Raw genomic sequence first — 72,089 nt, forward strand, 5'->3', positions numbered from 1 at the left:
TATTCTAGCGTACACGAGCCCCCTGTTTTAGCCAAAAATGAAATTTTTGAATGTTTAACCAATCATGTAGCTTTCCAAACCTTTATAACTACCTTTTAGGACCTAATACCTAGTTTATAAACATAAAAAGGAGAGGAGACCTATAGTGGAAGGTTGTAAAGTGGAGGAACTTGGATCGAGGGCTTTGAAAGAAGTTAAACATGATATGAATGATAATGTAACTAATGTTGGTTGATTGAGGAAGTGTAGAATATTGAGACTATTATGAAAAGGTTAACTTAATTATGATTGTTTGAAAATGATTGAATATGATAAATGAAGCATGATTGAGGATGATTGATGATGAGTATGTATGTATTTTCTCTCTGGTTGTATGGGTGATAGGGCATCTATTCCCTCTAATGGTGACAGGGCACGTATTCCTTTTAGTGGTGATAGGGCACATATTCTCTCTAAGTAATGGTGACAGGACATATATTCCCTCTAATGGTGACAGGACACATATTTTCTTTAATGGTGACAGGGCACTCTCTCTCTAATGGTCAGCCAATGTGCTGAGATATTTGTGCACAACAGAGAGACAATGCCCGGGTTAGCTGCCGGACAAGTCGGGTTGGCTGTATAACCGATAAATGAGCTCAATAGCCATAGGATAGACATGCATCATATGCACTTGTATGAATTTGTTTTGACTTACCAAATTTCTTATCTATGACTAGCTGCTATCTGATTTACTTGCTGTAATTGCATCCTATCTGTGTTTCCTTTGCTTGTCTTGTATGTTCCTGCAAGTGAGGGATCCCTCGTTTGGCAGAGGAGTGACGAGGGTAGTTCCATCAGAGTTTGGGAAGGTTGGAGGAGAGTGAGAATTATGGGGATTAAGTTAAAAATTGGACTAGATCCTAAGTACCATAGATAGTTCACCTGGTTTTTAGTTTAAAGTATAACTCTAAGATTTTAATTTGAGTGTCGGAGTTCTAAGATTGCCTCTGGATTTTTCGGGATCGTATATATTATTTATGTGGGCACCATTACCATGCTGAGAACCTCTAGTTCTCATTCCTTACAAATGTTGTTATTTTCAGATGTAGGTCGAGATGCGCCTCGGTGAGAGTCTAGAGGTTCCTATGACAAAGCGAAGTTGGGATGTTATAATTTGGGGCTGTCGGTTATGTATTTATATTTATAGAAACTCCTGTGTATATATAACTTATGATTAATCCTCTTAGATGCTTTTTAGAGAACTAGGTGCTTTCTTTATGTGTTTTGGAATTTTATGGGATATACTTATATACATGTAGGTATCTACATATTCTCCAGCCTCTGTTTTATGAACTTAAGCATAAAGCTCTGTGTGGTAGGGTGTTACACCATGGATTCAATCTCAACCTAACAATGCATTGTAACTGGCCTTTGAAGAAACCACTACAAATACAGTGGTTCGAGATAAGGAACCAATCTGAACTCGAAGAGTAACCAACCCCTTTACTGGTGTTGAAACGCCAATGTAGTCTTTTACTAAGATATTGCTAGGGATCAAATGACCGAAATATTTCCCAACCTTATTCAACATCCTTTCTAGAAATAGACTAATCACCACTCCCCCATTGACCAAAACCTTCTTAACACAAACACCACTCATTGTAGTGTTAATGTGTAATGGTTGGAGGTGTGACTTTTGCTGCTCTGTAGACTTTTTGAAACAACCTACCTCCTCATTCTCACAAATGAAAGCAAAAGATTCTTCATCTTCTAAATAATAATCCTCATTAGGATTTTCCTCATATTCTCCCAGATACACTATAGGAATAATGGAGATTGTGCTGGCCATCTCTTCGTCACCTTTTCAAAATATTCCTCATCGAGATCAAAATCTTTTTCATTAGATTTAATAGGGTCAGCTTCGACAGCTTTCCCTTTACCCCCCTTTTGCTGGAGAAGGTATGCCCCTTGGACAAGTTTCCCAATCCGATGGAAAACCCACTCTTGTGTGAACAGAAGGTGTTGCCCGCTTATCCATGGAAGTCAATGGCTTCTCAAATACAACTCATCGAAAGTTTCTTCCTCCTTGTTCCTCTTCCCCTTCCTCAAGGATATGGATAACGACCCCGATTGAATCCTCGATAGCCCCGTTAAGCTTGGCGATGTCGTACTCTTGCACTTCTCGATCATGAAACTCATGGTAGTTCTTAATCCATTGAACTCCTGATGCGTGTGCATCATGCTGTGTTTTTCTATGCTTTTACATATAAAAAATCAATTCATAATGCTTAATTATGGGAGTGTTTTGATGATTAAATTGAATGTCACTTTGATTGCTTGAGTTAATGAATTTTGTAGGAAATGATAGAAAGAGAAGCAATAAAAGCACTAACAGGGGAAGCAAACTCCCAAGGTGGCAAAAGAGTTGGAAACAAACTCAAAGAGGAGCAAACAGGATTTGTAACCCTGACCTATTCACACTCCAACAAGAATAACTCGATCTACAAAGATCCAAATGGAGTGATCTCAGTGCCATTGGAAAGTAGACTTCCAGATCTTTCCAATAATATATAACACTATATTAAACACTGGATTTGAGGGTGCAAATCACTATTCTTTCAGCACTACATACTCGGCGTGCGGCTAGGTGTGCCTGGGCGTGGCATGCTGGGCCAAATTTTTTGCAAGCACGCCAAACTGACCTCTTCCTCTTCATCTAGGGCTTTCCAATGATATATAATAGTCTATAGTGGGCATTCAGTTTGAGGATGCAGTAGACCAATATTTCAACGTGCAAGGCTTTCCAAGCATTCAAAAGCCCAAATTGCCACTTCAATGACACTCCACATTAGGCCACTTACAAATATCCCAATTCCTTCATTATTCTTCAATGTTTCAAGTCTCCATGAAGGGAATTAAAATCTCACAAGTCCAAGCCAAGCTATAATTAACAATCAATCAAGGCTACAAGAATTATCTAGAAGTAGTTAGAAAATTTGAATTTGATTGTAATTTTATTTTAATTTGTAATTTATGTAGCTTATAAATAGGGCCTTAGATTCATCATTTGACATACACCATGGAGGGGTGGAGGTGACTCCACTCCCCTTTCACTCTCATTCTCTTCTTTTCTTCCATTTCTTTTATATACACTTTTGTAAATATTTAGTTATGAGCTTCTAATTTTCAACATTGGGAAAGAGAGCTCTATTTTAATTTAATTGATTAATTTGTTTTTATTCTTTTTCTTCACTTCATCTCTCTTTGATTTACTAGAAAGATTTTTGTTCTTCATTCAAGAACTTAATTATCTTGGGAAAGAGATTGAGTTCATATGGATTCTATGTGAGCCTTGGAAAAGAAATCATAGAATCATGCTTGAAAATCTTTCTCACACTTGAATAGATTTGGGTTTGGGTTGGATATTGTGATATTAATCTTCCCAATACTTGGATTTAGGAAAGTGTGTGGTATAATTAGGGACCATTCTTTATCTCTTCTCATAAGCAATTAGATCAAGAAATTGGCAATTGTTCAAGGTTAGAGAGATTAAATTACCAAGGGATTGAGATTCAATCACTCATGATTGCCAAGAGATCAATGATTGCATGATTAAAGAGGAGATAAAAACTATTGATCCTAAGAATGCAATATCTCTTGATCCCAATGTTAATTACATTCTTAATTCTTGTTATTTACTTCTTGTCTTTAATTTTTGTCATTTACTTATGCACTTTTATGGCTTTATTTACTTTTGTACATTTATGCCTTCCAAGTATTTGTAGAAATGCTTCACTTGGTTTTACTTTCTAGTCATTTACTTTCTTGCACTTTACTTTCTTGTACTTTCCATTCCTTGCAATTTACATTCTTGCACTTTAATTTTCAGCACTTTAATTTCTTGTCATTTATTTTCCTTGCACTTTATTGCTTTCATTTAATTTCAAGTCATTTACATTCCTTGCTTGCTTATCACAAAAAATTGAATCGTCTAACTAGAATAATTAATCAACTATTGCTTGCTTAATCCTTTAATTCTTGTGGGATCGACCTCACTCTGGTGAGTTTTATTACTTGATACAACCCGGTGTACTTGCCGATAGCTAGTCAATTACAGAAGATTAATTTTTCCGTGATCAAGTTTATGGCGCCGTTGCCGGGGATTAATTGTGATTAACAAACTACCGGTTGATTAATTATCTGGATTAGGCATTTTTTTTTTGTTTTTGTCATTTACTTGCTTTTTTTTATTTCTCTTTTCTTATTGCAAGTTAAGTGTTTGTGTTATTGCCTCACTAAGAATTCCTTATTTGTGACATAAGGAATTTCAATTTCTCTTGGTGATTGTGTTGTTTGATACAATAGCATTTTCAAAGAAGAATGGAGTATACATCATCTTTTGATCAATCATACTATATGGGATATTTTTCACCACCACAAAATGATTCAAGCTACTATACTAATTGTGGTTGGGGATATCAAGATCACGGAATGATGGGGTTTGAGCAATCAAACCAAATGGGATACTTTCCAAGGTCTCAAAATGGTTCATACTCCTATTAATGGAACAACTATCCAAATTATAATTGGGAAGGTCAAAACCAATGGGAATTTAATGCTCCATACCCCATTCATCAAGAGCCATCATCACTAGATGTATTTATGCAAAATTGTCCAAACTCACCTCCAAATTTTTCATATCAAAATTCTTCACCACTTGAGTATGCCTCAACGCAAAACTCCTTCCCAAATCCATACAATTCATTTAGCCACCGATAAAATTCATCCTACTATGCACAAAATTTTTTCCATGGTCCACAAAACTCACCTCATTACCCGCTAAGCATATACCATTCCAACCAATTCTGTTTACAAAATAACCAATTTCATTCTCAACCCAACCCCAACCAACCACCACAACCTACACAACCTCCTTTTGATACACTTTCTAGGATAGAACTTCTCCGTGAAAAGATCATAGGAAACAATAAAAAATAGGAAGAGGAGGAAAGGAAATTTAAAGAAGAAGAGAAAATAGCAAAAATGGACCATGAAAAAAAAATGAGATAATTAGCACAATTCGATGATAAAGATCCAACCAATCTCTTTCCTTGGCTAAGGGAAGAATACAATATCACAAGAGGAGTAGTGCTAAGCAAGGAGGATGAAGATCAAATTGTGGGTACAAGGGAGGAATCGGAAGAACAAGAAAAAGAGGCACCATACCAAGTGAGACTCTAATGAAGAAGGAGGAGGTTGTGAGAGTATATAAGCCTAGGGCTCCATATCCACAGAGGCTACTTAAAGTGACAAGAGAACATGCAAACTCACTCCCAAAAAACTCAATGCAACATCATGAACAAGAAAAAGAGGAAAACAACCAAGGGAGTCCACACTCCAATGAAGTAGAGAGTTGCATGGTGGATGGTTTAATTGAACCATCAATCTAAGAGGTTCTTGATGAAGAAGACACTACAACCATCACACAACACCTATGTCTTGAAATCAAGGAAGTGAAGGCAATCAAGGAGAACAGTCAAAGAAGGATAGTGACCAAGAAACAAAAGAAAATATCCATGAAAAAGAAAAGGTCAACAAAACACAATCTAACCCCCACCCCAACAAGCAAGAGGATTCAAGCTAATAACAACAAAAGAAGGCTTGTTAGGAGGCAATCAAATCAAGGGGCACCAATTTTCTCCTCTTCTCCCTTGAAGTCATTTCTCTTAACCAATTGGAAGAAGAGGAAGAAAATTCAAGAACTAACATGTCAAGATAATGACATTAAAAGAGCGCTTGTTGGGAGGCAACCCAACCATTGATAACAATTTCTTGCTTTACTTAGTTTTACTTTTAAATAATTTGGCGTGAGATTGCATAGAATAAGTTTGGTGTTGTCCTAAAACAATTTGATTTTCAATCTTCACTAGGTACTTGCATTATTTTAAAATGAAAGTGTCACACCAAGTTTGGAGTGACCACTTACCTTTCATTCAAAGTACCATGCACAACCTACTTATTAATGCAATCATATTGTCTCTTTTCTTTGTACCTTGATTGTTATCTTTAATTTTTCTTGCTTAAACACATGCATTACTCCTCACATCTCTTCGTGAAGACATTCAGTTAATCATAAATTCTATCACTACTATTTTATTTGTTGCTTGAGGACAAGCAATCATTCTAAGTTTGGTGTTGGGAAAGGAAGGAATAGGAGGAAAATGACAACAACAAAGATAAAGATCTACAATGTGGTTAAGTTCCTTTTTCTCATATTTATTTTCAATACTTTCAATTGCATGATTGTCTTCCATTTCTTTTATATGCATGTGTGTTCTTCTTTTTTAGAAAAGCATAGTTTGATTTTGAATTGTAACATGTTGCTTTTACATCATAATTACCATCTTAAAATTTGTGAGTCAAAACAATTAAGCATCATGATTATAAACAAACAAGGTAATTAAAGAAGAATTTATCATGAGCATATAAGTATTAGGAGGCTAGCATGACTATTTTCGCTTAATTGCATTGGGATTTGTTTAATTGAAGTTTTTATCTAGGACATTTTATGAAAATTTTAAAATTTTGAAAACCTTGAAGAAGCAAATCAATTAAGTCAAGTAAAGGCAAATTGGAGAAAGTTGAAGGCTCTAAGTACCAATGACAATTCATTAGTCAAGTACTTGTGGTGTTTATGTATAAAGCAAAAAGCTTGAAAACAAAACACTTAGAGTCAAGGCTAGGCTCAAGTGCAAAACACTCCCGCAAAGCTCAAGACTCTAAGAACCAATGATTAGAAGGAAAGTAAAGAAAAGAAACAAATGAGCTTAAAGAGTCCTCTAATTAAATGCTTGTGGTGCTTATGTATCAAGTTGTAATAGTTGAAAACAAAGCATTTAGAGTCGAAGCTTTTAACTAATGGTGCAAACCACCCAAGAAGCTAAGCTAAGAAAAAGATGAAAAACTTGTTCAAGGAAGGAAGATAAAGAAAAGGTTTTATAAAGTGAGCTAGATAGAAACATCAATCATTTGAATTTCTTTTGTGATTATTGCATGCATAGTGAACTAGCCAACCATGAACATTCAATTGCTATTCTTCCCACCGTGGATTGTCAAATTGTATTGCATGATTCTTTATTTGCTTGAGGACAAGTAAAGTTTAAGTTTGGTGTTGTGATGCGTGTGCATCATGTTGTATTTTTTATGCTTTTTCATATAAAAAATTAATTCATAATGCTTAATTATGGGAGTGTTTTGATGATTAAATTGAATATTGCTTTGATTGCTTGAGTTAATTAATTTTGTAGGAAATGATAGAAAAAGAAGCAATAAAAGTACTAATAGGGGAATCATACTCCCAAGGTGGCAAAAGGGTTGAAAACAAACTCAAAGAGGAGCAAACAGGATTTGTGGTGCACGAAATTGTGATCATCAACAATGGCACCAAAGACTTGGAGTTCTCAAACGTGAATCACACTTTGTCACAATTCCGCACAACTAACCAGCAAGTGCACTGGGTCGTCCAAGTAATAAACCTTACGTGAGTAAGGGTCGAACCCACGGAGATTGTCGGCTTGAAACAAGCTATGGTCACCTTGTAAATCTCAGTCAGGTGAATTCAAATGGTTATGGAGTTTAAGGTAATGAAAATAAACATAAAATAAAGATAGAGATACTTATGTAATTCATTGGTGGATTTCAGATAAGCGTATGAAGATGCTTTGTTCTTCTTGAACCTCTGCTTTCCTATTGCCTTCTTCCAATCATTCATACTCCTTTCCATGGCAAGCTTTATGTTGGGCATCACCGTTGTCAATGGCTACATCCCGTCCTCTCAGTGAAAATGGTCCTGATGCTTTGTCACAACATCGGCTAATCAGCTGTCGGTTCTCGATCATGTCGGAATAGGATCCATTGATCCTTTTGCGTCTGTCACACGCCCCACAATCGCGAGTTTGAAGCTCGTCACAGTCATTCCTTCCCAGATCCTACTCGAAATACCATAGATAAGGTTTAGACTTTCCGGATCTCAGGAATGGCCGCCAATAATTCTAGCCTATACCACGAAGGTTCCAATCTTAGATTAGAAACCCAAGAGATATGCATTCAAGCTTGTTCATGTAGAACGGAAGTGGTTGTCAGTCACGCGTTCATAGGTGAGAATGATGATGAGTGTCACAGATTATCACATTCATCAAGTTGAAGAACGAATGAATATCATAGAGAAGAAATAGACTTGAGTTGAATAGAAAAACAATAGTACTTGTATTAATTCATGCAGAACAGCAGAGCTCCACACCTTAATCTATGGTGTGTAGAAACTCCACCGTTAAAAATACATAAGAACAAGGTCTAGACATGGCCGAGAGGCCAGCCCCCAAACGTGGAAAAGTCTATCAAACGTATGATCAAGTGTATCAAGTGTGTCAAATACAATAGCAAAAGGTCCTATTTATAGAGAACTAGTAGCCTAGGGTTACAGAAATAGGTAATTAATGCAAAAATCTTCTTCCGGGCCCACTTGGTATGTACTTGGGCTGAGCATTGAAGCTTTCATGTGTAGAGACTTTTGTTAGAGTTAAACGCCAGCTTTTGTGCCAGTTTGGGCGTTTAACTCCAGCTTTTGTGCCAGTTTTGGAGTTAAACGCCAGAATTCTTGAGCTGACTTGAAACGCCTGTTTGGGCCATCAAATCTCGGGCAAAGTATAGACTATTATATATTTCTGGAAAGCCCAGGATGTCTACTTTCCAACGCAATTAAGAGCGTGCCAATTGGGCTATTATAGCTCAAGAAAATCCACTTTGAGTGCAGGGAGGTCAGAATCCAACAGCATCTGCAGTCCTTTTTCAGCCTCTGAATCAGATTTTTGCTCAGGTCCCTCAATTTCAGCCAGAAAATACCTGAAATCACAGAAAAACACACAAACTCATAGTAAAGTCCAGAAGAGTGTTTTTAAATAAAAACTAATAAAAATATAATAAAAACTAATTAAAATATACTAAAAACATACTAAAAATAATGCCAAAAAGCGTATAAATTATCCGCTCATCACAACACCAAACTTAAATTGTTGCTTGTCCCAAGCAACTGAAAATCAAATAGAATAAAAAGAAGAGAATGTACAATGAATTCCAAAAACATCTATGAAGATCAGTATTAATTAGATGAGCGGGGCTTTTAGCTTTTTGCTTCTGAACAGTTTTGGCATCTCACTTTATCCTTTGAAGTTCAGAATGATTGGCGTCTATAGGAACTCAGAATCCAGATAGTGTTATTGATTCTCCTAGTTAAGTATGTTGATTCTTGAACACAGCTACTTTATGAGTCTTGGTCGTGGCCCTAAGCACTTTGTTTTCCAGTATTACCACCGGATACATAAATGCCACAGACACATAACTGGGTGAACCTTTTCAGATTGTGACTCAGCTTTGCTAGAGTCCCCAATTAGAGGTGTCCAGGGTTCTTAAGCACACTCTTCTTTTTACTTTAGACCTCGACTTTAACCGCTCAGTCTCAAGTTTTCACTTGACACCTTCACGCCACAAGCACATGGTAAGGGACAGCTTGGTTTAGCTGCTTAGGCCAGGATTTTTATTCCTATGGGCCCTCCTATCCACTGATGCTCAAAGCCTTGGATCCTTTTTATCACCCTTGCCTTTTGGTTTAAAGGGGTATTGGCTTTTTCTGCTTGCTTCTCTCTCTTTTTTTTTTCCGCAAGCTTTTCACTGCTTTTTCTTGCTTCAAGAATCAATTTTATGATTTTTCAGATCATCAGATAACATTTCTTTTTTTCCTTTCATTCTTTCAAGAGCCAACAATTTTAACATTCATAAACAATCAAATTCAAAAATATGCACTGTTCAAGCATTCATTCAGAAAAACAATAGTATTGCCACCACATCAAAATAATTAAACTATTTTAAAATTTGAAATTCATGCACTTCTTTTTCTTTTTCAATTAAAAACATTTTTTCATTTAAGAAAGGTGATGGATTCATTTTCATAGATTTAAGGCATAGACACTTAGACACTAATGATCATGTAATAAAGACACAAACATAAAGCATAATTTTCGAAAAAACAGAAAAATAAAGAACAAGGAAATTAAAGAACGGGTCCACCTTAGTGATCGCGGCTTGTTCTTCCTCTTGAAGATCTTATGGAGTGCTTGAGCTCCTCAATGTCTCTTCCTTGCCTTTGTTGCTCCTCTCTCATGATTCTTTGATCTTCTCTAATTTCATGGAGGAGGATGGAATGCTCTTGGTGCTCCACCCTTAGTTGTCCCATGTTGGAACTTAATTCTCCTAGGGAGGTGTTGATTTGCTCCCAATAGTTTTGTGGAGGAAGATGCATTCCTTGAGGCATCTCAGGGATTTCATGATGAGGAATTTCCTCATGCTCTTGATGAGGTTCTCTTGTTTTCTCCATCCTTTTCTTAGTGATGGGTTTGTCCTCATCAATGAGAATGTCTCCCTCTATGTCAATTCCAACCGAATTGCAAAGGTGACAAATGAGATGAGGGAAGGCTAACCTTGCCAAAGGAGAGGACTTGTCCGCCACCTTGTAGAGTTCTTGGGATATAACCTCATGAACTTCCCCTTCCTCTCCAATCATGATGCTATGTATCATGATAGCCCGGTCTATCGTAGCTTCGGACCGGTTGCTAGTGGGAATGATTGAGCGTTGGATGAACTCCAACCATCCCCTAGCCACGGGCTTGAGGTCATGCCTTCTTAGTTGAACCGGCTTCCCTCTTGAATCTCTCTTCCATTGAGTGCCCTCTTCACATATGTCCATGAGGACTTGGTCCAACCTTTGATCAAAGTTGACCCTTCTAGTGTAGGGGTGTGCATCTCCTTGCATCATAGGCAAGTTGAATGCCAACCTTACATTTTCTAGACTAAAATCTAAGTAATTCCCCCGAACCATTGTAAGCCAATTCTTAGGGTCCGGGTTCACACTTTGATCATGGTTCTTGGTGATCCATGCATTGGCATAGAACTCTTGAACCATTAAGATTCCGACTTGTTGAATGGGGTTGGTGAGAACTTCCCAACCTCTTCTTCGGATCTCATGTCAGATCTCCGGATACTCATTCTTTTTGAGTTTGAAAGGGACCTCGGGGATCACTTTCTTCTTGGCCACAACTTCATAGAAGTGGTCTTGATGCACCCTTGAGAGGAATCTCTCCATCTCCCATGACTCGGAGGTGGAAGCTTTTGCCTTCCCTTTCCTCTTTCTAGAGGTTTCTCCGGCCTTTGGTGTCATAAATGGTTATGGAAAAACAAAAAGCTTTAGCTTTTACCACACCAAACTTAGAAGGTTGCTCGTCCTCGAGCAAAAGAAGAAAGAAGAGAGTAGAAGAAGAAGAAATAGAGGAGATGGAGTGGGCTTTGTGTTTCAGCCAAGGGGGAGAAGTGGTGTTTAGGTTGTGTGAAAATGAAGGAGTGAAGATGGGTTTATATAGGAGTGAGAGGGGTGTTTGGTTCGGCCATTATGGGTGGGTTTGGGAGGGAAAGTGGTTTGAATTTGGATTGTGAGGTAGGTGGGGTTTCATGAAGGATGGATGTGAGTGGTGAAGAGAATGGTGGGATTTGATAGGTGAGGGGTTTTTGGGGAAAAGGTATTGAGGTGATTGGTGAATGGGTGAAGAAGAAAGAGAGTGGTGGGGTAGGTGGGGATCTTGTGGGGTCCACAGATCCTGAGGTGTCAAGGATATCTCATCCCTGCACCAAGTGGCGTGCAAAAACGCCCCTTTCTGCCAATCCTGGCGTTAAACGCCAGGCTGCTACCCATTTCTGGCGTTTAACGCCAGCTTCTTGCCCATTCCTGGCGTTAAACGCCAGTCTGGTGCCTTTTTCTGGCGTTAAACGCCCAGAATGGTGCCAGACTGGGCGTTTAACGCCCATTCTGCTACCTTTACTGGCGTTTAAACGCCAGTAACTGTCTCCTCCAGGGTGTTCTATTTTTCATTCTATTTTTCACTTTGTTTTTGCTTTTTCAATTGTTTTTGTGACTTCACATGATCATCAACCTACAGAAAACATAAAATAACAATAGAAAATAGAAATTTAACATAGATAAGTAAAGATTGGGTTGCCTCCCAACAAGCGCTTCTTTAATGTCAATAGCTTGACAGTGGCTCTCATGGAGCCTCACAGATATTTAGAGCATTGTTGGAACCTCCCAACACCAAACTTAGAGTTTGAATGTGGGGGTTCAACACCAAACTTAGAGTTTGGTTGTGGCCTCCCAACACCAAACTTAGAGTTTGACTGTGGGGCTCTGTTTGATTCTGTATTGACAGAAGCTCTTCATGCTTCCTCTCCATGGTTACAGAGGGATATCCTTGAGCTTTAAACACAAGGGAGTCTTCATTCACTTGAATGATCAATTTTCCTCTGTCAACATCAATCACAACTTTTGCTGTGGCTAGGAAGGGTCTGCCAAGGATGATGGATTCATCCATACACTTCCCAGTCTCTAGGACTATGAAATCAGCAGGGATGTAATGGTCTTCAACCTTTACTAAGACATCCTCTACAAGTCTATAAGCTTGTTTCTTTGAATTGTCTGCCATCTCCAGTGAGATTCTTGCAGCTTGTACCTCAATGATCCCTAGCTTCTCCATTACAGAGAGAGGCATAAGGTTTATGCTTGACCCTAGGTCACACAGAGCCTTCTCAAAGGTCATAGTGCCTATGGTACAAGGGATTGAGAACTTTCCAGGGTCCTGTCTCTTTTGAGGTAATCTCTGCCTAGTCAAGTTATCCAATTTTTTGATGAGCAATGGAGGTTCATTCTCCCAAGTCTCATTACCAAATAACTTGTCATTTAGCTTCATGATTGCTCCAAGGTACATAGCAACTTGCTCTTCAGTGACATCTTCATCCTCTTCAGAGGAAGAGTACTCATCAGAGCTTATGAAAGGCAGAAGTAAATTCAATGGAATCTCTATGGTCTCAGAATGAGCCTCAGATTCCCATGGTTCCTCATTAGGGAACTCCATGGAGGTCAGTGGGTGTCCATTGAGGTCTTCCTCAGTGGGAATCACTGCCTCTTCCTCCTCTCCATGTTCGGCCATGTGAGATGTGGTTATGGCCTTGCACTCTCTTTTTGGATTCTCTTCTGTATTGCTTGGGAGAGTGCTAGGAGGGAGCTCAGTAATTTTCTTACTCAACTGACCCAATTGTGCCTCCAAATTTCTAATGGAGGACCTTGTTTCAGTCACGAAACTTTGAGTGGTTTTAATTAGATCAGAGACAATGGTTGCTAAGTCAGAGTGGCTCTGCTTAGAATTCTCTGTCTGTTGCTGAGAAGATGATGGAAAAGGCTTGCTATTGCTAAACCTGTTTCTTCCACCATTATTGTTGTTGAAACTTTGTTGAGGTCTCTGTTGATCCTTCCATGAGAGATTTGGATGATTTCTTCATGAAGGGTTATAGGTGTTTCGATAGGGTTCTCCCATATAATTCACCTCTTCCATTGCTGGGTTCTCAGGATCACAAGCTTCTTCTTCAGAGGAAGCTTCCTTAGTACTTCCTGTTGCTGCTTGCATTCCAGACAGACTCTGAGAAATCATATTGACTTGTTGGGTCAATATTTTATTCTGAGCCAATATGGCTTTAGAGTATCAATCTCAAGAACTCCTTTCTTCTGAGCTATCTAATTATTCACAGGATTCCTTTCAGAGGTGTACATGAATTGGTTATTTGCAACCATTTCAATGAGTTCTTGAGCTTCTGCAGGCATCTTCTTCAGATAAAGAGATCCTCCAGCAGAGCTATCCAATGACATCTTGGATAGTTCAGACAGACCATCATAGAAGATTCCTATGATGCTCCATTCTGAAAGCATGTCAGAAGGGCACCTTCTGATCAATTGCTTGTATCTCTCCCAAGCTTCATAGAGGGACTCACCATCCTTCTGTCTAAAGGTTTGGACTTCCACTCTAAGCTTGCTCAATTTTTTAGGTGGAAAGAACTTTGCCAAGAAGGCATTGACTAGCTTTTCCCAAGAGTTCAGGCTTTCTTTAGGTTGTGAACCCAACCATGTCCTAGCTCTGTCTCTTACAGCAAAAGGAAAGAGCATAAGTCTGTAGACTTCAGGGTCAACCCCATTGGTCTTGATAGTGTCACAGATTTGCAAGAACTCAGCTAAGAACTGATGAGGATCTTCCAATGGAAGTCCATGAAACTTGCAATTCTGTTGCATTAGAGAAACTAATTGAGGCTTAAGCTCAAAATTGTTTGCTCCAATGGCAGGGATTGAGATGCTTCTCCCATAGAAATCAGGAGTAGGTACAGTAAAGTCACCAAGCACCTTCCTTGCATTGTTGGCATTGTTGTTGTTTTCGGCTGCCATGGTTTCTTCTTTTTTGAAGAGTTCTGTTAGGCCCTCTAAAGAGAATTGTTCTTTAGCTTCTCTTAGCTTTCTCTTCAAGGTCATTTCAGGTTTAGGATCAGCTTGAACAAGTATGCCTTTATCTTTGTTCCTGCTCATATGAAAGAGAAGAGAACAAGAAAGTAGGGAATCCTCTATGTCACAGTATAGAGATTCCTTGAGGTGTCAGAGGAAAAGAAGAATAGAAGGAGGAGGTGGAGAAGAGGGAATTCGAATTTTATCAAGACGGACAGAGTTCGAATTGCACCTTGAGGAGGAGTTTTAGTCCCTTAAATAGAAGGATGTGAGAAGAGGGGAAGAATTTTCGAAAATTAAAGTAAAATATTTTGAAATAATTAAAAGAAATTTTGAAAATTTGATTGATGATTTTCAAAAACTAAGATTGGGAAAGAAATCAAGTGATTTTTTTTTTGAAAAAGATTTTGAAATCAGAAATTTAAAAGATATGATTGAAAATTAATTTTGAAAAAGATGTGATTGAAAAGATATGATTGAAAAGATATGATTGAAAATCAATTTAGAAAAAGAAAGTTTTTAAAATTAAAGTTGATTACTTGACTATCAAGAAATTAAAAGATATGATTTTAAAATTTAAAGTTTGATCCTTTCTTAATAGGCAAGTAACAACTTGAAAGTTTTGAAGTAAATCTTGAATTGAAGCAAGGATTTTTGAAAATAGTAATAAATAAAAAAATGGAAAGAAATTGATTTTGAAAGAGATATGATTGAAAAGATATGATTTGAAAAAGATTTGATTTTGAAAAATTATGAAAACTTGAAAAAAATGTGAATTAAAAACAAAATCTTTCCTCTAGTGTCATCCTGGCGTTAAACGCCCAGAATGGTGCCCATTCTGGCGTTTAACGCCCAAAACTCTACCTTTTTGGGCGTTAAACGCCCATCCAGGTACCCTGGCTGGCGTTTAAATGCCAGTTTTCCTTCTTCACTGGGCGTTTTGAACGCCCAGCTTTTTCTGTTTGATTCCTCTGCTGAATGTTCTGAATCTTCAATTCTCTGTATTATTGACTTGAAAAGACACAATTTTGAAAATATTTTTGAATTTTTAATGATGAGAAACAATAAAAATGCAACTAAGATCAAGTAAACAATGCATGTAAGACACCAAACTTAAATGTTTGTATACTAAGGACAATAACAATGTAAAAATGCATATGAAAAACAACAAAACACACTAAACAAGAGAATTTAAAGATCAGAGCAATGAAATCATCAAGAACAACTTGAAGATTAATGAAGAACAATATGTATAAATTCGAAAAATGCAAGAAGAAGAAAGTCATGCAATTGACACCAAACATAAAAATTAATACTAGATTCAAACAAGAAACATAAAATATTTTTGGTTTTTTTATGGTTTTATAAATTTTTTTGTAATTTTTTCGAAAATTATATAGAAAAGAAAATAAAGAGAATCAAAACTTTTAATAAGAATTCCAGGAATCATGCAATGTTAGTCTAAAGCTTCAGTCAAAAAAGATTAGACATGTTTGGCCAAGCTTCAGCAGGACATTACATTCAATAGCTAAATTGATGAGAATCAATTAGCTTTTGTGATGGTGGGAAAATCACCTTGAAACTCTAGAATTCATTCTTAAAAATTCTGAAAATTACCTAATCTAAGCAACAAGATGAACCGTCAGTTGTCCAAACTCGAACAATCCCCGGCAACGGCGCCAAAAACTTGGTGCACGAAATTGTGATCATCAATAATGGCGCCAAAGACTTGGAGCTCTCAAACGTGAATCACACTTTGTCACAATTCCGCACAACTAACCAGCAAGTGCACTGGGTCGTCCAAGTAATAAACCTTACGTGAGTAAGGGTCGATCCCACGGATATTGTCGGCTTGAAGCAAGCTATGGTCACCTTGTAAATCTCAGTCAGGCGAATTCAAATGGTTATGGAGTTTAAGGTAATGAAAATAAACATAAAATAAAGATAGAGATACTTATGTAATTCATTGGTGGATTTCAGATAAGCGTATGAAGATGCTTTGTTCCCCTTGAACCTCTGCTTTCCTATTGCCTTCTTCCAATAATTCATACTCCTTTCCATGGCAAGCTTTATGTTGGGCATCACCGTTGTCAATGGCTACATCCCGTCCTCTCAGTGAAAATGGTCCTGATGCTCTGTCACAACATCGGCTAATCAGTTGTCGGTTCTCGATCATGTCGGAATAGGATCCATTGATCCTTTTGCATCTGTCACACGCCCCACAATCGCGAGTTTGAAGCTCGTCACAGTCATTCCTTCCCAGATCCTACTCGGAATACCACAGACAAGGTTTAGACTTTTTGGATCTCAGGAATGGCCGCCAATAATTCTAGCCTATACCATGAAGGTTCCAATCTTAGATTAGAAACCCAAGAGATATGCATTCAAGCTTGTTCATGTAGAACGGAAGTGGTTGTCAGTCACGCGTTCATAGGTGAGAATGATGATGAGTGTCACGGATCATCACATTCATCAAGTTGAAGAACGAATGAATATCTTAGAGAAGAAATAGACTTGAGTTGAATAGAAAAACAATAGTACTTGTATTAATTCATGAAGAACAGCAGAGCTCCACACCTTAATCTATGGTGTGTAGAAACTCCACCGTTCAAAATACATAAGAACAAGGTCTAGGCTTGGCCGAGAGGCCAGCCCCCAAACGTGGAAAAGTCTATCAAACGTATGATCAAGTGTATCAAGTGTGTCAAATACAATAGCAAAAGGTCCTATTTATAGAGAACTAGTAGCCTAGGGTTACAGAAATAGGTAATTAATGCAGAAATCTTCTTCCGGGCCTACTTGGTGTGTGCTTGGGCTGAGCATTGAAGCTTTCAAGTGTAGAGACTTTTCTTGGAGTTAAATACCAGCTTTTGTGCCAGTTTGGGCGTTTAACTCCAGCTTTTGTGCCAGTTTTGGAGTTAAACGCCAGAATTCTTGAGCTAACTTGGAATGCCTGTTTGGGCCATTAAATCTCGGGCAAAGTATGGACTATTATATATTTTTGGAAAGCCCAGGATGTCTACTTTCCAACGCAATTGAGAGCTCGCCAATTGGGCTTCTGTAGCTCCAGAAAATCTACTTTGAGTGCAGGGAGGTCAGAATCCAATAGCATCTGCAGTCCTTTTTCAGCCTCTGAATCAGATTTTTGCTCAGGTCCCTCAATTTCAGCCAGAAAATATCTGAAATCACAGAAAAACACACAAACTCATAGTAAAGTCCAGAAGAGTGATTTTTAAATAAAAACTAATAAAAATATAATAAAAACTAATTAAAATATACTAAAAACATACTAAAAACAATGCCAAAAAGCGTATAAATTATCCGCTCATCGATTTGTAACCCTGACCAATTCACACTCCAACAAGAATAACTCGAGCTACAAAGCTCCAAATGGAGTGATCTCAGTGCCATTGGAAAGTAGACTTCCAGAGCTTTCCAATAATATATAACACTCTCTATTAAACACTGGATTTGAGGGTACAAATCACTATTCTTTCAGCACTATGTACTCGGCGTGCGGCGAGGCGTGCCTGGGCATGGCACGCTGGGCCAAATTTCCTGCAAGCACGCCAGACTGACCTCTTCATCTTTAAAAGATCATAACTTGGGCTAGAAGGGTCCAAATAATGCGCTTTTAGTGGTGTTAGAAAGCTGAGATCTAGGGCTTTCCAATGATATATAATAGTCTATAGTGGACATTCAGTTTGGGGATGCAGCAGACCAATATTTCAACGTGCAAGGCTTTCCAAGCCTTCAAAAGCCCAAATTGCCACTTCAATGACACTCCACATTGGGCCACTTTCAAATACCCCAATTCCTTAATTTATTCTTCAATGTTTCAAGCCTCCATGAAGAGAATTAAAATTTCTCAAGTCCAAGCCAAACCACAATTAACAATCAATCAAGGTCACAAGAATCATCTAGAAGTAGTTAGGAAATTTGAATTTGATTGTAATTTTATTTTAATTTGTAATTTATGTAGCTTATAAATAGGGCCTTAGATTCATCATTTGACACACACCATGGAGGGGTGGAGGTGACTCCACTCCCCTTTCACTCTCATTCTCTTCTCTTCTTCCATTTCTTTCATATACACTTTTGTAAATATTTAGCTATGAGCTTCCAATTTTCAACATTGGGAAAGAGAGCTCTATTGCAATTGAATCGATTAATTTGTTTTTATTCTTTTTCTTCTCTTCATCTCTCTTTGATTTACTAGAAAGATTTTCGTTCTTCATTCAAGAACTCAATTATCTTGGGAAAGAGATTGAGTTCATATGGATTCTATGTGAGCCTTGGAAAAGGAATCATAGAATCATGCTTGAAAATATTTCTCACACTTGAATAGATTTGGGTTTGGGTTGGATATTATGACATTAATCTTCCCAATACTTGGATTTAGAAAAGTGTGTGGTATAATTAGGGACCATTCTTCATCTCTTCTCATTAGCAATTAGATCAAGGAATTGGCAATTGTTCAAGGTTAGAGAGATTGAATTACCAAGGGATTGGGATTCAATCAGTCATGATTGCCATGAGATCAATGATTGCATGATTAAAGAGGAGATGAAAACTATTGATCCTAAGAATGCAATATCTCTTGATCCCAATGTTAATTCTATTCTTAATTCTTGTTATTTACTTCTTGTCTTTAATTCTTGTCATTTACTTATGTACTTTTATGGCTTTATTTACTTTTGCACATTTATGTCTTCCAAGTGTTTGTAGAAATGCTTCACTTGGTTTTACTTTCTAGTCATTTACTTTCTTGCACTTTACTTTCTTGTACTTTCCATTCCTTGCAATTTACATTCTTGCACTTTAATTTCCAGCACTTTAATTTCTTGTCATTTATTTTCCTTGCACTTTATTGCTTTCATTTAATTTCATGTCAATTACATTCCTTGCTTGCTTATCACTCAAAATTGAATCGTCTAACTAGAATAATTAATAAAATATTACTTGCTTAATCCTTTAATCCTCGTGGGATTGACCTCACTCCTGTGAGTTTTATTACTTGATATGACCTGGTGCACTTGTGGTAGTTAATTACGGAAGATTAATTTTTCCGTGATCAACTCCCAGTTCTTGAGAGTGATTAAGGGAAGGAGAGAAATTCTCTTGAGAATTTCTAGAACTTTGTCCTTCCTAAACCGAGAAGGATACCTCTGATGGACTTGCTCTTCTTAATGAGCCAATTCCTTTTTCATCTTTTCCTTCTCAAAAATGGCTATAACTTCAGCATTAAATACAGCATTGCAATAAAGGCATAAAGAAATATCTTGATCTTTTAATTTCTGATGCATCAGAAGTTCTAGCAACCCTTTACCCACTTCTAGGTACACTTGTCGAACATTCCCTTCGAAATCCCCCAAGGCTGAATCAAACTCATAAGAAGTAGAACCAGCCATGTTGATCCCTATGAAATAGGGCTCAACAAAATTTGCTCCAACACCGAAAGGATCAGTATCGACCTTCATCTCTTTTTTGCCATCATCAAACTTCAATTTCCCTTCCATAATTGCTTCTTGAATCAAATCCTTGAAATAGACACAATTATTAGTCGAATGGCTAGTTGCTTGATGAAACTTACAATAAGGTTTTCCTTTCAGGTCTTCAATCGAAAGTGATGTTTTGCCTTCATGTAAAACCAATTGTTTATCTTTAAGCAAACATCAAATATTTGTTCCGATTTTGAGACATCGAAACTATACTTTTTACCACTCTCATATTTCACATCATTGAACTTATCAGTATTTGCAATTTTTTTAAGTGAAGAACGAACATAAGGTGGCCCTTTCTTTAATTCAGCCAAATCGACTTTAGGAAATTCAAAATCAGATTCTTCACTCGAAGATCCCATTTCGATATATGACACTTTCTCTTTTCAAGCAGAAGCCTTATTTTTAAACTTTTTTCTTAGTTTTAAACACTTTTTTTTTATTTTTTAAGAATTTTTACATGTCAAACTCTTTTAGCCAAGTGAGCTAAATCAGGTATATGTACATTAAGTAACTTTTGATGCATGTAAAATCCTAGACCTATAGTTGCTAATTTTACTACCTCACTTTCGGGAAGAGAAATATAACATCGACTTCAAGTATTTTTAAATCGTATCATAAAATCATCGCCTAATTCACCATCATCGTGCTTCAAAGCAACCAAATCAGTAATTGTTACATTTAACTCCACCTATAAAACTGAGCATGAAAAGCAATTTTCAATTGTGCCCAAGTAACAATCGAGTCAGGTCTTAAATTCAAAAACCAAGTAAAAGCATTCTTCGTTAACGAAGAAAGGAAAAACTTCATTTTCAAATTCTCATCATTTGCCAAATTTCCTAATCTAACCACATATTGAACAATATGCTCAGTGGTGGATTCTCCAACTTCTCCTGGACACTTTGTTACTATTTTAGGGTTCTTCACACCCCTTGGCACTTCTGCCATTTGCACGACAGCAGGGAATGCGGAAATAAAATATGTTCGATTCATAAAACCCACATTACTACCAACCCTATTAAGAATATCCTCAAAAATCTTAGTTACCTAATAATGTTCCCCTTACTGATTTACATGAATCGTATCCAACACATCATCAGCATTTTGATCACATCGAACAACATGAGGAACATTCCCATCTAAATTTACATTGTCATTCACATCTCTAGGATTATTCCTTACGTCCTTGGGATTCATTCCTATGTTTTGACGATCACCCTCATCATAATCAATAGTCTAAGAAATTTGTTCAACTTGTTTAGCCAGATGCTCAAATTTTCTCTCATGCTCAGCCATTATGGGATTCAAGTTAGTAGTCATCTATTAAGTCAAAAGATTGACCAAGTCATGATGACTCTCATCGAAATGCTGTTAAAATGCAGCCATCGAGCCATAATTATTTGATGTTGATCCCACCTGATAATCTCGAACAAACTCACGATTATGTTATTGATTATTAACCGAGCCTAGTACACTACCAAGTCTAATTGAAGGCACATAACCACTCATAGGTGACCGAGTATAACCAGGAGGAAAGATAAAAGGAGGCCAACTGGTGGTTATCGGTGGTTGCGTCTGTGGTGTGAAATTTGTAGACGTGGGTTATGCTCAATATTTACTATAGAAGGATTATTAACTATAGCAATATCTCTAAAAATGTTGCATGGATCTTGAATGCTTCCTTCTGTCAATTTTGTAGACGTTTGTGCAACTATTATGGGAACATTATTATTTGCAGATGATCCAATATTGCAATTTGAAACTTTATCAGCCATATTTATGACTCTGCCACTTTGAAGTTGCATAAACTAAATCATTTGTCAAAAACTAATGAATCTTTTGACACACTTTGTAAAACTGTCCCACTAGGCATGCCAATTTATTATGTAGATTTTTAATAAATCTTGGTTGGTTCGATATCTAATGATCTAGGAGCTAAACCTACTCCTCTTTTGAACAAGTACCAGTTTTCAAACGGGCATCAAAGATCCCATTTTTGGACAAATAAAGAAGGAAAACATTTGGAATGTAAAATAAGATTAAATTGTTTGGAATTGAAAACACAGAAAGCCAAGTAAATTGGCTTTAAATTTAAAATAAAGCAATAAATTTATCGAAGGACTTGAATTCAAAAGACAATGCAGAAATTTAAAAGAAGAAAAGAAAAAACTTTGCAAAGGAAAAGCAAAATCTGCAGAAAAAAAAGAGATTACAAGGAATTCAAAATGAAGAGTAGAAACATGGAAGGAATCCTATTTAACACCTACCGCACAGAGCTTTATGCTTAAGTCATAAATCAATGGTGACGAGTGATGAGCGTAAAACACCGGTTTAGAATATTCACAAGTTTAAAGGTCAAGATTCGTTGTAGCTCTAAATCGGAATTCAACGCTCTTCAAAGTTTAGAAAAATGTCACAAGTTCCAATTTAATTAATCGGGAGTTTTAATCCCGGGTTGTTCTCCCTTGGACTTGCAATAAAGTGCACATTATTGGCTATAAATTTAGGGGATTTAAAGTGCAATTACAGAAATTAAAAAGACAAGAAACTAAAGACTAAACATCAATTAAATTGCAAGATAGAATCAATAAATAAGTAAGTGATAAACTCAGCAAGCATGAATAAAGAGCAACAATTAAACTAACAACTAAACTAAAAGACAACTAAATCAAACTATAAATGAGTAATAATTGAGCTTGTAAAGAAGTGAAATTCAAATGCTTAAAGGGGTCTTGGCTAGGGTAGAGAGTCATGGGTTCCTATCTTTGTCATTAACCACAACATGGCAATTGTGAAGCGTTAATCCCGCTTAATTAACCTCTAAACATTGGGGAAAGTCAAGTAGGCATAATTGATGTTAATCCACAAATCCTAACCAACTTACTAATTAAGTTTATTAAGCGGTAGTGTTAGTGGAAACATGATGAGTGAAAAGTGAAGCTCACGGATACCCGCAAGTGTACTGGATCGTTCAAGTGATACCACAGTGAGTAGATATCATTTCCACGAGGATTAAAGGACTAAGCATGCAAATATCGAATTAAATTACTAATTAGATCAGTAGAACTTCGAGTTGGTAATTGTTGAAAAACCCTATAATGCTTGAATGCTTGGAAACTTGAAAGTTGAATGCCTCGGACAGTGCTTGTTCAATTGGAAGAAATTAATAGTGGTGAATGTCTAGGGTTTCGGAGATATTCATGCTCTCAGGGAATTAAAATTTTTTAACCTAGTTATAAAGCTTGCAAATCTCTGTTCACGATGAATCTAAAGTAACCGATTTTTGACGTCTCGACTCCTCGGTTTCTTTTTAATTAACCAATTGCTAATTGATAAACCCCGATTTTGTGGTTTATCTTGTGCTTATTTTAGGGGATTTTATCAACTTTTCTCACATTTATTCAATGAAATAGCATGGTTTTGTAATTCTCCCTTGAATTGTGCTTAAGTGTAAAAACATGCTTTTTAGGCCCTTAAATTGGTGATTTTAATTCACTTTAATTCCATTCAATTTCTTGATATGTTTGTTGGGTAATTTCAGGTTCATAAGGCAAGCATTGGATGGAAGAAGTGAGGAGAAAAGCATGCAAAGTGGGAGAACTCATGAAGAAATGAAGGAACCGTAAAGCTGTCAAGCCTGACCTCTTCGCACTCAAACGACCATAACTTGAGCTACAAAGGTCCAAATGAGGCGATTTTAATTGCGTTGGAAAGCTAACAACCGGGGCTTCGAAATGATATAAAATTTGCCATATGTTGCTTCGCGCTCAGGGGCGCGCACGCGCCATGTATGCGTGCGTGCCGATTCTGCCCGTGGGTCCACTTTAATGAAATCGCCCCCAGCGATTTTGCAGCTCATTTTGGGCCCAATCCAACCCATTTCTGATGCTATTGAACCCAAGGATTGAAAGAGAAATGAACCAAGTAGTCATAATTTAGTTTTCATCATGTTTTAGGCTAGAATCCTATAGAGAGAGGCTCTCTCCTCTCTCTAGATTTAGGATAGAAATTAGGGTACAATTAGGTTAATCACTCTCAATTTCATCTTTTAATTCTTGTTTTGATTTAGTTTATCCTTTTAATTTCTTGTTGTTACATCTCTACTCTTCTAGTTTTTACTTGTCATTTCCTTTATTTTGCCCTTTTTATGTTTATGAACCATTGTTGAATCTTAATTTTCTTTAATGCAATTTTATGTTTCCATGTTCTTTTAATTGATGATTTGAATTGTTGATTTACTTTTCTTGCAATTGATAGTTGGTAGATTTATATTTCTTGCACATTTTACTATGCTTTCCATTTGTACCCACCAAGTGTTTGATAAAATGCTTGATTGGGCCTTAGAGTAGATTTTGAGCATTATTGGCTTGGAAAGAGTAATTAGGCAATCTTGAGTCATGAAAACCCAACTCATGTTGGTGATCTAGAGTTGTTAGCTAATATTGTTTCCATTGATGCTAATCTTTTACTAATTTAATTTGTGAGTTGATTAGGACTTTTGGATTGAGATTAGCTAGTCTTATTAAACTTTCTCTCATGGAAGATAATATGATACCTTCTTCCAATGTTGGAGATGATGTAATAAGATAAATTCTTGTTATTATTGTGGTATGATTGATTAATCTTGTTTGACTTTCTCCCTATTTGTTGGAGTTGACTAAATAAGATGAATTAATCATTGCATGACTAGGATAGAAAGCCTATAGTCTCAATCCTTGCCATGAATGTCTCTCTTTATTAATTGCTTTCTTTAAATACTTGCATGATTTACTTTTCTTGTCATTTATTTTCCGCCTCTTATAAACAAAACCCATTGTCCCCTTCATAGCCAATAATTGACCACTTCATTGCAATTCCTCGTGAGATGACCCGGAGTCTAAATACTCCGGTTAATTTTCATTTGGGGTTTGCTAATTGTGACAAAACCAAATTTTTGATTGAGAGGATTATTTGTTGGTCTAGAACTATACTTGCAACGAGAATCCATTCAATTGAGAAAATTCTAGACCACACAAAAGTTCTCATTATCACTAATGTCTTGGTCGATCGATTAATCAAAGAGGTTATGTTCAAAAATCTAATTCAGATTCTCAATGAGAAAGCATAATTTTTCGAGAATTATCCTAATTTGAATTATATGTCATGTATTCAAAACTAGGGTAATCAAAAATCATGTATCGTGTTGCACACATAGAAAATCACTACGTCTAGTTGATTCAAAAAGTTATGTGAAAGAATTTTCAAGCCCGATTTGAAAATCAGTTCTGTCAAATCAGTTAACAATTCCAAGATAGAATTAGCACACCTGCCAATACTACTAATCCTTTATTGATGAAGAACGAAACACTCAATCATAAATAGATTAATGGAAAGCTTTAAAACAGAAGAAAACTTAGATTAGTAAACCATTGAAACATGAACAAAGCTGCTAACCATTTGACAAAGGTTTAGTGACTCATGCTAAGAGTAAAATCAAAAGTGGAAATGTTGCAGAGGAACTAGGTTAGGGTTGTGAAAGTAATTCACTAATTTATACCTAGGTTTTCTCTAATTCAAATCTTAAAGCCAAATCTTATCTTAATCGGAATAACTAAGATAATTTCTAGTTAATTCAAAACATAATCAAATCAAATTCAAAACTAATTAATTACAAAATCTTCTTCAATCTTCACTTGAAATCAAATCCTTGAAGCTGGGCCTTGCAAATTTAGCATTCGAAGCATACTAGGATAGGCAATTAAAGGCTAAGCGTGGCACACTCCTCTAGCTTGTGGCATGCCCCTCTAGCTCGTGGCATGTTGGTGCACGGATTCCCACACTTCGTACAACTAAACCCGAAAGTGCACTGGGTCGTCCAAGTAATACCTGAGGTGAGTCAGGATCGATCCCACGAGGATTGTCGACTGGGATCAAATAGTGGTTATCTTGTAAATCTTAGTTAGGCGGATCGAAAAGTTGTGTAGTTGTTTAAACGCATAAAAGTAAAATAGAGATAACGTTACTTAGTGGTTGTAAATCTAATGGTAAGAAGATGGTTAAGGCTTCGAGGATGCTTTGTTCTTCTGGATTAATACTTTCTTACTGTCTACTCCAACTGTGAATGATTTCTTCTATAGCAGGCAGTATGTGATCAACACCGGTTTGAGCGGCCGCCAATCTTCCTCTAGGCTGAACACCAGGTTTAGTGCGCATCTAGTCTGAATGAGGGTGAAGCTCCTGCAGTTCATCTCCTTGGTGATCCTACTCAAAACAGCACAGACAAGGTCGAATCTTTCGAATTAGAGAATGTTGTGCCTTGATTCTAGCCTTTACCACAGAGATCCAAATCTCCTCATACCTCGGCTGAACTAATGTCTCGAGAAGTCCCCAACGAAGTCATGGATTAGCCGTCTAAGAGGCGTATCCTCAAGCTAGTGGTTCATTGATATCCGATGAAAGATGCTCGCTGAACCCATGTAGAATAGAGATAACCTTGTGCCAGTTCAACTCATTCATAAAGTTGAAGAATAAAGATACATCTTAGAATAGAATCAAACAAGAATTGAAGATAAAACAGTAGTACTTTTATTAATCCATAAAACTCAGCAGAGCTCCTAACCTTAACCTAGGAGGTTTAGTGGCTCATACTGTACATAGAACAATGTAAAAACGTGTAAAGTGGTGGAAGAAGATCAAAAGTTCTTAAACAAGGGTGATCTCCTCCTATAAATACTAAGCTAATGACTCAAGATGACAGAAATATGATAGGCTTATGCTTGTAGTGCAAAAATACACTTCTGGGACCCACTTGGTGAGTGTTTAGGCTGAGATTTAGTGTCTCCCACGTGCTAGGACTCCCTAGGGGCGTTGAAAGCTGGCTAGGGGCCCCTTTTGGGCGTTGGACACTGGTCATCTCCTTGTGGGCGTTGGATGCCAGGACTGGGGTAGATGGCTGGCGTTGAATGCTAGTTTTGGGCCTTCAATTCTGAAGAAAAGTATAGACTATTATATATTTCTAGAAAGCTCTGGATGTTAGCTTTGCATAGCCGTTGAGAGCGCTACATTTGGATTTCTTTGGCTCCAGAAAAGCTCCTTTAAGTACAGGGAGGTCAGATCCTGACAGCATCTGTAGTGCTTTCTCTGTGTCTGAATCAGACTTTTGCTCCAGCTTCTCAATTTCAGCCAGAAAATACCTGAAATTGTATAAAAACACACAAACTCAAAGTAGAATCCAAAAATATGAATTTTACACTAAAACCTATGAAAATATAATAAAACTTAAACAAAACATGCTAAAAACTATATGAAAATGATGCCAAAAAGCGTATAAAATATCCGCTCATCACAACACCAAACATAAATTGTTGCTTGTCGCTAAGCAACTAAAAACAAAGTAGGATAAAAAGAAGAGTAAGATACAATAAATCTCAGAGTTTTCAATGAAGATCAGTTTCAATCAGATGAGCAGGACTTAGTAGCTTTTTGCTTCTGAATAGTTTTGGCATCTCACTATCCATTGAAGCTCCGAAGTGTTGGCCCCTTTAGGAACTTAGAATCCAGATGATATTATTGACTCTCCTAGTTTAGCTCTTTTTTTATTATTGAACACAGCTTTTAGAGTCTTGGTCGTGGCCCTAAGCACTTTATTTTCCAGTCATACCACCGGATACATAAATGCCACAGACACTTAACTGGGTGAACCCTTTCGGATTGTGATTCAGCTTTGGTAGAATCCCCAGATAGAGGTGTCCAGAGTTCTTAAGCACACTATTTTTTGCTTTAGATCATGACTTTAACTACTCAGTCTCAAGCTTTTTACTTGACACCTTCACACCATAAGCATATAGTTAGGGACACTTTTCATTTAAAATGCTTAGGCTAAGATTTTGTTTCTTTTAGGCACTCCTAACCATTGATGCTCAAAGCCTTGGATCCTTTTGCCCTTGCCTTTTGGTTTAAAGGGTTATTGGCTTTTTGCTCATGCCTTTTGGTTTAAAGAGCTATTGGCTTTTTCTGCTTTTTACTTCTTTTTTTTTTTTCGAATAAGCATATATATACTTTTTTTTCTTTTATTGCTTTTTCTTGCTTCCAGAATCAATTTTTGGATTTTTGAAATTACTAATGATGCTTTTCCTTTTTCATCATTCTTTCAAGAGCCAACATTATTAATTCCAATTTCAAATATGCACTGTTCATTCATACATTTAGAAAACAAAAGCAATACCACCACATCAAGATAATTAGACTATTCTCAAGATAAAACTCGAAAATTCATGCATCTCTAATTCTTCTTAAAAAATTCACTATTTTATTCAAGTTTGATGATGATAAGAGGAATATTTTATAACTAATTGACTGAAAGATAAACTTTATTATTATTAATGCTTATGCAATTCTTTAAATTAAAAGACAGAAAAATAAAATATAAACTTAAATATTACTAGTGATCATGTAAACCTAAATATGAGAAACAGAAATTAGAATAACAGAAATATGGGAGGTGGAACTCAACCACCTTAATCCTGGGAGGCGCTGGGTTCTTCAGGGGAGAGTTTCTGGCGCTTCAAAGCTTCTAATTCACACCCTTGCTTCTCTTTCTCCTTGACCAGTTTGCAAATCATGCTAGTCTGATCTTTCTGCTCCTCTCTTAGTTGTTCCAAGATGGTTTGCAGTTGAATCACAGATGCTTTCAACTGAGTCCAATATTCAATTGGAGGGATCTCTTGTGGAGGTTCAGATGCCTTCCTTTTGGGATGATCCTCTGGTACCCTGGAGCTTTTCATCACCTGTTTGGTGATTGGGCTTTCCACTGGGATAAATGTGTCTATGTGAATCAGGACTTTGGCTTCTTGACATAGGCAAAAAATAAGGTTTGGATAGGCCAGCCTGGCTTAAGTGGACCTCCTGTTTACAAACTTGTACATCTCACGGGGAATTATTTGGTGAATTTCTACCTCATTCTCCATCATGATGCAGTGAATCATCACAGCTCTTGCTAAAGTGACTTCGGAGAGATTACTAGTGGGAAGTCACTACAAGAAAATGGAACATTTGTAACAAAAACTTTGTATCAAATTTAAAATTATTACAAAAAAATAATATTTTGTAATAATAATTTTTTATTGTTACAAAAGAATAATATTTTGTAACAACATTACAAGTTGTTACAAAACATAATAATATTTTGTAACAATATGTTTTATATTGTTACAAATTATGTTAGATTTTGTAACGATATAGTATTTTGTTACAAAATATTGTAATATTTTGTAACAAAAAAAAAGTTGCAAAAATTCAAAATATTTTGTAACAATTTTTTTTTGTTTTAAAAACACCAATTGTTTTGTAACAAAAATTAATTTGTCACAAAATTCAATATTGTTTGTAACAAGTTAATTATTTGTCACAAAATATAAGCATATTTTATAATATTTTTTTTTTCAAAATGTTAAACATTTTAAGAGTAAACAAAATTATGTATATATTTTTTTCAAAATAATTCTATTTTATTTCAAAAATTAAAATTTTTTATATAATGTATGTATTCATTAATTTTTAAAAATTATAAATATTATTTTATATTCTTCTAAATAATTAATATATAATTTTTATTAATAATTAGATTTTTACACTACAAATTTTTTAATAATTAGTGGAGATTTTTTAGTGGAAATTTTTAAAAACTTACACAAAATATTTTATTTGTGGCAAATTATAAAACTCCCCTACATAATTTTAAAAATCCCCCACTATTACACAAAATTAAAATTTTCAACCCCATCCAAACAAATCCTAAAGCTCTCAGCTGTTGCAGTGTGAGAGAAAAGATCTCATGAAAATGTGCAAGAGGCTAGCTTCAACCCTAAAGCTCGCAGCTGTCGCTGCCTCCATTGCCACTGCCATCACCACCACCATATCTGTAAGACTCAGAATTTTTGAAAAATCTTATTATGATCAAGTCTCAAATCATATAGTTATTTATAGTTTTAATTTCAGAAATTATTTTATTAAAGATAATTAGAGCAAGTTTTGATTAATTGAATTTAAAATAAATTAGAATTATTATCCAATTTTACAATTATTAGATTATTTTCTATATTTAAATTATAAAGTTGGTAATTATGAAATAATAAGAATTTTATATGATTTGGACTAAATAATTAATATTTAAAATATTAATATTGCTGCTTTGGAAAATAGAAAAATTATTTATTTATTTCTAATTTTTGGATTTGAATATTTTATTGAAAGTAATTTGTAAAATTGATGAACAAATAGTATTTTTATATATTATTATTGTTGGAGTAAAATTTATTCTTAATTACTATATTATCCCTCACTTTTATTTGAAATTACAAAATTACCCCTAGACCTATTTTTACTCAAAACCCTAATCCACACTCACTCATCTCCCAAACCTAAATGCCCTCAGCAAACTCATCAAGCTTGAAACATTCACACAGCAGCACTGAACTCAAGAAACAGAAAGGGTAGAGAGGAGAGGGATTCACAGGAAGAAGGGGAGGGGAGAGTGAGGATGGCACCAGCGGGCGTCACTGCCGCCGCACCGTCGTATCGCGCAGAGAAGAGAGAGGTTCAAGCCGAGGAAGGAAAAGGAGGAGAAGGTTGCGCTGTTGCCTCCATCCCTGTGCCGCCGCCGTTCGGTCCGTCCACGAGCTGCTGTTAGAACCGCGCGAGGAGGAAGCCGTCGTGAGGAGAAGCGTCGCGTCGCTGCCGCTATCCGGGCCGTCTTTGTCGTCGCCGATTTCCTTCGTTCCTGCCGTCGTTAATGAGCCCAGTCGCCACCGATTTGGTCTGAGGGTGAGGGAACGCAAATAGAAGGGAAGACCGGGAGCCACCGCCACTGCTGACTGAATCCCCCAGTGCTCCATATCGCCTCTACCGTCTGGAACCAGCTTTGCCATAGCTGAAAGGCTGGGCTTGGAAGGTGCTTCCATCGTCATCTCTTCTCACAAGCAGGTCCTTTTCCCTTTCTCTTCCTCTTTGCCTCCAATTAATTATATTCATTACTCAATTTCCTTGTTTCTACAACAAAATGTTGAAGAGGCTGCAGAGAAACTTAGGGCTAAAGGAATTGAAGTTTTGGCCCTTGTTTGCCATGTCTCCAACGATCAACAGAGAAAGGATTTGATTCAAAAAATCGCACAGGTCACCCTTTTCTATTCATTTTTATCGAATGCATTATCCTTTATTAAAATTTGTTTGAATGTTGTTGAATATGCTGTTGAACATTACATAAGTGTGGAAATATAGATGTGATTGTGTCAAACGCAGCTACAAATCCTTCTCAATAGTGCCTGTTTTTGGGGTAAATAATTTGATTATGGTGTTAAGATCTGAACTTCTGATTCTAAAGTTAATTGTTTATGGCTTCAGTCCTTGAATTCATTTAATGTTATCATAGTTTCAATTGGTGTAATATGTTGTTGGAAATGACATAAATACCTTTCGAATAGTTACTTGTGTTTATAGTGATTGCATTGTGTGTGCATTTGTTGTTGAATAATTTCTCACATTAAGTTGTTATTGCTACTCTATACTTGCTGTTGGTTGCTGCTGATTTTTCCCCCCTCATTGCTTGCTTGTTAAATGATTCTTAAATTCAATGAGAAAGGAAATGCTACTGAGTTATTGTTGTTTGTGTTGGAATAGATGATGGTTGATGAACTGAGATTGGTTTTATTGATAAATCTATTGCTGAAATCGTTTAGCTTGTCTTAATTGATTTTTGTTGAATTAATGGATAAACTGTTGTGCCCCTATTACTTGCAAGTGTAATGGTTATTAACTTCAATGAATAGAATGCTGCATGAATCCATTACCTTTGTTCATTTTACTGTTTTCGGTGCTGTATGATGGGCCATTTTACTGTCTCCCACCTAGCACTTTTATTTATTGTCCTTAAGTTAGACAATTGGGAGGCTCCTTGTCAATGATGTTTATGCTTGTACTCTTTCATGCTCCATTCTTTGGTTGATTTCTCATATTCATCTATGGAGATGCTTTGCTTACGGTATGAATTCCATGAGTCCAAGTTGGCTTTAATTTTGGAAAGGTTAGCCTCGATAGCTTTGTACGTCTTTTGGGCTTCCTCTTGCTCCTTTTGACGGATGATTGCTTGAAGCCGGTCCATTGCTTCCTTGAAATGATCCCTTGGCTCTTGTTCCACTTGACTAACATAAGTAGGATCATGTTGCTCTTGGATTGATGGATTGATATTCTTCCATGAAGGGTTGTGGTGGAAAGTTGAATTCATCTTGTGGTTGAAAGTTCTCATATATGGGAGGTGGTTCATCTTGGTAATAGTATGGAGGTGGTGGTTCTTGAGGGTATTGGGGTTGGAATTGTGGTGGTTCTAAGTATGGTTCATATGGCTCATAAGGTGGTTGGTATGGTGGATATGGGTTAGGGTCATATGGAGGTGTTTGGTGGTATGAGGCTTGTGAGTATGGTGGTTGAGGACTATATTGAGGAGGGGGTTCATAGGCATATGGTGGGGATTGTTGGTAATCACAAGGAGGTCCACCATATCCATTGTCTTGGTATGCATCATAGAATGGCTCTTGCTCATAGTATCTTTGGGAAGGTTGTTGCCAAGAAGGTTGATCAATTCCTTGAGGCTTCTCCAATCTTTGATTGTTCCATCCTTGATGCATGTTGTCATTGTAGTTTTCATCTCCTACAACATAGTTGTGACCACACTCATAGCCAAAAGGGTGAGAATTCATAGTGACAAGAGAAAATAAAAATAAAAGCTAACAAGAAATGATGAAAGTAAACTCCTAAAACTAGCAACAACTAACGAAGAAGCAAAAGAAAAATATATTCACAATATTCACATATATACAATAGCCAATAATATAACACCATTGCAATTCCCTGGCAACGGCGCCAAAAACTTGATAGGAAAATTAGTGTCGATCTAGAATTTCATCAATAGAAAAGAACTTCGTTGTAAGCATAGTTCCAAACCAACTAATAACTCTCCATCAAAGTTTTAATTTGTTTGTCACAAGTACAAACCCCAATAAAAATAAACCGAAGTATTTAAACCTCGGGTCGTCTCACAAGAAATTGCAATGAAATACTCAATTATTGGCTATGAAGGAACAAGGGAGGGTTTGATTTGGTGATTGACAAGAAAAGTAAATAACAAGAAAGTAAATGACAATTAACTAATAAATGAAAGGAAAAGAACTCTTGCTAAGGCATGGAAATTGAGATCACCATCCTTGTCTAACAAACCATATATTGACAACTATAAGGGACCAACCCATCAAGTCTACTTCTATGCTTGAAGTAAGTCAAATAGGCTTGATCAACATCAACCCATAAGTCCCAACCTAGCTACTAATTGACTTAGTAGTAGGCTAGTGTTAATGGGTATCAAATTGACCACTAAGGATTCTCAAATCACCAATTCAATTAGACCTAATGACTCAAGATCACTCAATTCTCTTAGCCTAGGCCAAGAGTAAAGAAAACTACTCTAATACTAGTGGAAATATTTTATCAAACACCTAGAGTGCAATAAAGTAAACATCACAAAATGCAAGAATTAACAAAAGCTATAACTAATATAAGCAAGAAATCAACAATAGTATAAGATAAACATAAAAAGACATGGAAACATAAAATTGCATTAAAGAAAATAAAAATCTAACAAGGATTCATGAAAGTAAAAATAGCAACATAAAGAAATCAATAAGAAAAATTAAAAAGATCAAGGCAATAGAATAATAAAATATAAAGAGAGTTGAACTAAAAACAAGAATTAAAAGTTGGATCTAGGAAAATTTGACCTAAACTACCCTAAATTCTAGAGAGGAGGGAGAGCTTCTCTCTCTAGAATTCTAATCTAAAACATGGTGAAAAACTATACTATGACTCCTTGGTTTATTCTCCCTTCAATTCTTGGGTTCAATAGCATCATAAATGAGTTGGATTTGGACCTGGATGGCTCAGAAATCACCCCAAGCGTATTGCCTTTAAGTTGGTCACGTTCTGCTTCCCACGCGTACGCATGGGCCACGTATACGCGTCGCTTGATAGATTTTCTCCCACGCATACGCATGAGCCATGTATACGTGTCGCCCTGAATTCAGCAAATCCTCATTTCTTCATGAATTCTCCATTTTTACATGCTTTTTCTTCATTCCTTCAATCCAATCTTTGCCTTCTAAACCTGAAATCACTTAACAAACATATCAAGGCATCGAATAGAATTAAAGTGAATTAAATTTATCAATTTTTGGGTCTAAAAAGCATGTTTTCACTCTTAAGCACAATTTAAGGAGAATTTACAAAATCATGCTATTTTAGTAAATAAATGTGAGATAAGTTGATAAAATTTTCTGAATTTAACACAAGATAAACCACAAAATTGGGGTTTATCAACCGCGTATGGGAGAGTGCTTGGTGTCAACCAATCCTCGCATCGCGTGCACTATCCACGTACGTATGCCTTGAAAACCTTTGCAAAATTTAAAATCTGCAGAATTCAGATTTTATACCAAACTTCAAATGTGCATAACTTTCTCGTAATAAAACATTTTTTATCTGTTCTTCGAACGTCTTAAACCTGTCGAATCCAACTTTAATTTAAATAAAGTTTCATCAAAATTGAGGATTCGGAGGCCAAGTTATGGCTCGTCGAAGTTCATCAAAAATAAGGTTTTACCAAAGGTTGTAAAAGCCTCTAGTTTTTAAAACACTCAAATCAGATCACAACCAAACTAACCATGCCCAAGACAATATATAAAAACTCCTCAATCATCTTTCAAGCATTCCAAAGCCTAGACCATAGACTTCTCACCATATCAATTCATTCATAAACTTCACATTCAACCTAAGTCACACCAAAACTTATAATTTCCATCACAATCTTTATTTACCGATTTCTCATCATCAACACTCATCAACAATAATAACAATCATACACTCTCTTCAATATCAACCATCAATTTTATCATCAATCATTATTTATCATCTTACCATCATCAATATTTGCCAACCTTTGTAATCAACAACAAAATCCTCAATAGTCATCATCAATCAACAATAATCCTCAACAATCAATTCAATCATATCTTAAGGTCCACTAGCCTAAGTTTCATAAAATGTTATATATTAATGAAAGAAAAATAAAACCATACCATGGTCGATTCCTGCAAAACTCAAAACACCAAAACAAAGCCACCAATCTCAATCCAAAAGTCCTAAATAGCCAAATCAACTCCAATCCACAATAATTCAAGCTATAACCATACAAATAACCAAGATTTAGTCCTAGGGTTCACAAACTCAACATTTCACAAAGGTTAAAAGATAACCACCTTACCTAATGGTGATAGGGGCGTAAACCAACAATAGCCCAACATTAGATACAACCTAATTAACTAAAATCAAAGAATCTACTCAATAACAAAACCTAAAATGCAAAAATGTATAGGGCAGAGAAAGGGAGTGTGGATTTTGAGTTCTTACCAACTTTGTTTAGATAGAAAGAACGAGCTCAGTGAGAGCTTTGCATGGCCGCAAATGGCATGCAAATCGGAGCACCGTATCTCAAGTTATGTGCAAATGAAGAAGAAGATGAATAGTGTAACCATCTTCTCTTCTCCCTTCACTTTGTTGAAATGTTTGGAGTGTGATTATGAGGTTTTTATGCTGAAATGGCCTTTAGTGAAAGAAGACGCTTGGGGAAAACTTCCTTCATCTAAAAGGAAGGGGTGGCGGATGATTGGTATGCAAGATCGGTTGCAACGGCCAGGTATAATGAAGAAATTATAGTCACAACTTCTAAAAACAATTTGTTGTTTGAAAATTCACTTTATGGGAAGGCCTTATTTTTGAAGCAGTCGAGATGCCAATTCATCTATTACACCCTGGATTTGGATAGTTTTTTGTTGTGCGTCCTCAACTAATTGAGAATAAGGATCCCTTCTTTGACCTTGGTTTAAATGTTATTCGTTCTTTTCATTTCCTGTAAGATTAAAAATCTGTAATTCTTTGTAATTAAACATAATATCTATCTCTTCCTATCGGTAAGTTCTTATATATATATATATATATATATATATATATATATATATATATATATATATATATATATATATATATATATATATATGTTTGGCTTGGGCCCAACTTCGACCCGGTTCAACTGCGTAGCATTTTTGGTTAATTTGGCCCAATTTTGGGCCCAAAACCTTTAAGATTAGCGTCCAATTTTTAATTCTAAATATTTTCTAAGGATTTCTACAGTTTAATGTTCCCTTACGCAATACCAGACAGACTTCAGCCGATATTGCTGGCTATTTTACTAGTGCGTATTTTTACGCAATTTTCTACAAAAAATTACATTTTTCCACTCAAAAAAATTCACTGAATTCAAATATCACCATTAAGTTTTTAAATTAATATTTATAAATTTTTGAACCTATTCTGAGTAATTAAATTATTATTTTATTTTATCTAAGCGGTTAATTTAATTCCGGTTCTTACAGCTTGCACGAAGAGAAAAAAAAAATTAAAAGCACTAGTGGAAAGAAATAAAAATTAAAGCAACACAAGGCAATCTTAAAAAGACAAAAGAGCAACACAAAATTTAATTGTGAAAGTATCGTATAAAAAAAGAGAAACACAATAAAGCCATAATAATAAAAAGGTAACAAAACTAAAATAGAAACCTAATAATAAAAAGAAACTAGATAGAAATGAAAACCCTAATAAGAAGAAAATTAAACTAGAATGAAAATAACAGGATCTAATTTAGTAATTTAATTCAAAGTATGATGCCAATCTCAATTAATCCCCGGCAATGACGCTAAAAACTTGATGAGCGAAAAGTGAAGCTCACTGATACCAGCAAGTGCACTGGATCGTTCAAGTAATACCACGGTGAGTGTATATCATTCCCATGAGGATTAAAGGACTGGGCACGAAAATATCAAATTAAATTACTAATTAGATCAATAGAACCTAGAGTTGGGGATTGTTGAAAATCCTAGAATGCTTGCATGCTTGGAAAGTTGAAAGTTGAATTCCTTGGACAGTGCTTGTTGAATTGGAAGAAATCAATAGTGTTGAATGTCTAGGGTTTTGGAGATGTTCATACTCTCAGGGTAAATTAAACTTTGTTAACCTAGTTCTAAAGCTTGCAAATCTCTGTTCATGACGAATTTAAAGTAACCGATTTCCGATGTCTCGACTCCTCGGTTTCTCTTTAATTAACCAATTGCCAATGTGTTGGACGATCAATTAATCAAAGAGGTTAAGTTCAAAAATCCGATTCAAATTCTCAATGAGAAAACACAATTTTCGAGAATTGTCCTAATTCCAATTATATGTCACATATTCAAAACTAGGGTAATAAAAAATCATGTATTATGTCACACACTTAGAAAATCACTACGTCTAGTTGATTCAAAAAGTTATGTCAAAGAGTTTTCAAGCACAATTTAAAAATCAGTTCTGTCGAATCAGTTAACAAATCCAAGATGGGAATAGCACACCTATCAATTCTACTAATCCTTTATTGATGAAGAACAAAACACTCAATCATAAATAGATTAATGAAAAGCTTTAAAACAAAGAAAACTTAGAATAATAAACCATCGAAATATGAACAGAGCTCCCAACCCTTTGACAAAGGTTTAGTGACTCATGTTGGGTGCAAAATCAAAAGTGAAAGTATTGCGGAGAAACTAGGTTAAGGCTATGAATGTAATTCACTTATTTATACCTAGGTTTCGTTTAATTCATATCTTAAAGCCTAATCTTATCTTAATCAGAATAATTAAGATAATTTATAATTAATTCAAATCCTAGAATTCAAAACATTATCAAATCAAATTCAAAACTAATTAATTACAGGATCTTCTTCAACCTTCACTTGAAATCAAATCAAATCCTTGAAGCTGAGCATTGAGAGTTTAGCATTGGAAGCATCTTGGGTAGGTAATTTGAGGCTAACTGTGACACACCCCTCTAGCTCGTGGCACACCTCTTTGTGGTTGGACCAGGGCCTGGGACGCCCTCTTCTCTACGTGGCTGGTGCACGAAATTGTGATCTCCAGGCTCGAACAAATCCTGGTAATGGCTTTAAAGCTTGGTGCTCTGATCTTAATTCATGATTGTCACAACTTCGATACAACTAACCAGCAAGTGCACTGGGTCGTCCAAGTAATACCTTACGTGAGTAAGGGTCGAATCCCACGGAGATTGTTGGTATGAAGCAAGCTATGGTCACCTTGTAAATCTCAGTCAGGAAGATATAAAGTGATAATGGTGTTTTCGAATATTATATAGTAAAATAGGGATAAAGATACTTATGTAAATCATTGGTAGGAATTTCAGATAAGCGAATGGAGATGCTTTTCGTTCCTCTGAACCTCTGCTTTCCTGCTATCTTCATCCAATCAGTCTTACTCCTTTCCATGGCTGGCTTTATGCAAGGGCATCACTGTTGTCAGTGGCTACATCCCCTCCTCTCAGTGAATAATATGCTCACGCACCCTGTCACGGCACGGCTATTCATCTGTCGGTTCTCGATCATGCTGGAATAGGATTCACCCTCCTTTTGCGTCTGTCACTAACGCCCAACAATCGCGAGTTTGAAGCTCGTCACAGTCATTCAATCATTGAATCCTACTCGGAATACCACAGACAAGGTTTAGACTTTCCGGATTCTCTTGAATGCCGCCATCATTCTAGCTTACGCCACGAAGATTCTGGTTAGGAGATCTAAGAGATATTCATTCTAGCTTATTTCATGTAGAACAGAAGTGTTTGTCAGGCACGCATTCATAAGGGAGAAGGATGATGAGCGTCACACATAATCATCACCTTCATCACGTTCTTGGGTGCGAATGGATATCTTAGAAGTGAAATAAGAAGAATTGAATAGAAAACAGTAGTACTTTGCATTAATCTTTGAGGAACAGCAGAGCTCCACACCTTAATCTATGGAGTGTAGAAACTCTACCGTCAAAAATACATAAGTGAGAGTCCAGGCATGGCCGAGATGGCCAGCCCCTCTGAAACGTGATCAAAGGATCATAAGGAAATCCAAAGATGCCAAATACAATAGTAAAAGGTCCTATTTATAATAAACTAGCTACTAGGGTTTACATGAGTAAGTAATTGATGTACAAATCCACTTTCGGGGCCCACTTGGTGTGTGCTTGGGCTTGGCCTTGAGTGTTACACGTGTAGAGGTCCTTTGTGGAGTTGAACGCCAGTATTTGTGCCAGTTTGGGCGTTCAACTCTGGTTTTGGATCCTTTTCTGGCGCTGGACGCCAGATTTGGGCAGAAGGCTGGCGTTGAACGCCAGTTTACGTCGTTAATTCTTGGCCAAAGTATGGACTATTATATATTGCTGGAAAGCCCTGGATGTCTACTTTCCAACGCAATTGGAAGCGCGCCATTTCGAGTTCTGTAGCTCCAGAAAATCCACTTTGAGTGCAGGGAGGTCAGAATCCAACAGCATCAGCAGTCCTTTTTCAACCTCTGAATTTGATTTCTGCTCAAGTCCCTCAATTTCAGCCAGAAAATACCTGAAATCACAGAAAAACACACAAACTCATAGTAAAGTCCAGAAATGTGAATTTAACATAAAAACTTATGAAAACATCCCTAAAAGTAACTAGATCCTACTAAAAACATACTAAAAACAATGCCAAAAAGCGTATAAATTATCCGCTCATCATAACACCAAACTTAAATTGTTGCTTGTCCCCAAGCAACTGAAAATCAAATAGGATAAAAAGAAGAGAATATACTATAAATTCCAAACTATCAATGAAACAGAGCTTCAATCATATGAGCGGGACTTATAGCTTTTTGCCTCTTGAATAGTTTTGGCATCTCACTTTATCCATTGATGTTTAGAATGATTGGCATCTATAGGAACTTCAGATTTCGAATAGTGTTATTGACTCTCTTAGTTCAGTATGATGATTCTTGAACACAGCTTCTTTATGAGTCTTGGCCGTGGCCCTAAGCACTTTGTTTTCCAGTATTACCACCGGATACATAAATGCCACAGACACATAATTGGGTGAACATTTTCAGATTGTGACTCAGCTTTGCTAAAGTCCCCAATTAGAGGTGTCCAGGGTTCTTAAGCACACTCTTTGTTTTTGCTTTGGACCTTGACTTTAACCGCTCAGTCTCAAGTTTTCACTTGACACCTACACGCCACAAGCACATGGTTAGGGACAGCTTGGTTTAGCCGCTTAGACCAGGATTTTATTCCTTTAGGCCCTCCTATCCACTGATGCTCAAAGCCTTGGGATCCTTTTTATTTGCCCTTGCCTTTTGGTTTTAAGGGTTATTAGCTTTTTCTGTTTGCTTTTTCTTTTTCTTTCTCTTTTTTTTTCTATTTTTTTTTCGCCTTTTTTTTTTCTGCAAGCTTTGTTCTTTGCTGCTTTTTCTTGCTTCAAGAATCATTTTTATGATTTTTCGGATTATCAAATAACATGTATCCTAGTCATCATTCTTTCAAGAGCCAACATATTTAACATTCTTAAACAACAACTTCAAAAGACATATGCACTGTTCAAGCATACATTCAGAAAACAAGAAGCATTGTCACCACATCAATATAATTAAGCTAAGTTCAAGGATAAATTCGAAACTCATGTACTTCTTGTTCTTTTGAATTAAAACATTTTTTATTTAAGAAAGGTGATGGATTCATAGGACATTTATAACTTTAAGACATAGTTACTACTACTAATGATCATGTAATGAAGACACAAACACAGATAAGCACATAACATAGAAAACAAAAAACAGAAGAAATAAGAACAAGGAATGAATCCACCTTAGTAATGGTGGCGTTTCCTTCTTGAGGAACCAATGATGTCCTTGAGCTCTTCTATGTCTCTTCCTTGTCTTTGTTGCTCCTCCTTCATTGCTTTTAGATCTTCTCTGATTTCATGAAAGATGATGGAGTGCTCTTGATGTTCCACCCTTAGTTGCTTCCAATAATTGTGTGGAAGAAAATGTATCCCCTGAGGTATCTCAGGGATCTCTTGATTTGCAGTCAAATGTTCTACCACTGAGCTATAGACCCTTGATGGAAGCTTTTGTCTTCCCTTTCCTCTTTCTAGAGGTTTCTCTGGCCTTAGGTGCCATCAATGGTTATGAAAAAAACAAAAAAGCTATGCTTTTACCACACCAAACTTAGAATGTTGCTCGCCCTCGAGCAAAAGAAGAAAGAATAGAAGAATAGGAAGAAGATATGGAGGAGATGGAGGGAGATGTGTATTCGGCCATATGGGTGGGATTGGGTGGGAAAGAGATGTTGACTTTTGAAGGAAAGTGGGTGTTTGGATGTGAGTGGTAAAGAGTTAATAGGGAATAGTGTTTATTGGGAATAGAGGATGATTGAGAAGAGAGAAGAGGGTGAGTGGAGGTAGGTGGGGATCCTATGGGGTCCACAGATCCTGAGGTGATCCTGTGAGGTCCACAGATCTTGAGGTGTCAAGGCATTTACATCCCTGCACCAATTTAGGCATGCAAAATGCCCTTGCACACAACTCTGGGCGTTCAGCGCCAGGTTGGTGCCCATTTTGGGCGTTCAACGCCCATTTGCTGCCATTTCTGGCGTTGAACGCCAGAACCATGCTTGTTCTGGGCGTTCAGCGCCAGAACTATGCTCTGTTCTGGCGTTTGAACGCCAGACAGATGCTCCTCCAGGGTGTGATTTTTCTTCTGCTGTTTTTGATTCCGTTTTTAATTTTTTTGTTTATTTTGTGACTCCACATGATCATGAACCTAAGAAAACATGAAAAACAATAAAAATAAGAATTAGATAAACATTGGGTTGCCTCCCAACAAGCGCTTCTTTAATGTCAATAGCTTGACAGTGGGCTCTCATGGAGCCTCACAGATGTGCAGAGCTTTGTTGAGACTCTCCAACACCAAACTTAGAGTTTGGATATGGGAGTTCAACACCAAACTTAGAGTTTGGTTGTGGCCTCCCAACACCAAACTTAGAGTTTGACTGTGGGGGCTCTGGTTGACTCTGCTTGGAGAGAAGCTTTTGCTGCTTCCTCTCCATGGTTGGAGAGGGAGATCCTTGAGTTTTGAATACAAGGGAGTTCTCATTCCATTGAAGGACTATTTCACCTCTGTCAACATCAATCACAGCTCTTGCTGTGGCCAGGAAAGGTCTTCCTAGGATGATGGATTCATCCTCTTTCTTTCCAGTATCCAGGACTATGAAATCAGTAGGTATGTAAAGGCCCTCAACCTTTACTAATACATCTTCTACTTGTCCATAAGCCTGTTTTCTTGAGCTGTCTGCCATCTCTAGTGAGATTTTAGCAGCTTGCACCCCATAGATTCCCAGTTTCTCTATTACAGAAAGGGGCATGAGATTTATTCCTGAACCAAGGTCACACAGAGCCTTAAAGATCATGGTGCCTATGGTACAAGGGATTATGAACTTTCCAGGATCCTGTCTCTTCTGAGGCAATGTCAGTTGATCCAGATCACTTAGTTCATTGATGAACAAGGGAGGTTCAACTTCCCAAGCATCAATGCCAAATAATTTGGCATTCAACTTCATGATTGCACCAAGAAACTTGGCAGTTTGCTCTTCAGTGACATCCTCATTCTCTTCAGAAGAGGAATACTCATCAGAGCTCATGAAGGGCATAAGGAGGTTCAATGGAATCTCTATGGTCTCTAGATGAGTCTCAGATTCCTTTGGTTCCTCAGAGGGAGGCTCCTTATTGATCACTGGACGTCCCAGGAGGTCTTCCTCCTTGGGATTCACGTCCTCTCCTTCCCTTACAAGTTCGGCCATGGCGCTTATGTCAATGGCCTTGCACTCTCCTTTTGGGTTCTCTTCTGTATTGCTTGGGAGAGTACTAGGAGGGATTTCAGTGATCCTTTTACTCAGCTGGCCCACTTGTGCTTCCAGATTTCTAATGGAAGACCTTGTTTCATTCATGAAACTTACAGTGGCCTTAGATAGATCAGAGACTAGATTTGCTAAATTAGAAGCATTTTGTTCAGAGTTCTCTGTCTGTTGCTGAGTTGATGATGGAAAAGGCTTGCTATTGCTAAACCTGTTTCTTCCACCATTATTAAAGCCTTGTTGGGGCTTTTGATCCTTCCATGAGAAATTTGGATGATTTCTCCATGTTGAGTTATAGGTGTTTCCATAAGGTTCACCTAAGTAATTTACCTCTGCTATTGCAGGGTTCTCAGGATCATAGGCTTCTTCTTCAGAAGATGCCTCTTGAGTACTGTTGGATGCAGCTTGCATTCCATGCAGACTCTGAGAGATCATATTGACTTGCTGAGTCAATATTTTATTCTGAGCCAATATGGTATTCAGAGTATCAACCTCAAGAACTCCCTTCTTCATAGGCGTCCCATTAGTCACAGGACTCCTTTCAGAAGTGTACATGAACTGGTTATTAGCAACCATGTCAATGAGTTCTTGAGCTTCTGCAGGCGTTTTCTTTAGGTGAATGGATCCACCTGCAGAAGTGTCCAGTGACATCTTTGATAGCTCAGATAAACCATCATAGAATATATCCAGGATGGTCCATTCTGAAAGCATGTCAGAAGGACACTTTTTGGTCAACTGTTTGTATCTTTCCCAAGCTTCATAGAGGGATTCACCTTCTTTCTGTCTGAAGGTTTGAACATCAGCTCTAAGCTTGCTCAGCTTTTGAGGAGGAAAGTACTTGGCTAAGAAAGCCGTGACCAGCTTATCCCAAGAGTTCAGGCTGTCTTTGGGTTGAGAATCCAACCATAATCTAGCTCTGTCTCTTACAGCAAAAGGGAAAAGCATGAGCCTGTAGACTTTAGGATTTACTCCATTAGTCTTAACAGTATCACATATCTGCAAGAATTCAGTTAAGAACTGAAAAGGATCTTCAGATGGAAGTCCATGAAACTTGCAGTTCTGCTGCATCAAAGAAACTAATTGAGGTTTCAGCTCAAAGTTGTTTGCTCCAATGGCAGGAATGGAGATGCTTCTTCCATGTAAATTGGAATTAGGTGCAGTAAAGTCACCAAGCATCTTCCTTACATTATTATTATTTTCGGCTGTCATCTCCTCTGCCTGTTCGAAAATTTCTGAAAGGTTATCTCTGGATTGTTGTATTTTAGCTTCTCTTAATTTTCTCTTCAGAGTCCTTTCAGGTTCTGGATCTGCTTCCACAAGAATGCTCTTATCTTTGCTCCTGCTCATATGACAAAGAAGAAGGCATAGAAAAATAATAATAATAATGGAGATCCTTTATACCACATTATAGGGATCCCTTTGTGAGTGGAAGAAAAGAAGGGGAGACAAAGAATGTGATGTAAAGGAAGAAACACAACTGTACGGATGGAAGAGATGTGAGATGAGATGTTAGGATATGAATGAATAAATAGAATAGGATGGGGGAGGGATAATTTTCGAAAATTATTTTGAAAAAGAGTTAGTGATTTTTGAAAAATGGTTTTTGAAAAATATTTAGTATTTTTTTTTTCGAAAAGTTTTTTTTTTTTGAGATAAAAAATAAAAATAAAAATAATTAGTTAATTAAAAAGAAATTTTTGAAAAAGGGGGAGATATTTTCGAAAATTAGAAAGGGAGAATTAGTTAGGTGGTTTTGAAAAAGTTAAGAAACAAACAAAAAGTTAGTTAGTTAGTTGAAACAAATTTTGAAAACCAATTTTGAAAAGATAAGTAGTTAGGAGGTTAGGAAAGATATTTTGAAATCATATTTTTGAAAAAGATAAGATAAGAAGATATTTTTGAAAAGATATGATTGAAATTAGTTTTGAAAAAGATTTGATTTTTTTTAAAATCACAATTAATGACTTGATTCACAAGAAATCACAAGATATGATTCTAGAACTTAAAGTTTGAATCTTTCTTAACAAGCAAGTAACAAACTTGAAATTTTTGAATCAAAACATTAATTGATTATATTATTTTCGAAAATTTGGTATAAAAATAAGAAAAAGATTTTTGAAAAATATTTTTGGAATTTTCGAAAATAACTAAGAATTTTGAAAAAGATTTGATTTTTGAAAAAGATTTTGAAAAAGATAAGATTTTCAAATTGAAAATTTGATTTGACTCATAAGAAACAACTTTGATTTTTAAAAATTTTTGAAAAAGTCAACTCAATTTTCGAATTTGATGGGAGAAAAAGGGAAAGATATTTTTTTGATTTTTTTGAAATTTTTATGAAAAACATGAAAATTATGCAATGCATGAAATTTTTAGATCAAAACAATGAATGCATGCATGAATGATATGAATGTCAAGATGAACACCAAGAACACTATGAATGTCAAGATGAACATCAAGAACATAATTTTGAAAAATTTTTAATGCAAAGAAAACATGCAAGACACCAAACTTAGAATTCTTTAATGCTTACGCACTAAGAATTCAAGAATGCATATGATAAACATGAAAAGACACAAAACAAAAATTCATCAAGATCAAACAAGAAGACTTACCAAGAACAACTTGAAGATCATGAAGAACACTATGAATGCATGATATTTTCGAAAAATGCAAGATGCATATGCAAGTGACACCAAACTTATAATGTGACTCAAGACTCAAACAAGAAACAGAAAATATTTTTGTCTTTTATGATTTTCTAATTTTTTTGGATTTTTATGTTATATTTTTCGAAAATTAAAAGAAAAATAAGGATTCCAAAATTTTTAATATGAATTCCAGGAATCTTGCATTCTTAGTCTAAAGCTTCAGTCCAAGAATTAGACATGGCTCACTAGCCAGCCAAGCTTTCAAAGAAAGCTCCAGTCCAAAACACTAGACATGGCCAATGGCCAGCCAAGCTTCAGCAGGTAGATCAGGAACAGTAGCAGGTGGATTAGCTCCAACAAGCTTGCTCTTAATAACAAATTGCAAGCCTCAGTCCAAAAGAATTTAGACATGGCTTTACAGCCAGCCAGGCTTCACATGCTTCATGAAACACTAGAATTCATTCTTAAAAATTTTGAATAAATTTTTGAAAACATTTTTATTATTATTATTTTTTTTTCGAAAACAGATGAGAAAATTTTGAAAATATTTTTGAAAAATTTTTGAAAAGAAAATAAAAAGAAAATTACCTAATCTGAGCAACAAGATGAGCCGTTAGTTGTCCAAACTCAAACAATCCCCGGCAACGGCGCCAAAAACTTGGTGCTGTTGCCGGATCAAAAGGGAATCTGGCACTGATGTTACCGGACCAAGAGCTTGCCGAAAACTCAAACAATCCCCGGCAACGGCGCCAAAAACTTGGTGCACGAAATTGTGATCTCCAGGCTCGAACAAATCCTGGTAATGGCTTCAAAGCTTGGTGCTCTGATCTTAATTCATGATTTTCACAACTTCGATACAACTAACCAGCAAGTGCACTGGGTCGTCCAAGTAATACCTTACGTGAGTAAGGGTCGAATCCCACGGAGATTGTTGGTATGAAGCAAGCTATGGTCACCTTGTAAATCTCAGTCAGGCAGATATAAAGTGATAATGGTGTTTTCGAATATTATATAGTAAAATAGGGATAGAGATACTTATGTAAATCATTGGTAGGAATTTCAGATAAGCGAATGGAGATGCTTTTCGTTCCTCTGAACCTCTGCTTTCCTGCTATCTTCATCCAATCAGTCTTACTCCTTTCCATGGCTGGCTTTATGCAAGGGCATCACTGTTGTCAGTGGCTACATCCCCTCCTCTCAGTGAATAATATGCTCACGCACCCTGTCACGGCACGGCTATTCATCTGTCGGTTCTCGATCATGCTGGAATAGGATTCACCCTCCTTTTGCGTCTGTCACTAACGCCCAACAATCGCGAGTTTAAAGCTCGTCACAGTCATTCAATCATTGAATCCTACTCGGAATACCACAGACAAGGTTTAGACTTTCCGGATTCTCTTGAATGCCGCCATCATTCTAGCTTACGCCACGAAGATTCTGGTTAGGAGATCTAAGAGATATTCATTCTAGCTTATTTCATGTAGAACAGAAGTGTTTGTCAGGCACGCATTCATAAGGGAGAAGGATGATGAGCGTCACACATAATCATCACCTTCATCACGTTCTTGGGTGCGAATGGATATCTTAGAAGTGAAATAAGAAGAATTGAATAGAAAACAGTAGTACTTTGCATTAATCTTTGAGGAACAGCAGAGCTCCACACCTTAATCTATGGAGTGTAGAAACTCTACCGTCAAAAATACATAAGTGAGAGTCCAGGCATGGCCGAGATGGCCAGCCCCTCTGAAACGTGATCAAAGGATCATAAGAAAATCCAAAGATGCCAAATACAATAGTAAAAGGTCCTATTTATAATAAACTAGCTACTAGGGTTTACATGAGTAAGTAATTGATGTACAAATCCACTTCCGGGGCCCACTTGGTGTGTGCTTGGGCTTGGGCTTGAGTGTTACACGTGTAGAGGTTCTTTGTGGAGTTGAACGCCAGTATTTGTGCCAGTTTGGGCGTTCAACTCTGGTTTTGGATCCTTTTCTGGCACCCACATTTGGGCAGAAGGCTGGCGTTGAACGCCAGTTTACGTCGTCAATTCTTGGCCAAAGTATGGACTATTATATATTGCTGGAAAGCCCTGGATGTCTACTTTCCAACGCAATTGGAAGCGCGCCATTTCGAGTTCTGTAGCTCCAGAAAATCCACTTTGAGTGCAGGGAGGTCAGAATCCAACAGCATCAGCAGTCCTTTTTCAACCTCTGAATTTGATTTCTGCTCAAGTCCCTCAATTTCAGCCAGAAAATACCTGAAATCACAGAAAAACACACAAACTCATAGTAAAGTCCAAAAATGTGAATTTAACATAAAAACTTATGAAAACATCCCTAAAAGTAACTAGATCCTACTAAAAACATACTAAAAACAATGCCAAAAAGCGTATAAATTATCCGCTCATCAGTGGCACGCCCTCTCTTTGGTTTGCTAGGGCGTGGCATGTTCCATTTTAGGCATGGCATGCCTGGGCGTGGGCTTGCTCCTAGGGATTGGCTCCTCCTTGTGAGTGACACGCTCCTCCCTTCATGTGGCATGCCTGGTTTGTTTTTGACAAGGCGTGGCATGCCCTTGCTCCTTCCTAATAGGGCGAGGCACGCCTCTAGAGTCTCCTCCAGGGCATGGCACGCCTATGCTTCATGTTTTAGGGAGTAGCACACCCTTACTTGGTCCTCGAGCGCATATCTTGGGCGCATGGCTATGGATTCTTGATGTCATGCCTTGCCTCTTGATTAACCTATATTGACTACTTGATTTGCCTTCTTTTTAACTATATTTCCTTGAAAACACTTAGCAATCACCTCAGTAGAAAAAGATAACTAAAGGTAATAAGACTAGAAGTTGAAACTATAACTAAACCTAAGAAAACAAGAATTAAAAGCAAGAAAAATAGCATAAGATGCGAACGCATCAAAACAAAATCAACTAACAACTCTAAATTACCACTCAATATTGGACATTTATGACTCATGGTTACCTAATTTCTCAACTCCAAGCCAAGAGATGAAAAATCTACTCTATAATTAGAGTAAACATTTCATCAAACACTTGGTGTGTAAAAGGGTAAAACATGATAAATTGCAATAATTAATAAAAACTATAGCTAACCAATGCATGAAATTAATACCAACAACTTAAACAAGCATATATAAAACTTAAAACATCAACTTCATTAAAGGAAATCCAAAATTAACAAGTTCACAAACTAACAAAGCAAAATAAAATAACTACCACTAAATTCTAAGAGAATTAGGGTGCGGGTGGAAGAATACAAAATCAAGTATCAAAATTGCAATTAAACAAGAGTAAAATCCAAAAATAGTAGCAAAATTGAATTAATACCTAGAAAAACCTAGAGAGAAGTTAGATTTTGTAACATTCTAAATTTTCATAACTAAACAACGTTTTGATTTTTCAGTGATTAATTTTATTTAGTCGTTTCCGAGCCCTGCACATAAAATAAATGATAACATAATTTTATTATTATATTATTTATTTATTTATTTTATATATGCCATAGTTATAATAAGGTTTAGATTATAATATTATTTTTATTATTATCCTTATTGAATTTGACATTCGTCGATATAAGTAAATATTGGTACTCTTTGAAGAACTTGGCATTGCTAATGTTTCATCATATATCCTTTATCATTAACTTACTTATGTCATTTATATTAGTAACTCATACATAATTATCTAATATATATATATTACTTGTGTTTTACTATATCCAGTTTTCATAATTATCTGTTTAAGATACTTATAACTTGAATCGCTGACGACCCTAAAACGCGACACCCAACCCCCCCTTGTGAGACCTAGCCACCATTATCATTAATTATCATCATCAACGTCTTATTTTCTCTTTTGGAACCAAACCAAGAAGAAAAAATAAGAGAAAGAGAGAAGTCGTGTGGGATTCATGGCACCTCCGAGCTTCTATTTTCGATTGCTTGAGCTCCGTAACCCCGATAAAAAATCTAAACCAATTAAATTGTTCGTATCTTCATCCTCTTCATGTTGACATCACTTTTTTTCATGAGAAGTTGACGGTGAAGATTCTGTCCCTCCATGCATGTTCGGCCAAGTGAGCCCAGAAGCGAGGTAGCCTATCTTTGACATTTTCTTCTCAGATTTCTCGGTCAAAAAGTTTCTTCACTACTTCGGTTGTGAACACAGTGAGCTAGAGGTAAGGATTGGTAATTTTTCATCGATTAAATGTTAATGTGATAAGTGATTGTTGGTGCGGATTTTGAGATATCCACAACTGAACCGGCATGTGCACCGGGTCGTCCAAGTAATACCTCAGGTAAGTGAGGGTTGATCCCATGAGGACTGATGGATTGAGCAACAATGGTCAACTGATTGGTTTATTTAGGCAACAGAAAAGTTGGCTGTGTGGGTTTTAAGAGCATTAAACAATAAATAAAGAGTAAAGAAAACAAACACTGCATTTGGTGTAAAAATCAATGAGAGAAACAATTAAGGTATCAGAGATGTTTACTTTTTCGGATCAAGTTTTCTTACCAACTATTTTAATCATGTAAGATTCATTTCATTGCAAACTTTAATTGGCTAAGCCTAAATCACTTAGTGATTTAGTCTCCTCTAACCTTCATCAACCGCCAATCTCTTGGTGACTTGATTCCGATTAGAGGGTTAAGTGCAAATCTAGTTTATGGTCACAAAAACCCTAATTACCCAATGCTAAACGGATTATATGTCACATATCCAGATTAGTTCAAGTAATTATCAATTTAGGAGGAATTTACTTTCAAGCTGTGTTCAGGTGAAGAACCTCTCCAAAGGGTCATAAGAACACATCTAGAATAAGGGTCATACTTTCGTTCCACCCAGATTCATAAAATTAAGAACGAAAGTAATCGTTGAAACTGAATCAGTACATTAATTAAAATAGGAAAGTAATAGTCTTAATTCGTAAAAATAAACAGACCTCCTAACCTTAACCAAGGAGGTTTAGTGACTCATGACTTACAGAGAAAACAAGGGTTCTGAAAAGTATGAAAGTGCAGAAGTGAGAAGATATCCCCTCTAAAGGGTGAATCTTTTCTCTTTTATATCTAACCCAATTTAATTTAAAAATAAAATAAAATAATAAATCCTAAAACTAAAAGATATTGTTTGTAAATAAAAATTACAAAAATAAAAAATAAGATAACTAATAAAAGCTAAATCCAACTAGAGATCCTCCAAGAGTGTGGGCTTGGCTCGGATGCCTAGCGCTAAATGCTAGTTGGGCGTTTAGCGCCCATAATGGATAGCAACGTTTCTGTCTTGTGCTGGTTGCTGGTGCTAAACAACAGCTTGGCGTTTAGCGCCCAACAGGGTTGCTCCAATTCTTCTCTTTTTCGCACAAAACTCTACCAACTTGCCCCAAATTTCACCTGAAATCATAAAAACACTAAAACAACTTAAAGTGGCATCCAAAGAGGATTTTTGCACTAAAACATAATAAAACTTAATGAATTCTAACTAAAAACAACTAGAAATAAAGAAAAAATGGGTACAAGATGCTCACACATCAATTGTTGGTTTGATTGATTATTAGTTGAGTTTCATTAAGTTTATGTTAAAATTTTGTTGAATTATTATCGTTGCTTGTGAATTATGGTTTGGCCATGAGGAACAGTCCAGCTGGGGTAGTTTTGTCGATTTTAGGGCTGTTGTGAATGAGAATTATTAATAAGAATTCATGAGGTTTGATAACCGAGAGATTAACTAAAAAACTGTGAAAAATCATTAACTGCAAAATTCGAAAACGGATTAAAAATCATATATATTTCGAACAAAATACAAGAAAGGGATTTTTGAGTTTTAAGAGCTGTGTTTGTCTCCAACATAAAATTATTATTTTGAGAATAAAACTATATTTTGGTAAGAATTTTGGTTGATCTTATAATTAAATAAGTTTAGGCATATTTTGAGTAAAAAGTAAGTGTTCAGGAGTGACACTACAAAAAAAAGATTAAAATGGCATTTATATTACGGCGGTTTTAAAAAACCGCCATAATGTTTAGATATTATGGCATTTTATGGTGATGCCATAATTAATTTGCATAAAATGGCGTTTTTGGTGATTCTAGTCCGCCATGATCAAAACCCATTATTTGAAAAAGAAGGCCCAAATAAAACCCTTCCCCCAACAACGGAAAACCCTAACCCAAAAACCCATTCCTGAAACTAACGCGTGCTGCCACCAAACCCAAAAATGAAGACCTGTGCTCTGCTCCGGTGACGATCTGTTCCAGCGGCTGCTCCGATGGCGATCTGCTCCAGCGACTAATTTGGAGATGATCTTCTTAGCGGCGTAATCTTCCGACGAGATTGTGTGCTCTCTCAAGCGACGATCTCCTCTAGCAGGTTCTCCTCCGGCGGCGCGTTCACCTCCAGCTACAATCTCTGTGTGAGAGCAAGGTTGATCTTCTTTTTCTCTCTCAATTTTCTACTGTTGTCAAAAATACCTAAAAGTTTGAAATGAAAAATCAAGTTGTAGAAACTTCATAAAACTACGAGATCTATTGCGCAAGTGTTTCCTCCGATGATCTTCTTCGGCAGCGATCTCCTCCATCAACACTTCTCTTCCATTGATGAGATCTGTTGCGTAAGTGTTTCCTACGGCGTCGAGTTGTGTTCTGCGATTTCTCCATCTCCATCGAGCTTCATTAAGCATCTAGGTTAGTGTACAAATTTGCATTATTCTTCTGTTTACTCATAATTAGTAAATATGCCATGTTCTATGCTAACAATGACTACGTCTTTTGTTTTAATTCTAGGTTTTTTATTTTCTTCCTTGTCAGAAGAAATTGGAGGTGAGGCATTTACTAAATTTTCTTCTAATTTTATTTGTATCTATGTTAGATGATTATGGATTATGATGATATCATGTTTGAGCTCCCTTCTCTATTCTATTCTTCTTCCTTCTGTTCTATTATGATGATATCTTGTAAATTTGTATATTTGTTAGTTTTAATAATGTTGATTTTTGACTTTTGTAATTGATCAAATATATAGGTACTTCTATTACTAAATTATTTTATTTCATTCTATGTGATTTTCCACTGTATCTCCCAAAACTTGCTTGTGTTGCGAGAATAGTTGAGCATTATAGAAAATGAAGATGTTCATACAATGCATGATGATGTGTATATGTTCAAGTAAGTGCCAAAGTATCTCAATTAAAAGTATTTTTTATGACTAATTTCTTTCTTTTTGTGATATACTTGTTTATTTAAATTCTGAAATGTTCTCCTTGAGGACTGATGTTAATAAAGAGAAAAAAGAAGAAAAAAGTATAACGATTAATTAATTAATTGATGGATCTTCTTCTTGTTTTTTTTTTTTTTTGTAATGATGTGTCAAGTTTAAGTTTGTGAAACTGACAGAAATAACTCATGTAGAACTATGGCTTGATTTTGAAATATATTTTTAATGCTTTGAAAGCTTTTTGAGCACTTGAAGAAATATCTTGGTACCAAGCATGAATTAGATGGAGGATTTACACGGTCTCTCATTCATAGAACAGAAGACAAGTCAAAGGCATCTAGTAGGGGAATGATTAATATAATAATATCAGTTAGTAAAATGTACATATACTTTTGAGTCTGTGAATTTAGAAATGTATCTCCTTGCTAAACCTATTCAACTAAATAGACTAGTTAGTCCTTTAAATTTTAGCTTGAGTATTAGCGGCAAGTGATAATCTTATTAGTCAAGTATGCTTTGAGTCTTGGTTTTATAATTCTATATACAGATTTAGATTTGAAATTTTCTCATTGCAAAGGGAACTAGCAGACAAGGTAGCAGCAGCTAGATTCCTAGTTGTAGTTCCTGATCTCCTGTATGGTGACTACTTTAGTTATGATCCTCAATTTGATAGAGAAGGATGGTTGAAGAAACATGGAGAGGTTAGTTGTAACTTTTACCATTAGAACATGTTTATTATGTAAAGCAAAATCCAAAAGTTGAATTTTCTGACCATGCTTTTGGCATGTTTGTACTTTTAGGCTAAGGAATGTGAAGGCACCAAACCTATTATTTGTTTTTTATTGGTTTGCTGCTGCTGCTGCTTGTTTTCTTGATGTGCCCTGACACATGATAAAGTTATCCAAGTCTTCCTAGAAAAAGATGCAAAATTTAAATTCTTAATGCATTTGTTCTACATCTATTGAAGTAAATTATTTAAAATTTTCAATTACTAGCAACCTTTAACTTGTTAGCTAAACCCAAAATTAAGTTCTAAAGTAATTGACTACTAGCTAGGAATGTGAATGGATGCTGAAAGTTAAATTTTTGTGTGCAGAGGAATGTGATTATTTTAGTGGGGACGGGGTCCCCAATCCTTTGGGACCATTTTATACCAATGAAACTTGCAGCCACATTGAATCTCATCAGAATTGTTTGAAGAATGGAAAGCCTGATAGATAATTTTTGTATTTGAGATGGGCTCCAAGAGGCTATGAGTTACCCCTATTTGATGCAGGGAAGTTTCTCAACATGATGCATGGCAAAGTGTGGGCGTTGATTGGCGATTCCATATCCTGCGATCTTGTGCAGTCGTTGATATACATTCTTTCAACGATATGTATTTTATTTTGCACTGGCAAATAGCATATTAGCTTTTCACATATGGATTTTGCTCTAACTATCAATCCAGGATTGTCTTATTTTCTTGGTTAAGAGAATAAAAGTTTGTATCCATTCTTTTGGGGTCCATTGGTTTTTACAATATTTATGATTTCCCTTGATGTTTTCTTCTATGATTAAGGGCATCAATTATAACCTGCACTTTAGAATTTTATTATTTTCCATGATCAGAATCTTTATCTTAGCATCATCTCATTTAGATTGTGGAAACTTCTGCTTGGTTTATGCAAGCATCATATAAAGGTTATGCTAACTTTTGAGAAAATTAATGCGACCTCCACTTTTAACTGTTTAAGTAAGGTTTATTTATGTTGAAAATGCTGGTTTATATTTTAATGGAATTATAGTTCTTTACAACTTTTTCTTAAAAGAAATTAAGTACTTCTATCTATACTTTTGATTAAAAGCAAAGCGAAACAAACGACAAATAATAATCAGAGTATTCAATCTTGTTTGGTTCAAGAGACTGGACTGGAAGGGTGAACAATTTCTTATTACAAACATTTAATAATAATGCACTTATTGCACTCCATGTGTTTGTTATTTTGCTTTTTAGAAATTGCTTTTGTTAGTTCTGTATTTGGTTTTAGCTCCTGGTTTAAGGCTTGGAGTTTGTTCTTTGTTGCATCTGAGTTTCAAAGATTTCATGATTTAACTTGAATTATGCTTGTTTAAAACTGGATAAGTTATTGGTTGCTTGAATTACATAGTATCAGCATTGGGAGTGTTGTTTTCTTTCTATGCTTTAATTATTGATCGCAGTTAATGTTTCTTGGAAGAGGATCAAACATTGTTAACCCTGCTTCTTGGAAGAGGATCAAACATATCAGGTTAGTGACATTTTCCTTTTTCTCTGGAATATGATTTACTTTTTTCAGTCTTTATGATGCTAAGGCAAGGAGAAGAAGCATAAAAAACACAAAGATAGGGATAGGCATAAGAACAAGGATAAGGAGCATAAGAAGCACAAACATCGTCACAAAGATAAAGACCGAAGCAAAGACAAGGAGAAGGACAAGGACATATGGTAGATTTTAACAATTTTTTATACACTACTATAAAATGGTCCTAGACTTGAAACAGAAGTCTCTGAGAACATAATTTTCAGAATTTTCTAAGTGTTTAGTTTGCTGTAGCCTCTTTACTTCTTAAATATAAAAGTACATGTACTAAACTGGAGACAACAATGTTAAACTTTAGCATCAAGTAGCTTCCTAGTAATTGCTAAAATATTTGTAGACTCGTGAAAGGTTTCTGTCACTGAGAAAAGGCATAAAAAGTGAAGTAGCTAATGCCCTAGAAGAGGTAAGCTTTTGTATATCTTATTTGTTTGGGACAGCTTATGTTCACACTCAACACTCGAGTATCCAATTCTTCGAACTCCTAAATGATTGGATTGAAAAGATCACAAGTGTTATTGCCTCATTGTTGAGTTCTCAGATTCCTGAAAAGGTAACTGCCAAAAACTTTTGCTTGATATGTTCCAGTGGAACTTCGTTTAACTTTGATTAATGGTGCCCAATTTTTTTAGTTATTACCTGCAAGTCCAATGGGAAGTGCTCATAACAGGTCTACCGGTGAGAGTAGTGATGAGAGAACTTTTGCGTGGTCTAGAAATTTGCGGATAAATCCTCGTTGCAAGTATAGTTTCTAAACCTTCAAAAGTCCTTTCATACAAACGTTTTGGGTGTCACAAGTAACAAACCCCTTAAAAATTGTTAACCGAGTATTCAAACCTCGCGTCGTCTTCTCAAAGAACTGCGAGGAAGTATGTTCTTATTATTGGCTATAAAGGTTGTAATCGGGGTTTAGAAGATGAGAAGCAAGTAATTTAAATGACAAGTAAAGTAAATGGCAATTAAAATAAATAAATACTGTAAAACATACTTTTGGCAAGGTAAGAGAAGTTGAGGTCCAACGTAGTTATCTCTCTCAACTATAATGAAAGTTGAATCTAAACTCCACTTGGTCAACCTTTACTAGGGCAAAGGAAAGTCAATGGACTAATTAATCTGGCCTTTGAATCCTATTTATTTCCTAAGAAAAGGTTGGGATTACTTAAGTTCAGCTCAATTAGCAAGATAATGATTATCAATTATGTTGAGTTTAATAACTGTTGAGTTACTGAATTCTTAACCAGAACCAAAAGGGGAAAAAAATTGCTGAAATAATAAAAACGTCCTTAGATGGGAAGCAATGATAACTTAAATCAAAGAGAACAATCATAAACTGAAAATACCTCAAATATCATTAATTCAAATAACTGTCTGTAACATGGAATAATTCGTAAATCAAATTATAATAATCAATTCAAATGTTGGAATAAATAAATAAAAGTAAAACTAAAATAAAAGAACATTAAACCTGGGATCCAGAGTTACTCTTAAAACAAGAAGAAATCCTAAATCCTAAAAGAGAGAGAGAGAGAAGATCTCCCTCTCAACTAAATCTAAATCATTGAAAAGTGAAATATGCGAGCTCCCTTTGAATGGGTGCATTCCCACACTTTATAACCTCTGGTCTATGCTGTCTGTACTTGGATCTGGGCCAAAAAGGGCTTCAGAATTTGCTGGGGGCGTATTCTGTAAATTCTGATACGTGGCCTCTGTCACGCGTCCGCGTGGGTCACGCGGTCGCGTCAGACATGCGACCGCATCATGTGCGTTCTGCTTAAGGTGCGCGATCGCGTCAGTCATGCGGCCGCGTCGCTGCTAATTCGTGCTTGGCACGCGATCGCGTCATCCATGCGATCGCGTGGATACCAATTTCCTTAAATCTCCGTTTTGCTTTCTCCTTCTATTTTTGTATGTTTTCTTTTCCGTCCTTTAAGTCATTCTGCCTTAGAAAATCTGAAACTACTCAACACACTAATCACGGCATCGAATGGAAATAAAGGTAATTAAATTAATTGATTTTAAAGCTTAGGAAACATGTTTTTCACAATATGACATAATAAGGAAGGAAAAGTAAAACCATGCAATTAATGTGAATAAGTAGGTGAAGAGTTGAATAAATCACTCTAATTAAGCACAAAAGAACTCATGAAATATGGGTTTATCAAGTAGTTCTTTTGAAAGTCCAGATTTCGATCACACAGCTATTGAAGAATTTACAGTAGAGAGAAATCCTGCTACAGCAAATGTGGACCGCAACTCGAGAAGTTTACAGCTGCAGTAAATGAGAAACCTATTGATGTGTTGCGAAAAATGTGTGGGAATGATAGATGTGCTGATTGCGGTGCCCCTGAACTTGATTGGGCACCACTAAATCTTAGTGTTCTTGTTTAATTAATATATATGGTCCGTTCCTAATTAATATCACCTTTAATTTGGCGTTATTTTACCGACTGTGATGCAGGAAATGGCGCTTATTGAAACAAATAATGTGCTAAGGAGTAAGGTAACACATTCATTTTAACAAATAGTAATTTAGTAATGAGTAATGTTATGACAGGTGGAAGCTAAGGTAGTGAATGTTATGTCATAGGTAGAATCATTCTGAATTATTATTGTTATTAGTTGTAACTGAAAGTGAAAAGGATAGATAGATGAGAAGCTAAGGTAGTTGTCGGTTGATTCTGATGAGAATTGAAAATGCATGATTTGGCAGGGATTTGGCAGAAGCTTTTCACTTTCATTTTGAGCATCATAATCCTAATTAATGCGATGTTGCTTCAATACATTGCTCATCATTCTGTTATAAGCAGTTGATCATAAATTCCTTTTATTTTCCAAATTTTCTTCATGTGTCATGTTGTTAAAAAAGAAAAAAAAAATTCTGCTTTGTGTTTAATGAATCCAACCCTTATTACTATGGATTTCATAGCTGGTTTAATTAAAATGAACATGATTTTCTTTTAGGCAAAAGTTGGGCGTGAAAATAAGCACTCTAGAAGCAAATAATCAAGACAAAAGAAGGATTGGAGTGAGGACAGAGATTATCATAACAAAGTACACCAAAAGCTATAATGGAGATTTTATGTATTAAGAGCTACATGTTAAGACATTTATAATTAAAAAATTATGTTATTACTTTTGATTTTAATACTAAAAAATAATATATTATGTTTAATACATTGTTTATGAGTTATATAATATTTTGTTTATGAGTATTGATTTTTTGTTATTGAGAAAGTTTAATAAAAAATTATTTGTTTAATGCAATAAAAATGACAGTTAAAATTTATCTTTGTAAATGATAAAAAATGTCACTTTTATCCGGTAAAAATGGCAGTTTGTAACTGCCATTTTAAACAACATGAATAACCATTTTAACTCAGTAAAAATGGCGGTTTCAAACGCCATTTTAACCAACTAAAAAATATCATTTTAACCAACCAAAATGCTGCTCTGTCATGGTAAAAACGGCAGTTTGTAAACGCCATTTTAACCAACCAAAAATGTCATTTTCATCTTTAAAATAACGGTGGTTTGAACCGCCATTTTAACCAACCAAAACCTCCGTTTTAACCCTGAAAATAACAGCGGTTTGAACCGCCATTTTAACCAACCAAAAAAAGCCGTTTTATTTGAAAATAATGGCGGTTTGAACCGCCGTTTTAACCTATCCAAAAATAGCCGTTTTAATCCAGGAAATTGTAGCGGTTTTCTAAAAATTGTCGTAATAACCAGAATGGCGCCTAGAATTACGTTATTTTCTAAAACCGCCATTTCTGGTAATAATGACAGTTCAAACCGCCGTAAATACCCAAAAAACTGCCATTTTAACAAAATATTTTTGTAGTGTGAACGGGTATTTTATAAAAGTTATGGGTTACTTTTATAAATATTAAAATATGTGAGATTTAATTAGTTTTTTTTCTAAAAATGTTGGGATAAAAATAAAATACTTAAAAGCTTAGGATTTAAAGTATAAAAGTATAAGAGTAAAGCTTTAATAAAGCTAGTTTTTGTATCATAAAAATAGAAATATTAAATATTAATACTTCATTTTAGGATTAGGCTAGTTATCCAGAAACCATATTTTTCTTGACTTTTTTTGCGAGGACAGCTATTATTCTGTCTGATAACGTACATACTGGACCAGTGTTATCCTATGTTTTCTATTTAAATTGTGTGAAAATTACCTATAACGGGAGTGAGTGTGAAGGGTACATTCTATTAATGGCTAGCTCAAGTGGCAAAGAACAATGTTTAGAATGGAGTCGAGTAGTGAAGGAATTCCTGATGTTTTTCTTGAAAATATACAAGAGCTTCCTCTTCAGTGAGAGATAGAATTCAACATTGATTTGATACCTGGAGTAGGACTGATTTTGATAGCACCTTATCGTATGTCACCATTGGAACTGGCAGAACTAACGAAGCAGTTGGACGAGTTACTTGGGAAGAAGTTTATTCGTCCAAGTGTGTCACCTTGGATAGCTCCAGTATTGTTGGTAAAAAAGAAGATGTCAGAATGAGGTTGTGCGTAGAGTACTAATCGTTGAATATGGTCACTATCAAGAACAAGTATCGCCTTCCTCGGATAAATGATTTGATGGATCAGTTGAAAGGCACAACAGTATTCTCGAAGATTGAATTGCGATCAGGTTATCATTCCAGAAAGGCGAATATAGTTGCGAACGCTTTGATTTGGAAGAATTAAGTATTTCCTGGATGATGATAAGGCATGAGGAGTTGATTTCATCTTTTGAGAATCTGAAATTGGGAATGAAAGAGAGGTCAGATGGAGTTGTTATGGCTCAGTTGAACTTGATATTTGACTTCAAGACAGCTATTCAGCAAGCACAAATCCGAGACTCGGAGATGTCAATATTTCTGACATGAATGAAAGCGGATGAGTTATGTCAGGACCAGGAGGGGCTATGGAGATACAAGAATAGAATATGAGTACCTGCTCAAGGAAATTTGCGGCAAGGAATTTAATGGAAGTCCATGAGAGTAGATTTTTTGTGCATCTCAGTGTAAATAAGATGTACAAGGACTTGAAACGTATGTTTTGGTGGCCAAGATTGAAGAAGGATGTGACTAAGTATGTTTCAAAGTGCCTAACCTGTCAGAAGATAAAAGTGAAACATCATAGACCCTCAGAAACCTTACAACCTTTGGATATACCTCAGTGAAAATGGAAAAAGATTACCATGGATTTTATAACTGGATTACCAAGAATATCGACAGGACATGATGCTATTTGGGTAATAGTGGACAGATTAACTAAGTTAGCGCATTTCTTTCCGATACGAGTTGATTATACTTTGAAATGACTTGCCGGATTGTATATTCAAGAGATAGTGTGACCCCATGGAGTACCTTTATCGATTGTTTTCGATCGAGACCCAAGATTTACCTCTAGATTTTGGGGAGTTTTTTTAGAAAGCATTTAGGTCGGAGCTACACATGAGTATAGCGTATCACCTCCAAACAGATGGACAATCCAAACCTTCGAAGATATGTTAAGATCTTGCGCGATGGAATATCAAAAAAAGTGGGACAAATATCTACCATTGATTGAGTTTGCCTACAATAACAGTTTTCAGCAAAGTATCGAAATGTTGCCATATGAAGATCTTTATGGATGGAGGTGTCCATCGCCATTGTGTTGGTATGACAAAGGGAAAGCTAGTATTATGGTACCGGATTTGGTTCAGGAGACAACTGATCAGATTAAAAAAATCCGCAAGAAAATTAAAAGAAGAAAAAAAGCCTCACTCATTGATCCTCCTAACCTCATCTCTCTTTCTTGATAGATAACATTAAATACTTGAGCAGTGAGCTAAATTGATAAGAGTATATTTGATGTTATTTTTAGTGAAAAAAACAAATAAAAGAAAGAAATTGATGTGAATACAAAAGAAAAATAGTATTAATTAAGACTACGGAATGGACCGAAATTTATTGCAACAATTTGTATAAAGAATGATGCTAGAGTGAATAGAATAGTTGACGTAGTCATCAAGAAACAGATCAAGAATTTGTTATTGATGTTATTGTTAAGCTACGTTAAGGGTAGTAAGTGTTTGCATGCATGAAGCCCCACCAAGTCTGCGTATATAAACCTTCATGTTCTATGCGTAATTGATGATTGAGAATATAGAATTCTTTTCACAAACCTTTCTATTTCTACGTTATTTTTCCAAGAGAAAATTATACTCTCCTTCTCTACGAGATGTTAAAATGATACTTTCATCTTCTTTATTTTATAAATATACATTCTCCTTTCTTCTAATTTTAAAAAACTTCCTCTTAAATCTATTTTAAATTTTTTGTGTTAACTAATGTTAACTTTTTCTATTTTTAAGAAACAATACACATTAGCAAAAATTTTATTTTTTATCATTAAATTTACTTACCAAAATACCCTTTAATAAATTATTCTTTTATTGATTAAATTGTATTTTTAAAAAAAAAAATTAATAATTATATTTTTTTTCTAAAATATCCTTCAATAATTTTTTAATTATTAAATTATAATTTTATCAAAATTTTCGTTAACAATTTTTTTATATTTTGCTATTAATTTTTCGATATCTATATATATTATTTTAACATTAAATAAAAAATTTTAGTAAGATTATTTTTCAATATCAATATATATTAATTGTTATACATATTAACAGTGGTAAGATTTTTTTATTTAATGTTAAAATAATATATATTAATATCGAAAAATTAATAGTAAAATATAAAAATAATTGTTAACAAAAATTTTAGTAAAATCATAATTTAATAATTAAAAAATTATTGAAAGGTAGGTATTTTAGAAAAAAATAATTTAATCATTAATTTTTTAAAATATATTTTGGTAAAAATATAATTTAATCAATAAAAAAATTATTAAAGAGTATTTTGTTAAGCAAAATTTAATAATAAAAAATAAAATTTTTGCTAATGAGTATTTTTTCAAAAAATAATTTACTTTTTTTTAAAAAATGGATAAAGTTAATATTAGTTAACACAAAAATTTAAAATAGATTAAAGAGGATATTTTTTAAAAGTTAGAAGGGAGGAAATGTACATTTATAAAATAGAGGAAAGGAGAATGTTATTTTAGCATCTCGCAGGGGAGGGGAGTGAAATTTTCTCTTTTTCTAAAGCTAGTTTACAATCTTAGGCTTGACTCTCATATGGTATCAAAAGAGCGATAAGTGATTCATGGTGACACAGTCTTCTGCGATAATATGTCAGCAGCGCATCTTGCTTATGATCCAGTATTATATAATCACACCAAACATTTCGAACTGAACTTATATTTCATGTGTGATTGAGTTACACATGAAATAGTGGCAGTGTCTCACATCCCTACCTCAAAATAGGTTGCGGACGTGTTCACGAAACTAGTATCAAGTGTTCTATTTGAAAAATTTAGAGACAAACTCAAGCACAGTTTGAAACCGCCTTGAGTTTGCGCGTGCTCACGGGGTTGGGGGCTTGAATAAAGTAGTTGACGTAAAAGTCAAAAAACAAATCCAGAATCTATTATATTGTTGTTAACCTACGTAAAGGGCAATCAGTGTTTGCATGCATGAAACCCAAAGGCTGTGTATATAAGGCCTTCATGCTCTAAGTATATACTTTTAATGATTCAGAATATAGAATTGCTTTTACAAACTTCTCTGTTTTTATATTTTGTTTCTAAAGCTAGTTTACAATCTTAGGTGTAACTCTAATTTAGGGAATTAATCTTTTTTCAATCAATATTAACTAATTTTTTTTAGATTATTTTTATTATTTTAAATTTTAATCCTAAATTATAAATTTTTTACTGTCTTATAAAAAAAATTTTAAATTTTAAAATGGATTAATATTAACTAATTAAAAAATCGTACAGTATATACTTGCTGTCTTATAAAAAATAACACTAAATGCAGAATATTGGTCCACATGACCAAATGCCAATATTGGCTCACGTATATATCTATCCGTGTCTATACCAAATACAAGACAAGACCGAAAATGCGATTATGTATATATAACCTTTATTTTGAGACGTTAACCACCTCAGAACACATTCCAATTATAGTACGGAAGAGCAGGCACATATGGCTACGAATCACTAGCCCAACATAATAAGACTTGTCCACTAATGATGTCTCACATATTGATTAAATTTAGATGTCGTGCTTGCACAACTTTTTCTCTATTGCTAGTAACAAACTTATCAGATATACGCACTCCTGTCTAGAATAATCTTACGATTTTTAAATTTAATTTGGTCTAAAATAACTATATATCTTTTCTAAAAAACATTATTAGGCAATTTAATTAATCTTTTTCACCACTAGCAATTCTATTAAATAAATATACAAAGTGAATGAGAAAAATAAGTATTACAATAGAAATAATTAATAAAGATATTTTTTATACTTATATTTCTAAAAATCTCCCAAAAAATTTATATCTTTAATATGTTTTTTTACATAAGAATTTTTTCAGATTTGTATGAATTTTTATATAATTTTTTTATTTGTATTATTAAGTTAAAAGTTTTTTTTATTCAACAAAAATTAAATTCTAAAAGTTTCAGTCATAAAATCTCTCATATTATGTCATAAAATAAAAATTTAAACTGATAAAAAAAAATACATACGCAAATTAATAATTTATATCACTAAAAGGAAGAAGCGAATAATCATTATGGAAAACAAGTTTGACCATCACTTCTTGCTTGATTCGAGCTCTGGGAAGAGAATTTAGTTTAGTCGGGAATTCATCACGCATATATAATATAGCAAGACATTAATAACATGGATATAGGATAATTCGACATGCATTTTGACAGTAATTTACAATGACATTTCTTACTTGCTTTTTTGTTCACGATTCATAATCAATCTTTTTTAGACAAAACTATTTTATAATTACTAAAATTCAGCTATAAAATCATCCTCTACGTATTTATGTAAATACATATTTAACACATAATTTTACACAGATTGATCAATAATCGAAACAATTAATTTTTTATAATTGAATAATCAAACTTTTGTAGTAGAATAATCAAATGTTTTCACAATAATAAAATCAAATATTCATTAACACAAAAAATAAATTATCATTGTAAATTTTATGTTTTTTATCACACTTTTTTTTATTTTTATTTTCCTTATTACCAACCTCGCTCTACGAGTAGCTTATATAGTACGAAATAGAAAATACATGAAACTTGTGTCTTAATATATAATTCATAGCAAAGGACGGAAGAATGAATTCTAAGATTACTCATCATCATCACTGATGGAATGCCAATGTTTCCATAAGTTTGGCAGTGAATGTTGGAGCAAAATAATATTAATAATAAGTACAGAGAAAGCTAACAATAGGGCACTAAGATTAAAGAAAAAAAAAAGATGAAGAAACGTCATGACAAGGTGGGACTGATGTCATCATGATCTCTCCACTAAAAGGGTCTTCCTCGTGCGGATATGGTATTGGTAGTGGTGGTGGAGCTATCATCAAATGTTTGAATGGGGTTCGTCCAAGATTTAAATCTTGACATATACTATTGTTTTATGAAATTTAAAGGAAAAAAATAAAGAAAAAAAAAAGGAACCAAAATGTATCTACAAAAGGAATATTGTAAAAAGATCGAAATAAAATACAAATATGGGACCATAGTAGACATGCGTGTGACCACAAAAGCGCCACAGAAAACAACCCACTTTCTCTCTAATCTTCCAATTAATGCCTTACGGAAAACAAATAAAAAAGAATTTAAAAATAATAACAAAAAGAAGTGGGAAAATAATTGTAAAGCTAAAAGCAATAAGCTTACTCCTTCACCCATACGTTTAACTGTTTGTTTTAATTCACAGAAGAATAAAGAGATATTTGAACAACATTAATTCTAGAAGGAAAAAAATTTGATATTTATTACATATTTATCTTCTTGATTTTATTATTGAAAAAAAAAACCTATTTAAAAATTAGATAATATTAACTAATTTTTTCTGATTATATATGTATACAAAGAAATTGAAAGAATGTGTATAAAGAGAAAATAAACATAAGAAAAATAGTGAATAGTTAATAAGGATAATTATATAAATTTATTTAAAATAATTTTTAATTATTTTATTAATTTCAAAGAGGTGGCAACAATGGTAGTGCTGTGCAGTGGTATAAGTGTGGATAGGATTGAGACAAATTTGGGAGAAATCAGTTAGTTGATAATTTAATTATATATAAGAAAAAAAAAACTTAAAAAGATATTCTTAAAAATATTATGAAAAAAATTAAAAATTTTGGATAAATATTAAGAGTATTTAAAAAAAACACTGTCATTTTGTGTGCTGATCCACTAATACTTTAACTATTACCAACGCAACAACCCTAACTCACTCCAACGGCGTAGCAGCAGCAGCACACACTCCCTCCCTCCGATCAGCCTCAAGCTCGTCGTTCCTCTCAGTGCCAGCTCACTCACTCCCTCACTTCCGTTCAGCCGTCGGACTTCTCCTGTCGCGTCGCAAGTTGGAGCTTCGAAGCTGCCCTCACTTTTGCTCGTGCAGCTAACAATTCGGTAGTGGAAGCACAGTCGCTGGGCTTGCCTCCTGCCTCCGTCGCGAAGTTCTGTTCCACCGTCACCGGCGCCATCTCTGTTCCACTGCTCAGCGCTGCTCCCCCTCTTGCTAAGGATCTACTCTGTTCTATGCTTCTATCTTCTTGGTATTTGTTTTTAACAATAATTGTTGAATATTTATTGTTGAATAATCTGTGAACTTGTTATGGGTTGAATAATTGTTAATTAATCTGTGAATCTTGCTGTTATTACTGGTTTTAGGGTTTTCTATCATATTATCTCTGTATTCTTAATTTACTTTGGTGAATTTGTTAATTATTATTGTATTGTTCTGGTTTATGTGATTTATGTTAATTATAATTTATATTTCTGATTCTGATTATTCTTGGGATTTTGAATTTGTTTATTATAATTTATATTTCTGGATTGTTTGTGATTTGATTTCTGTAACTTCTTTGAAATTTTGTGATTCCTGAGACAGGCTTCAATTCAAGATGGTATGATATCGTTTCTGTGAATCAATCTCATTAGGGTTTGGTTTATTGATTCTTTCACTCTACTCCCAGGAAACAGTGGTGGATTGTATTATTGTTGATAAGATTTTATGACTTGTTTCCGTAGATGGATATGGTTGTTGGTGGGAAAGCGGTCAAAACGGAAAGCAATTTCCATTGCTGAAAAAATTTGAACTAGAGAATATGTATATTGTTTCGTTATCCTTTTTCTTTCGATATATACTAGTAATTTGTAATTCAAAAAAGGTAGCTTGCTTAGAATCTCCATCAGCCTAGGCACTAGTAGTGTTATTCTGTTTCAGTAAACTAGTAATGTCTCTTTTGTTAGTTCGTAACTGCCTATTGATTCTAAAATTCTTACTTTGCAGAAAACTGGAACCAAGATCAAGGAGCTTACTTTGCTGGAAAGCATCAAGAGCAACCCGTTAGAAAGTAATCATATTTTTTATGATCTAAATTTAATGTTAGAATTCATGGATGAACCTTTTTTCTTTGAAGTAAATAAAAATAATAATATTTTCTCCACCATCAAGAATATATTCAAACTTTTCAAGCAAGACAGTTAACTAGAAATCTAGCAGTGTTGATGCATATGTTTGTAGTTTTTATGCTTCATTGGATATGTTGTGATTGTGTTGGTTTTTTGTTATTTTTACTTCTGAGTTTGTATTTGAATGAGGTCGTAACATTGTGGTTTAATGTGTTTAATTATATTATATTTATTATTTTATTATTAAACGATTTTTTCGGTTGAACCAATAAACTAGTAAACCAGTAACTAGAGTGGTTCAATAACCGGTTCGATTTTTAAAACCTTGTAAATTTCACATTGCTTATGACTAATGTTTCCGTTCCCCGGCTTTTTTTTATTCAAATAAAATAAATTAATTATTTATTCAAATAAATCGTGATACAATTTTTTTTCTATATTTAGTTGTATTTTTATTGGTAAAAAAGCAAAAACATAAATTACAAGATTTATGTTAGTTTTAGCAACGAAAACAGCACAAAATCAATTTCAGCAATTTTGCTCTTTTTGATAGCAAAAATCTGGATTAGAAATTTTTTTTTTCAATTTAAGCCGTAATTGCCAGCAAAAACTAGAAAGAGAAAAAAGTTGTGTTTGTGCTTTCGTTGCCTGCGAAAATGGAGGAGTTACACCTATAAATGTCATAAAGAAATAACAGGCTTGCAATATTTGAATGCTTCTGTTAGAGTATAAATTAGAATCAATTTAGATCCATTAGAATCATTTATATTTATATAGCATATCTATTTATTAATTGTAGGATTGTATGCTTTTATTGCTTTGATTCTTGTAGCACCTAAAAATACCCTTGTACATTGTACCTTTGAGTCATACTCAATAATACACCATCCTTTCTATAGTTTAGTCTCTTGTTTCTAACATGGTATCAGAGCATATGTTCCTTTTTTTTCATGAAAATTGGTTCATAGCCCCTTTGTCATGAAAATTGGTTCATGAAAATTGGTTCATTGCCCCTTTGGTTCGTCATCGCCACCACCAGCATGTTCGTCTCATTGTCAAGATTCCAACGCCTCCAGACTCGCCGCCTGCTGCCGCCGGACACGCCCTCACGCGCCACCTGAAGATCGGTGTCCGCTTCAGGTTCTCCTCTCTCTGGACGCCATCCAGCACCGTTGGATCCACGCCTAGGATCAACGGCACCAAACAGCGCCATGTGTCGAAGCCAGCAACACACGCAGACAAGCTCCAGCCTGCGTCGAACTGCCAAACAACCTGCTTTATCTTTTCATAATAATTTCTCTCTTTCTTGCCCACCTTTAGATCTTATCCACTCTGAGGTTTGGGGCCCTGCTCCCACTGCTTCTATGGGAGGAGCTCGTGTAAGAACCAGGATTTTTCACGTAAAACTATTTTAATAAAATAATTTTAGTACCCGAGATAGATTCAAAATTTAAAAGTTTTAATTTGAAAATAAAAAGGTGAAATTTGTTTTCAATGAATTTTTCTGAGTCAGAAAATGTATTTTCTGCGAAAAATCGAGAAAAACTATGAACCGGCAGCCGAACCGGTCAAACCAGTTCAAGCCTGTCTGGTATTGTGTTTTGAGAAAAAATAAGATTATGAAAATTGATTTATTATTTTAAAAAAGGACAAAAATAATTTAGAATTGAAAATCGGACACTAATATTAAAGGTTTTGGCCTAAAGTGGGCCAAACGGGCTAAAAATGCTAACGGGTTGGACCGGACCCAAATCGGACCCAAGGACCAACACATATATGCTCATTTAATGAGCAACTCAGCCCATTCCATTTCATTTTGGAAGAGGGGCGCTGATGGTGGTGAAGGGAGAGGGGAAGAGAAGTTACTATTCACCTCCACCTTCCGGGAGCCATAACTTTTGATCCGGAGCTCCGATTGACGAGCTATTTGTGGCCACGCGAAGCTCTCGTCAAGCTCTACATTTCTATCCAAGCAAACCTGGTAAGAACTCGAAGCTCAAGTCCAAGTTTGCTGCTCTAAGTTTCTGTGCGTTTTTATGTTTGGTTTTTGAGTAGATTTTGTGGTTTTGGTTGTTTAGGTGATCTCTAGTAGCAGGTAATTATTAGATTTTATCCCTAATCTCATTGGGTAAGGTAAGGTTTCACTAAACCCTTGTGTTTAGTTGTTTTATGTATCTTAGGTTTTGACTTTGGTGATATATGTGTTGTTAGTTTGAGCTTTGGTGTTTGTTGGAGTTGGTTGAGGTTTTGGATCAAGTTTGGAGGTTTCGTTTTGGTGTTTGGAGCGTTTAGAAATGGGCCAAGGTATGGTTTCGGTTTTATTTATGTAATATGTAATGTTTCTGGAAACTTAGTCTAGTTGACCCTAAGATAGGATTGAATATTATTGGTGTATGAATATTTAAATGTGAATTGATGTTAATTATTGGTTGTATTGGATTAGTGTGGTTGATGATGATTATTAGGAATTGTTAGTGTTAATGAGTATTGATAATTGGTGTTATGGATGAGGGTTATTGATATGGTTGTTGAGTTGTTAAATGTTGAGGTATGATGATTTATGATGAATGGATGGACTTTGGTTATGTTGATGAAAGTGTTGTATGGTAATTGATGATTTTGAATGGGTGATAAATGGCTATATTGATGTTGCTAGTTGGATATGGGAGATTGATATTGGAATTGATGATAGAATAATGATTGTGAATATTTTGGTTGGAAAATTGTTTGTAATGTTATATATTTGAGAATTGAGATTTAAAATGATGAAGTGTGATGGAAAAATTGGTGTGAATGATGAATGGAAATCCAAAAGGGTAGATTGTGTTGTAATTAGAAGTTTGATATTGTTTTGGTTGGATGTGGTTTGTGAAAGTTGGTAAATTGAGATATGTGAATTGGGTTAGATTTAGAGTTGTTAAATGGCTTAGAGGTTTTTGAGATTGGGAAAATGATTGAAGTAATATTTGGTATGAATTTTGGGCTGTTTTGGTATGGTTGAAATGTGTTTGATTTGGTATTGGATTGAGGTTTAGTTTAAACTTTGTTTTCAACTATTTCACCTTCCCAACAAGCTTATAAGCTTCTGCGACACCATTTTAAGACTTTTGGGCTTAATTTCGGGTATTAGAACATGGGAAGGGTCCTAGGTAATTTACTTGGTATTACTTTGAAAAGTTAGAGAACGGAGGCTTAGGTTTCTGGTGTACTGAGGACAGATATGGTAGGTAAGAAAGGAGGATGGTATTGGAATTTATGAATTGATGAACTAAGGAGTTCGGAATAAAACTTATGAATTGATGATGGTTGTGATGAGTATGAATGGGAGTGTGTTTAGAGGAGTGGCCTCTAAGATGGAATACATGATTATGATATGCATTGTTCTCTGTCATAAGGGCTGTGGTAGTCTCCCGCCTATGTTCGGATATGAGAGTCAAAGCTGGGCTTATCACTCATATCTCTCGCAACCAGAGGAAGGTGGTAGGGCACGCTCCCTCGGAATATTTTCCTTTGAAAGGAGAAGGTGGTAGGGCACTCATCCCTCGGAATTATTCCTCCTGAAAATGCGATTTCTCTCTGATTGCAAGGTGGTAGGGCACTAACCCACGGAATCATGCGGCAACCAGAGGAAGGTGGTAAGACACGCTCGCCCGAAATGTTTCCCTCTGAAAGGAGAATTAGTAGGGCACTCATCCCTCGGAATTATTTCTCCTTATGTGCAATAGAGAGACTAATTCGGGAGTTGTCGACCGGATTTTCTGTCGGGTTTGGCACAACAACTGACATGTGATACCACAGCCAATAGGACAGACATTCATCATCTGCATCTTCTATATGTTTGCTTGCTTTGTTTACTTGAGCTTGCCTAATTGTATAACATGCCTACTTGCTTCTTGAATTACCTGCTGTAAATGAATACTATCTGTGTTTTACTTGCTTGCATTTATCTTGTGTTTGTCTGGTGCTGAGGAGGTTAGGTAGGTGGTGGCGATGGAATCGCACGGAGGTTAGGTTGGCGAAGGCTGTGGGATACAGCGGTATGATTAGTATTATTTAAAATTCCCCTAAGTTTAGATAATCCGGTTTATGGTTTAAGTTCTTTATATATTTATTTATTTTGTTCTAAGCTTGAATATTCGTATGTGATGTGAAGTTCTAGGATTGCCTTCGGCTTCCCAGAGCCTTACATCTTACATCATTGGGCACTGTTACCATTGATAAGGGAAAAACGATTCCACACAAACTCACTGGCAAGTGTACCAGGTCGCATCAAGTAGTAATAACTCACAAGAGTGAGGTCGATCCCACAGGGATTAATCGATCAAGCAACTTTAGTGAGGTGATTAGTTTAGTTAAGCTAACAGTGGTGAATTGGGTGAAATTGTATTGACAGAATGTAATTTGCAGAAGGTATAAAGTGCAGAAGGTAAATTGGCTGAAACTTAAAGAGCAAGAAACGTAAATTGTAGCAAATGTAAAAGGGATTGGGTGCTGGGAAATTAAATGAAGCAGTAAATCAGAACTCAGAACAACTGCAGAAGATTTAAATTGCATGAAAGTAAATTGAAAGCAATGGGAACAGAAAGCAATGGGAACAGAAGATTAAAATCAAGCTCAATGTAAACTTTATTGTGAAAATTGCAGAAAGGAAAATTTGCAGAAGAGGATTATCAGAAACTAAAATTGCATAAACCAAATTGAATTCAATACTGAAATATAAAAGTGCAGAAAAATAAAAGTGTTTCAAGAAAGCCTTCTATTCTACTCTTACTCCTACTGCTGCCTACTACTACTGCAGCCTACTCCAGCGCCTCCTCTAACATGTGAACTAAAGCCTTTTTATAGGCATTCCTAAATTACAAATGAAATTGAAATTGAAAACAAATTAAAATTCAAATGAAATTCCTACTCTAACTATCTCTTGTGCCTTTGAGTGATGTCAATGGGCTCTGCTTGCTTTTAATTTCCAATGGGCTTTGAATCAGATTAATTGAGCCAAAGTTGCACTTTCAGGAGAGCGTAGCATTCATTAATTGAGCGCTCCCCACGCGTACGCGTCACCTACGCATACGCGTGGACTGCACAATGCCAATTCCACACTATTGCTCCATCCACGCTTGCGCGTGCTTCTTCAGGTATTCTCCATCGACGCGTGCGCGTCGTGTACGTGTGCGCGTGATGCCAGGGCATCTTGGCCAGTTTCACTGACCTTTTCTTTAGTGTTTTTAGGTTAGTTTCATGCATTTCTTTAGGAAATAAGCTAGTTTTGGGTAGATATTCACCTATGCCTTGATTCAAGCATACATTGTGCATTTTACATAATTTCATGAGGATTTTGCATAAGTTTAGTGACAAATATTATGTTGCATTACTCATGACTTGGACTAGAGCTTTGATGCACTTTATTGCTTGATTTCAGGACCAAAAGGAAGCAAGAAAAAGGGAGGTAACTTGCAAGGTTAATGAGAAAAGTGATTGCCAATAACACTCTCAAAAAAAGCCATCA

General features: G+C 35.5%; 1 long non-coding RNA gene and 2 other non-coding genes across 3 annotated transcripts; all 3 read left to right on the top strand.

Annotated features, from left to right (window-relative positions):
- Positions 1 to 13,834: 13,834 nt before the first annotated feature.
- On the top strand, positions 13,835 to 13,942 carry LOC112753789 (small nucleolar RNA R71). Its single transcript, XR_003178156.1, has one exon. It is a non-coding gene; the product is annotated as a small nucleolar RNA R71 (small nucleolar RNA).
- Positions 13,943 to 43,484: 29,542 nt separating this feature from the next.
- Positions 43,485 to 43,592, top strand: LOC112752533 (small nucleolar RNA R71). Its single transcript, XR_003176965.1, has one exon. It is a non-coding gene; the product is annotated as a small nucleolar RNA R71 (small nucleolar RNA).
- A 9,154-nt stretch (positions 43,593 to 52,746) lies between these two features.
- LOC112750522 (uncharacterized) lies at positions 52,747 to 55,417 on the top strand. The gene is made up of 3 exons (XR_011873021.1): positions 52,747 to 53,040; positions 53,238 to 53,361; positions 55,340 to 55,417. It is a non-coding gene; the product is annotated as an uncharacterized lncRNA (long non-coding RNA).
- Positions 55,418 to 72,089: the final 16,672 nt, after the last annotated feature.

The sequence above is a fragment of the Arachis hypogaea genome, chromosome 15 (assembly GCF_003086295.3).
Source record: "Arachis hypogaea cultivar Tifrunner chromosome 15, arahy.Tifrunner.gnm2.J5K5, whole genome shotgun sequence".
Classification (NCBI taxonomy): Eukaryota; Viridiplantae; Streptophyta; class Magnoliopsida; order Fabales; family Fabaceae; genus Arachis; species Arachis hypogaea.